General features: G+C 37.6%; 4 protein-coding genes and 1 non-coding gene across 8 annotated transcripts; 3 read left to right on the forward strand and 2 right to left on the reverse strand.

Moving 5' to 3' along the window:
- The first annotated feature begins 20,799 nt into the window (after positions 1-20,799).
- Positions 20,800-23,220, forward strand: LOC127102107 (WD-40 repeat-containing protein MSI3). Its single transcript, XM_051039522.1, has 6 exons — positions 20,800-21,179; positions 21,284-21,595; positions 21,691-21,834; positions 22,210-22,334; positions 22,509-22,604; positions 22,716-23,220. The coding sequence occupies exons 1-6, from the start codon at positions 20,856-20,858 to the stop codon at positions 22,948-22,950; spliced, it is 1,236 nt and encodes a 411-aa protein (XP_050895479.1). The 5' UTR covers positions 20,800-20,855; the 3' UTR covers positions 22,951-23,220.
- A 4,892-nt stretch (positions 23,221-28,112) lies between these two features.
- On the reverse strand, positions 28,113-31,026 carry LOC127108498 (basic leucine zipper 19). Its single transcript, XM_051045974.1, has 3 exons — positions 30,866-31,026; positions 29,802-30,618; positions 28,113-28,555 (listed from the first exon to the last, which is right to left on the reverse strand). Exons 2-3 carry the CDS (start codon positions 30,583-30,585, stop codon positions 28,527-28,529), a joined length of 813 nt encoding a protein of 270 aa, XP_050901931.1. The 5' UTR covers positions 30,586-30,618; positions 30,866-31,026; the 3' UTR covers positions 28,113-28,526.
- Positions 31,027-31,783: 757 nt separating this feature from the next.
- On the reverse strand, positions 31,784-36,048 carry LOC127108497 (protein kinase STUNTED). Of its 4 annotated transcripts, none has more exons than XM_051045971.1 (11): positions 35,891-36,048; positions 35,226-35,477; positions 35,059-35,132; positions 34,877-34,971; positions 34,687-34,802; positions 33,849-34,367; positions 33,442-33,693; positions 33,181-33,344; positions 32,501-32,728; positions 32,242-32,391; positions 31,784-32,102 (listed from the first exon to the last, which is right to left on the reverse strand). In XM_051045971.1, the coding sequence occupies exons 2-11, from the start codon at positions 35,365-35,367 to the stop codon at positions 31,872-31,874; spliced, it is 1,971 nt and encodes a 656-aa protein (XP_050901928.1). In that variant the 5' UTR covers positions 35,368-35,477; positions 35,891-36,048; the 3' UTR covers positions 31,784-31,871. The 4 variants fall into 4 exon arrangements, with proteins under 4 accessions (XP_050901928.1, XP_050901929.1, XP_050901927.1 ...); XM_051045972.1 differs by lacking the exon at positions 35,891-36,048 and adding an exon at positions 35,677-35,818; XM_051045970.1 differs by lacking the exon at positions 35,891-36,048 and having other exon boundaries at positions 35,226-35,613.
- Positions 36,049-41,151: 5,103 nt separating this feature from the next.
- On the forward strand, positions 41,152-41,819 carry LOC127103345 (uncharacterized). The gene is made up of 2 exons (XM_051040611.1): positions 41,152-41,390; positions 41,435-41,819. Exons 1-2 carry the CDS (start codon positions 41,152-41,154, stop codon positions 41,817-41,819), a joined length of 624 nt encoding a protein of 207 aa, XP_050896568.1.
- A 17,453-nt stretch (positions 41,820-59,272) lies between these two features.
- On the forward strand, positions 59,273-59,379 carry LOC127109302 (small nucleolar RNA R71). Its single transcript, XR_007796621.1, has one exon. It is a non-coding gene; the product is annotated as a small nucleolar RNA R71 (small nucleolar RNA).
- Positions 59,380-72,089: the final 12,710 nt, after the last annotated feature.

The following is a 72,089-nucleotide window of genomic DNA, read 5'->3' on the forward strand; positions in this document are numbered from 1 at the left end:
CAACCACACCAAATGCCAAAGGGAAGTATTGATCATTAGCATCCCTGCCTACAGCAATAAGTAACTGTCCACCATACTTGGTCTTTAAGTGACATCCATCAACCCCCACAAATGGTCTGCATCCATGAATAAAGCCTTTCTTACAGCCATCAAAACAGAAATAAAATGACCCAAACCTTGGTTGTATGGATGGACTAGGTCTTTCTACATTTATCTTCACAGTGTTGCCATGGTTTACCCTTCTTAGTTCTTCTGCATACCTCCATATGGAAGCATACTGATTGTCAGCATCACCTTCAATTATCTTCTTCGCAATTAGCTTAGCCCTCCATGCTTTTGCAACAGTAATACCCACAGAATATGTTTGCCTCATATCTTGGATGATGTCTCTTATCCTGACTGTATCAGAAGTTTGCATCCTCTTTACCACATGCTTGGCCACCCACTTTGAGCTAGCAGACTTGTTGTTCAAAACCCTAGCACATGTGTGCTTATGTACAAGTGTTTTTATAGCAAAAGTCTCCTTGTGGCCCACCTTAGAGCATAAGACTAAAAACCCACATTTATGCTTACACACCACCCTTACCCTATCTCCCTCATTTTTCACAAAAGAAATTTCCCTCCCATTAAGCACTGACCACTCACGGATAGCTGCCCTAAAGTCATCAAGTGTGTTGAATTCCATACCCCACTTGAATATAAAGTCTTTGTTTAGATGCTCTTTCCTAAACCTAGCATACTTGGGCCTTTCTTCATCACAAGAATCATCTGGGTCAGAACTATTCAACTCATCACTATAGTATACATCATCTGAATCCATACTCTTATTGGGCTCCTCCATACTGTTATTGGGCTCCCACCTAATAGGCTTAGTAACATCTATTCCTTCAAAACCATCAAAGTAAGCAGTAGCTCTTTCATCTTCACTGTCATCTAACCCCTCTACCTTCTCCTCATCTAACCCATCAATTCCATTATCAGGGGGGTGGTCATCATCATTCACACATTTAGGTTCCCTATCAGCAGGGTCCATGTTCCCAGTACTATGTTCAACATACAAATCTCCTTTCACATTCATTGCACTAAAGTATAGAGCAAAATCATCAACAGCATCATCTTTCCTAATCAGAAAAAAACCATCTCGAATTTCTAAAACTTTTGTCCATACCCTAACACAATCAGCCTTATACCCTAACCTACTCAACAACTTCTCAATGTTATCCATGTTCCAATTTGAAACATGTATCCCATTAACTGTCGTATCCGTACCCCCTCTGTATATAATTTCTTCTTCAAAAACCCTGTAAAATTCACCCCCATGGTGGAGTGTAACACTAAAGTGTTGTGAATCCTGTCAATATACTATACCCACATGTCAAAGATTGTTGATTTCAAAATTTTACCCTACGACATTGATGAACTTCAAATTTTTACTAACCTCGGACTTTGGACACTTCACTGAGCTCGTCTTCACTGAGCTGGATCGCTTCTTCGTATTCGCTGAGGTTGTCTTCATCTTCGTCTTCACTGCGGTCGTCTTTCTCGTTTGCTTCGTTCCCTGCATTCTTCTTCTTCGTCTTCGTCTTCCCCTGGAAATTTCGTCTTCGTCTTCCCTGCTATGTTCAGAACCCTAATTTTCTAAGGGGGTATTTGAAATTAAAAAGTGTAAAATGACACATAATCACTTTAACAAAATTAAAAATATGCCAGGTGTAGGACCTCTTATTAGATTCCATGCCACCTGGATATTAGGGGGTTCTATGAAGGAATCTACATAACATAAGGGGGGTTTACAAAAAATATTTTTACAGGGGGGTAATCCTAAACTCGCTAACATTACAGGGGGGAAAAGTGTATTTAACCCTAGATATTATGAACTTTTCGGGGTGTGAGAACCCATAAAGATGAAAAGAACATTTCCCTTAAGGTTTGAACACTTGTAAATTGAATAATGATAACAACTTTTTTTATTAGACCCATGTTAACTCAAAAAAAGGAGTAGGTTTACTCATCAGTAAAGTACATATCTAAACAATCCAAGGGGATGTTCAGTAATGGTGGACAACCACCTTTAAGAAACTCTAAAATGCACTTTGTTTTGTTCAGATTTTAAAGTTATTACACACCACATCATCATTATCAGTGAACCATTTTTATTTTGCTTAAAAATAATTTGGAGTTTAATATTAAGATATAGTTTAGATATCAATATCCAAAAACACTAAACGAAAAATTGAATATAAAACCATTTTGCATGTACTCTTCATTTCAAAGGTGTACCATTTGTTTGAAAAGCTTACAATACATTGGACGTGTTTACAAGTTTTACACTGACAATGTATATCAATTAAACTTTAAAACTATCAAATATAAAGGAGATAAAACTTACTTATGGCTACAGATGGAGTTACTGGAAAATTAGACAGAATGTTATCAACGGAGAAGTTACCTTTGTCGAAAGATAGGCATTCAGCCAAAACATCATAACTGAAATTGTAGCAGAATGTAACATCATTAACAATGTCTAAAACAAAAACTTCCATCACCAACCTTTTCTTATAACTTACAGTTTTATCCCTGACAATATTTCTTATTCATCACTAACCTTTTCAAAAGAAAAAGGAAACCATCATGATTATAATCAATTACTTCAGGCTAAATATACATCATAATTAAGATTCAAATTTTATTCTAACATGTCATAAATGAAATGCACAACTATGGCACAACCATTTGATAGTAGGGTCTACCATACAGTCCTAAATACTAGCCATCTTAAATAAATCAATTGTTATAATACCGAACAGAGGCTTGTGTCACTCACTCGACCCAAATTTCAATGATTGCAAACCTGACATTAGCAAAACCTGCCACCCCTACATCTCAATATCTTCAACTTGTTCACAGAGTTGAGATTGAGCATTGCCTCCTCTTCACTCTGTCCATCAGACAAGAGCGTAATAACAAGATAAATTGTTGAAAGATGTTGGAAAAAAGTTGTTTTGTTTTGTCAAGAAAGAATAATTTGATTCATTATTTCAGAAGGGTATGTTTGTAGGATAATATCATATGATACATGGTATGTACAAGCTTTGGTTCAAGGTAATTAGATTCTTATATTCTATGTAACAACCTTTGCATATGTAATGTAATGTAATAGATAAATTAAGTATTGGCAAGTTCAAAATTTTGAGTAGGACTTTAATGTGTGATATGTAATACTTAATTTTTAATTTCTTAAGAGATTATGTAATACTAAATAAGTATATTCTCAAGAGATTGATTTAAACATAGAAAAATTGAATTGAAGTCACTATCTAACCTTATTATAAGTTATTTTTCCCTTACTTTCCACCTTCTCACAAAATCAAGAGAACCAACAATGAATTAGAGATAAAACCAGAAAAAATATTGTCAACATGACCTCAAAATGAAAAATGCCTATTTTTACAAAACATAAGAAACAAAAATCTAAAAAAAACCCTTCATAGCTATATATATTAATCTCTGGTCTAACTAAAACATGAACACACTTTTCTAATGACGTAAGTGATAAAAGAGAAAAAAATCCATTGCTTCCACAAAACTAATTTGATAATCTAAGTGTAGTGTTATATTTATGGAAGTCCTAAACTAGAGCGCTCTCGCCCAAGAACCGTATCGCCCAGGCGATGACTAGGAGATCCTCCCAGAGGTATCCGTGATGTGTGAGTCAAGAAAGAGTGAGTCTCCACTAACTCCTGAAAGATAAGTGGTCAATAACCTTCTCTGATAAGAGGGAAGCGGTTTTTGCCACTGAGGAAGACCCAAACCATAGGTATAAAGAGCCTCTTAACTACATGTACCATGCAGGAGAAAAGACTACTCATTATTTAAACCCTAAAATAGCATAACGCTTACTAAAGTCACAATACCACGATTGACCATAATCATACGCTTGCTCTCAAGCCTCACCGGTCATCAACAACGTCTCTTACCTCACATGAGTAGGACTCATAAATGCCTCTAAAACACGATCGTGCAGGGTTACTTTCCGTCTTAGGCAAGTCCAAACCACCATATTATGTTATAAACCTATTAAGGCTTTTGAGTCTACGTGCCCTTGTAAGGGCAACACGCACACCTGTACTTTTTGACAAGTATAGTGGCGCCTACCATGGGACCCCAATAAAATTAACATGGGCCACATCATATTTATCACCATCACACTTCCTATTGTTACCATTCACTCATATATGTATCCAACTTTAATTATGATTAATAGGATAACAACATCCCTTACGCCAGAAGATAATAGCGGTAGCGATGATGTTGACGCCATAGAGGAGATACGTGTCTCCATGGAAGAATTACATTGTCATAACTAGACATTAAAAAACCACATCCACAACATTAAACAACGCCAACAGGATTCCACCCCCCAAAAGATATGAAATTGTTGGACCCCGACCTCTCTCAGACAAGATATTGGGGCGCTTATTCCAGAATGTTTCAAATCTCCCTCATTGGTTAAGTTTGATGGGAGTAATGATCCCTCTGATTAGGTTGTATATATCAGTACACAAAGGACATCATAGGAGCACCTTACTCTCTGAAATACAAGCTATTATATGGCGCTTTCAGAGACACCACCCTCAGATGGTACATGGGTTACTAGGTACTTTCATCAATAATTATCAAGAACTAGTAACGAAACTAGTACACTAGTTCGTCGTCAGTCGTCGCAGGAAGATGTCCACTACCAGTCTATTTAACATACGCCAAGGTTCATTGGATTCACTGAGGGACTACCTTGCCTGCATTAATGAAGCCACCATCAGGGTCGTCCCACCAAACCAAGAAATCGAGCGTTTTCGTTGGCATAAGTGGTCACTAAAATCCAACGGAAATTAAAATTTTCTCCTTTAATGATCCTTACGAATGGGCATGATCAGTGATAGAATAGTTACCTCTTGTGACGATTGAAACCTTTGATGCAGATCTACGGAGCGATCACGAACGTTGAACAATGACAACGCCTCTACTCAGTCCACACGAACAGATTCCTTCAGTCTCAGTACTAGCTGCTATGAATGAAGGATTTGAGTGTGTGTGTGAGAGAGAGAGAGAATGAAAATGCAACTGCATTAAATGCTTCTGCACAAGGGTTCTATTTATAGAACCACTTGTGTGGGCTTCAAGCTAAAAAGCTCACTTAAGTGTATGTGGCCCATATCTTATAATATGCCAAATTCACTTAAGCGCGTGGTACCTTACCATATTTCATATTCTACTTAAGTACATTGTACCTTACGATGTTCTACAATTCACTTAAGTACACCGTACCTTACGGTGTTCCTTAGTTACTCTATCTCGCATCAATCCGTCCTTTGCGTGTGACCCTGTAGGTTTTCGCGGCATTGGCAATTATATTAAATCACGCATTTAACATAATAAACAGTGAGCGATATCTAGTAACACATCACTACTACCCAAGACACGAAAATGTCATGTGATCTGACAAATCCTTCTGTGATAATACTTATGTGTATAATTACCCTTTTGCCCTTACATATATATATTAAACACAAGGCATCGACCGTGTCATCCTTGTCCAGTTCAATATTGGGCCCATAGACATTTATCCTGTTACGCAGGATGGGCAAATTCTATCTAGGTCACTCATGTCCCTTAGCATGCTTCGTGGAGTACCCATCAACTGTCTTTATGGTTATCCATTTACGGATAATGTTTGATCAACAATAAAGCAATTGACTCTACATCTAGGGTCCATAGTGGTTTCAGGTCGAAGGGTGGCATACACCACTATCACCATGAGAATAACTTATGACACTTTGCATAACATTCTATATAGTATTCTCATAGCGGGTCAATCCAGTATAAATATTACTCTTAATATTCATACCTATGTTTAAGACTTGATAACTCCTTATCCATGATCCATGAGATGTGATCATCAGTCTATATACATAATAGTCTTTATGCTTTAATGTTATCCCACTTCACAATAAAGTTCGACTACGGATACTTTAAGAATAGTGTCATTATGTTTAATGTGATCTCATGATCAAGTCACACTTGATACATTAAACGGAATAGCTATTCTAGGGACTTTATTAAACAAACGTAATAAATAAAAAGCCTTCTATTATTAATAAATAATTCGGTACAAGTACCAAAAGTATTGGCCTCTAGGGCTTACACCAACAGATGTCCAGTACTAGTCTATTTAACATACGCCAAGGTTCATTGGATTCACTGAGGGACTACCTTGCTTGCTTTAATGAAGCCACCATCAGGGTCGTCCCACTAAACCAGGAAATGTTTGTGTGGGCGTTTCAAAATGGGCTTAAAATATGACACTTCAATGAGTTCTTTGCCTAGAATCGAGCGTTTTTGTTGGCATAAGTGGTCACCAGAGCCGAGTGCTACATAAAGGGCGAGAAAAACAATGCCAAAAAGAAGGTACGCGACACCAATAAACATGTTCCCAACACCAAGGGCTCGCACCACTAAAGGAAAAGCAAATATACGTCACCCATAAAGAACAAGACAATGTTCAAAAAGTTAGGTAAAACAACATAGAACTTCACACCTTTGAACACTCACCGTGAGCAAATTTGGCGTGAGGTACTCCACTTACACAACATACTTATGTCATCTTCCCTTAAGGCAAAGGTGATGGGTTCTGAACCAGAAAGATGGTGCAAGTTCCTAAGGGTAAATGGACATTACACTGAGGACTCCTTTTGTTCGTCATACAAGTCTATATCGTGTTGGCAAGACGAAGCTTGGAGCCCTAGGCCCAACAAAGTCAAAGAGGCATCTCAGGGTGAAGATATCAAAGTTATGCACCACACACTCAACACCATAGCGGGAGGGTTCACCGGAGGTAAGGAAACCAACTCCGCCAAAAAAAGGTACGCTTGCCAGATTTTGAGTGTAGAAAACTTCCATGAGGTCAAGATTGAAGGTGAACTCCAAGCTCCTGAATCCATGATTTCCTTCTCGGTGAGATATGCAGATGTCATTCACCCTCACAATTATGATCTCATGATTATTTCCGTCAAATGTGAAGATTGGGAGATTAAAGAATTTCTCATTGACCAAGGGAGTTCCACATACATATTATACTATGAGGCGTTTGAAAGACTTTGCCTCGACCCGGAAGGCCTAAATCCCTTCAAACGATCACTGGTTGGATTCTCTGAGGAAAAGGTATAGGTGAATGGATATATCACTCTGAGGATCACCTTTGGAGGAGAATATCAATCGAAGGAGATAAAGGTTATGTATCTGGTTATCGATGCCCCCTTTTTGTATAATATGATTATAAGGTGAAAAACTTTTAATCGAATGGGTGTAGCCTTGTCTACTTTGTATTTGTGTATGAAGTACATGCTCCCTAATGGTAGGTTGAGGGTTATCTAATGAGATCAAGAAATCTCCAGGAGGTGTTATGCAGAAAGCCTCAGGTTAAAGAGGATATGAACTCAAGGCAGGAAGGTTATGAGGGTAAGTTGGGGAATAAAGCCACTAGAGGAATTTTGCAGAGGTGATGAGACCTCCTCCCTAACCTTTATGGAGACTGAAGGCTAAAGGTTCAAGAGATATACCCCCTGAAGACATCAGCATATCCATCATTTGTTTTTCTTTAATATTGTTTGATTGTTTTATTTCTATGGGCGAGTATTATATCTCAACCAATTGTAAAGAACAAGTTACTTTATGGGGGTGAACTCTTTTCCTTTTTTTATGCTCTTACATAAGGCAAGGGTTTTTAATGAGGTGCCTCGCCTTTTATTATGTTCGAATCTCTATGTTTGGATATCCATTTCTTTTGTAGGAAGCTTAAGAGTTTGACAGAAGATTGACCATAAAGGCGATAAGAATTCGCCCAATGAGGCGATCATATTCGCTGGATCCCTAAGTGGGATCCTTATCATCCAATGAGGCTATCATATTTTATGGATCCTTAAGTGGTATCCTTTCCGCCCAATGAGGCAATCAATCGTGGGATCCTTGTTTCCCGATGAGGCAATCATATTCGTTGGATCCTAAGTGGGATCTTTTCCTCCTTATGAGGTGATCAGTTGTTGAATCCTTAAGTGGGAACCTCGCCACCTGAGGAAGCAATCATATTTGTTGGATCCTTAAGTGGGATCCTTGTCGCCCAATGAGGAGATCATATTTGCTGGATCCTTAAGTGGGATCCTTTTCGCCCAATGACGCGATCATATTTACTGGATCCTGAAGTGGGATCTTTGTCGAACAATGAGGCAGTCATATTCACTAGATCCTTAAGTAGTATCTCTATCTCCCAATAAGACGACAATCCATTGGATCCTTGAGTGAGATCCTTTCTTCCCAATGAGGGATCATATTCGTTGGATCCTTAAGTGGGATCCTTGACACCCAATGAAGCGATCATATTTATTAGATATTTAATTAGGATCCTATCCGCCCAATGAGGTGATCAATCACTGGATCCTTAAGTGCGAGCCTTGCATCCTGAGGAGACAATCTTATTTTCTAGATTCTTAAGTGGGATCTTTTATGCCCAACGAGGTGATCATATTTTCTGGATCCTGAAGTGTTATCCTTCTCGCCAAATGAGAGGATCAATCATTGAATTCTTAAGTGGGATCCTTGTTGCCTAATGATAAGATCATATTCGTTGGATCATTAAGTGGGGTCTTTACTGTCCAATTAGATGATCATATTCATTGGATCCTTAAGTGGGATTCTTGCTACTGAATGAGACAATTAATCACTGAATCCTTAAGTGGGATCTTCTCCACCCGATGAGGCAATCATATTTGTTGGATCCTTAAGTGAGATCCTTGTTGCCCTATGAGGAGATTAACAGATGGGTCCCTAGTGGGATCTTTACAGCTAACAGAAGGAATCATGACAATAAATGCCCTTAGGCAAATATTTAAAACAAGCAAATGGTGATAAAAGCAGTTAATATAAAATGCGTTCTATGGGACGTTATTGTTCAAAATAAAAGCTTTCGAAGGGGTAGAAGAGAAACAACCAAAAAGGGTAGGAACAACAACTTTTCTTTATCCACCAATTGTTCATCTCGAATCCCCTAAAAAGAATCCATGAAGCTCAAGTCCAGATTAAGATAAAAAAGGGCAACATGCCTCGTCTCCTTCTAAAAATGATGGACGTAGGTCGTCACGACTTCATCCTTAAGTAGAGAGAAACTTACTTCTCCAAACCTCCCAGGGTGTCACGAGCCCTCTTGAGCAATTGCTTCAAACATTCCACTTCTTCGAGTTGAGCGAGGACCTGAGTGGCCACCCTTTATGTAAGTGCCTTCAAAGCATATTATATTTCCCTTGGTTGCTTCATCACTACCCCGCTTCCACAGGTGCCTTTGTTTACATTAACCATCCTAGGATGGAGCCCTTAGAAGGTTCGAGAATATTTCCCCCTTGATGCCTTTTCCACTAGAAAGCACCTCACAAGTTGGGTCTCTAGCAGAGTAGACAGTTGGGCAGGGAACATATCAGAAAACAACTGATAGTCACTAGAGAAGTTCTCGGACAAAGAGAAAAAATGGACATCAAACTCCACTACATTGAAAGCCTGGTTATTCCATAGGGAAGGCTCAGAAGGAGTTGAATCATCCATTTCCCTTTCTATGCTTAGCCTCGCCTCACAAATCCCTGAGGCTTAGGTTGATTCTCCTACCTCCTAAGAACCTTAAGAGGGTGAGCCTCGGCCGCTCGCGGGGTCTCACACTGAACGCTTCTTAGTACCAGACATGTCGTAGGCAAGTGAAAGCATCACCCGCTACTGGATCACCTGCATTTGTACAAGACACTCCCTCTTCTCGTCAACAATGACCCCTACCATATCCCCTGGAAGTAAAAAACATCGTTAAAATAACAGTGGCAAACAAAGTTAGGCCGAAAAGTGTTTTTTCATACCTAAATATGCATGCACTATGTCACAGTCTTCATGATCCTGGTTAATAAGGATGCTAGACTCCATAGAGTGGAAGAATACCAAAACCTGAATCACTTTTCGGTTGAGGGGAGAATGGGCACATGGGTCCTCCCTTTAAGTAAGTCGTGGATCCAAAGGCCATGATATAGAAAAAAAAGGTTTGCAACTCGCCCCCGTGACAACGGGAGATGCATTATTCTTCCCTCTTATCAATACAAATTTGTATTTCCAGTCCTCATAAGGATTGGCGAAGGGTTTTAGCAGGCATCCACTGGGAAGGGGCACAATGTTACCCATCCATTGGTGGGAAGAAGTTTCGTCCTAAAGAAATAAAGAAACACTCTGATGGAGGGGGGAAGGGGAGGGTACACCCAAACTACAACAAACCATTTGCAAAGCTCTAAGTATACCCCATATATTTGGGGTAACCTGAGAAGGGTAAATGTTAACAGTAGTCAAGAACTTTGTTTTGAAATAGGTAAAGGGAATCAAAACCTCTAGCTCATAGATTATAGAAAGATGGAAGTAAAAAAAAGGAGCATGCGGCTCGCCAGAAGTATTCATATTTTCCCTCTCATCCTTCAACCTGGTTTCCATGGTCACGTCCCTCTCTCGACCCGTGCTAGAAAATTTGATACCATGATGAAATTTATCAATCATTTCCACATTGGAATACAAGGACGTGGTGTCATGGACATGAACGAGTTTAGTTTTCTTCCCCATGATTAATGGAAGTAGGGACTTAGATGAAAATATGTCTAACCGAGAAACTCTTTTTGTGAAAAGAGAAATGGAAAAGGGAAATAAAATGGGTTTTTGTAAAGTAATGTAGGGAACCCCAAACATACATGGCGATAGGCTCACCCAATAAGAGAACTCTCACAAGAAGTGGGAAAGTCTCCACATCTAGAAGACACGTGTAAGAAGTAAAACAGTTTGGTTTTCCTAAGAAGCGCCATCATGAAGCGCATTAAATGTCACCCACACCTTTTTCCCACTTAGACGCACAAGCTTTCAGAAAGTATTGACGTTCTAATGTCTCGGAACCTCACCTAAAAGTAGGAATGTTCTTTCATAGTCCACTCGCCTTTAAACACATGTACCTTTAGTTGAGGGACTCACCCTTATATATAGGTGACTTCAGCCGAAGGACTCACCCTTAGCTAAGGGATTTGTCTCACGAGTATTTGTTAGAACAAGGTTTGGTTCTGCATTTATACCTTGAGTTTTGATGATAACAACATTGTATTTGTGTGAGAACAATTTTGGCACCCTAATGGTTTGTTATTGTGTAGCTTTAACAAACAATTATGATTCTGATCACATGATGTGTAACATCATCAGTTTCTGAACTTTGTGTTCCAAATCCGCTTATGCGTTGCAATTAAAAGTTCTGAAAGACGTCAATATTGCCGCTGCAATGTTCTTTCTGCTTCTGCGTTATCTCACCCATCAGAAGCTTATGAGGAGACACTATGTTGTTGTTACAATCTTCTCTCAGTTGTTTTGATTTTGGATATGACGCTGATCAACAAGCTTCTGAAGAATGACAGACTTCTGATGTTGTGTTATGTAGTTAAAGATTCTGAAAATATCAAGATAGATGATTTATGTTATCAAGGTTCTGACTGAGGTTTCTGAAGACTCTGAAGATTCTGAAGACACTGAAGAACTCAAGTCAGACTACTGACGTTGTCAAGGTTCTGACCCAAGGTCCTGAAGTTTCTGAATCCAACTCTCTATTTCTTCACTTCATGCTTCAATCATCTTTTATCATAAGCCAATGAATCTGAAGATAAGATCAAATGGGAACGTGATCAAATAGTTCATAATATAAATCGAACAACCTTTCCACTACCTGATTTCATGGGCAAGGACTGTATTATGAATCACACATGTCACTAAATATGTGTGCGAAAAGATGTACGTGGTATCATTCCTTTCTCATCCAACAGTAGACAGTCGCTCAATGAGCTTTTCCCATTTTTCCCTCCAACAGTCACATGTTTACACTATATAAGCATGCATTGGAGACTTGAAGAACTCTCGCTCTGTCGCTGCTGAACTACACAAGTTTTTTGACAAGCTAATTTTCTTTGTGAAAAGCTATCATATTTTATATTCAGTGTTCTTTAAGTATTTATTTATTCATTTGTGTGAATATGCTTTTGAAGAAGCATCTTGTAACACATAAATTTTTATTCAAACTATTTGTTTGATTCCTTAAGGAGGTTATCCTTGAGAAGACAAATAAAGTTGTTCTTTGTGAATCCTTGAAAGGACTATGGTTTAGTTGGATCCTTGATAAGACAAAGAAGGATATTCTTTGTGTTTATTGTAATTTATTGATTATAGTGGATTAAGTCCTTGTGTATAAGGCAAATCACCTTGGCGAATGGACTGGATTAGCTTTGAGTTTCAAGCGAACCAGGATAAAATCTCTTCATTGGTTAACTTGTTAGTGGTGTTTTTATTTTGGAAAAATCTTTTGCTTGTAAAACCCAATCACCCCCCCCCCTTTCTCGTGTTTTTCACACCTTCAGTATGTTCACTTTCGACTAAGGGGCTCCCTGATATGGTGATGGGCACATTTTGAATTTGAGTTTAAAAACATTTCGTCCTTAGAAAATCCCTCGTGCTTGAGGTATTATAAAGTGCTATATTAATGGAAGTCTTAAACTATGGCACCCTTGCCTAAGAATCGTATCACACAGGCGATGACTAAGAAACCCACCCAGAGGTATCCATGACGTGTGAGTCAAGAAATAGGGATTCTCCCCTAACTCCTGAAAGGTAGGTGGTAAATAACCTCCTTTGATAAGAGGGGTGCATATGACGCCACCGAGGAGGACCCAAACCCTAGGTCCAACGAGTCTCAATAAATACATCTCTAATGCAGGAGAAAAGACAGGTCATTATTTACATCGCAAAAGAGCATAACGCTTAATAAAGTCACAACACAGTGACTGATCATAACCATGTGATTGCTCTCAAGCTTCATAGGTCATCAATATAGCCTCTAATTAGGGGTTGAAAAACGGGTCGTCGCCCGTCAAGCCGACCTGCGCACCCGTAAAAAACTGACGGGTTGGATTGAGATTTTGTGTCCGGCTACCCGCTACGCTTGCCCCGCTTTAAGTCTACCAATAAAATGGGCGTGTTGGCATGTCGGTCCTCCAAAATAGTTATCAAGCATTCAAAATATTTATTTTGGTTGGTTGAAGGTTAATACTTGAACTATAATTTTGGAATACTTATTGATGATTCTATTTTATACATTTATTTGTGAATATATGCAATATTATTTTTAAGTAAAATTTGTTAAAAAGATGCTTTATAAAAAATGTTCTAAAAATAAGTAAAAAATATAATTGAAATGTAAAATTAAGCCTATTAATCTATTAAAAAAATAATAGACGGACAAGTCCGCCCCCCGCCAACCGGCGACCTTGGCGGGGCATGCTAGATTTTTAAGCTCCACTTCACTTGGCGGGCTTCCCGTTTTGCCATCCCCTGCCTCTAACTTCATGTGAGTAGGACTCCTAAATACCCCCAAAACACCATCGTACAAGGTTTCTCGTCATTGTGGACAAGCCATAACCATCATATCTTGTTATAAACCTACTAAGACCTTTTAGTCTCCTTACCCTTGAAGGGAGAACATGCGCACCTGTACATTTTGACAAGTATGCTACTATAATTTATTATAAGCAATTTGTTATAACTCTTTTAAAGAACACTCACAAATATTAAAAATTTAGCAACTATAATTACATATAAGCAGTTTTTAATCATTTTTTCAACAACTTAATAAAAAAAGAGTTATAGAATTGGTGGACATGCATTATCCATTTTAATCTCACTAGACCTTTGATGTTTGAGCCCTGTAGTCGTGATGCACCAAATAGAAAATAAAACCACCGATTGCACCAACAAGATATAGTTTTAGCGAAAATTCAGGTTCAAATTTAGTTCCAACGTGCTTAAAGCCCAATTGAAGAGAGAAAAAAAATGTAATAGCAAAAATAATAATTTAAAATGATAGTATTTGATATACTCTAATTGATGTTTGTAGCAAGTCAATTTATATGTTACTTTGTTCAAATTTAGTTCTAACGTGCTTAAAGCACAATTGAAAAGAGAGAGAAAATGTAATAGCAAAAAAATTCATTTAAAATGATAGTATTTGATATACTCTAATTGATGTTTGTTGCAAGTTAATTTATATGTTACTATCAAGTAATTAAATATATTATTGCATGTAGCCAAGAAGTAAGGTAAATCAAAAAGACATGCATTAACCATAAAAAAAAATGAATATCAAGATCTATTTTGCCTTTTTATTATTGCACTTATGCACTATAAACTACCTATTAACATTTAATTTATTTGCGCCCCTTCACACTGGTCTTCGATAATAATTTCCAAGAAATCAGGACTCCCCGCCCAATTTGTCTCAACTGAAACCCGTACCACAGTTATGTAGCCACAATGTAGTATTATCCTTGCACCTGGAAAAGAAGTGTCATAGAAGAACAAAAGATAAACAAAACTTGAAAAGAAAAAAAACACCTGAGTACATTATAAAGGTTCAAACGTCACACTTACACGAACATCTGCACTTCCGTCAATAGTTACACCTTTAAGCAAGTTTTTCTGAGCAAGTTCTTCATCTGATAATCCAAGAACCTAAATCCCATCATTTTTGTAGTCCAACTTAATGTGTGCATCAGATACATCTCTTGTCACCTTAATAGTTAAATCATTAGTTCTTTCTTCATAAGAAGTTAGAATATTATTGAAAGAGCTTTGATTGCTATCTTTAAAGTGATTTATCGTAAAAACTGCTTTGAAGACTGATACATCAATGAGTAAGCTATGAACCATAAAGACTTTCCCATCTTTGCCTCTCTTATGCATTTTGACAAGGCATTGTAGCAAGGATTACTAAAGGTGAGTTGTTAGGACCTTCGACTACACTATATACATAAATAACATGCAACAAGCTGTGCCACTGTAGAAATAAACATAATTCTTAAGTTTAGATCATATATAGTAAATACTAAGTCCAACAAAGAGTTAAGTTTTTCCTAAATGTTACAAAATCAATGTGTTATGTAACATTTTAATAGATGTTGAAATGCCAATATAAATAAAAACTACAATTGCATATCCTTGTGATATAAGTAAATCAGGAGGAGTAATCAACCATTCAAGTCTGTTTCAAAACATAAGTCATAGATGAATCTTTCACCATTGATCCACAAAACAATATCAGACATTTTTGTCAAAGAATGCTCTTTCTCAAAGGTAGAATGACTTTCAAACTCATCTTTTTCTCATCCAATTTATCTTCTTTCTCCAACATTTCTTTATTTTCATTCACTTTACTATTATCACAAGGAACCAAATCACTTGGTAATTTCACTTTAATCCATTTATCATCTATTTCACTAAACTTCCAAAGCCTATCAATTTTCTGTTGAACTTCTGATTGCTTTGTCAAAAAAATTGATACGGACAACATGAAGTAGAAACATCACATTTAAACAATATTCCATAATTTGAAACAATGAATAGAATTTTAGTTACAAGGAAACCTGGAAATTCACATTTAAACAACGTTCCACTAAAAACACACGAAACAATACTCCGTAATTTGAAGGAAATGGGCAAAAATTTGTATTGAACAATGATTCTACAAAACCTAAAAATAAGACAAAAGTAGATATTACACTACAAAAATGGAATCAAAATAATCATTTTTGTAGATAAAAGAGTTGAATAAGTAAGAAGAAACATAATATTCAAAATTCATTCAAATGCATCTATGATGAACCCTGAATGAATGCCTATAGTTAGCATGAGCTCCACCCTTGTCTCCTCCAAACTCACCACCAGGTCCTTTGGGACCTCTGCATTATCCATCACGTCTGCCACCAAACATCCTCTCTCACTCAAATCAAGATGGGCACCCTGTTCAAAGTCAAACCAATAAAAAAAATAGAAAAGTCAGATGAATATTTTTAGAAAAATCATTAATGACGTGAAGTGATGAAAGGTATGAGTGTCATAATGCTTCTTCAACTCAAAATAATAAAAAAACTACATAGATATGAAAATAGTTGGTTAGTATCAAATACATTTTTTTATAAAAGTCCAGAAGCTCAATCGACATTCGAGGATTTAGCCTTATGCACTATGAAAGCTCTCTAAGACACCCTTTCACACTTTTATTGAAAATGTATCAAGTGTGAGTAGTGTGGGTAATAGTCTCACATTAGTTGGAAATATGGAGACTTGAACATTTATAAGTGAGAGAACCCACTCACCTATCACCTTAAGGTTTTGGGGGAATATGTGGTGTATCTCTCACAAAGGTCTTTCTCAAAAAGAAGAAGTCTTACATTGTTCAATGCTTCCTAGTGAAAAACTCCCCCAACAAATGGTATCAGAGCATTTGATTCGAGAAATGGATTGGTTTACTTGTATCGAAAGTCAACGACGTTAATGTGGTGAATAAGAAACGTCCCGTTGAAGAGTGTCAACGACACTAGTATGGTGAATAAGAAACGTTTTGTACGGTACAAGAGTTTGTGGAAGTAAGAAGAGCTTTCACTTGAGGGGGAGCATCATGGATTCACACTTGAGGGGGAATATTGAGAATGTATCAAGTGTGAGTAGTGTGGGTAATAGTTCTACATTAGTTGGAAATATGGAGACTTCGGCATTTACAAGTGAGAGAATCCACCCATATATCATCTTAAGTTTTTTGGTGAATATGTGATGTGTCTCTCACAAAGGTGTTGCTCAATAAAGAAAAAGTCTTACAATGTTCAATGCTCCATAGTGAAAAACTCCCCCAACAATTTTTACTTCGAAGAAATTTAAGGATGAAATCCTTAGACAATCCTATTAACTTTTTTGAACAAAAGGAAAAAAAATATATCTAATGTGGTATAACATGTAATATACACACTTAAGCTTTAGACAACATCACAGATAAATTAGTGCATGAGTTTCAAGGAGAGTTTATGACGCGATAGTGTGTGGGGGACTGTTCGCCAATGTAGTAAAACTTTTCAATCTCGAAAACAAAATAGGCGAAGACGTCATAACATCATAGGATAAACAAATAAGTATTAGGTCAAAAGAGGAATGAAGAAATTAAATGGAACTTATTAAAATTGAACCTTGTTGGAATTTGAAAGGAAGAAATTGAAGAACCTTGTTGAAATTGAACTCAGAAAATGAAGAAATTGAAGGAATCTCGCTGAAATTAAACCTCATTAAAAGTAAAAAATGAAGAAATTAAAAAACCTTTTAAAATCAAACCCCATTGAAATTCAAATATGAAGAAATTGAAAAATCTCGACTGTTGAAATTGAAATGGAGACTCCATTTTATAATACTTAAACTTGTTTGAAGAGATAGATAATGGATTTTTGAATTTTAAGAAAAAATATTGAAACTTTAAGAGAAAATGAACTTAGCGTGCATACTTTGAAAATGAGAAGGCGGGTTTCACAAAAGTGAAAGTTAAGGCAACAACGGCTGGCTTAAATGGATCTAATGTTTTGGGTGTGAATGAGGAAGTTTTCTTTAGAGGATTTCTTAATGCACTCCATATGCTTCTTATGCACCACTAAAACATACATAAATGTCCCCAGATTTCGGAGATGCATCTCCGAACACACCCAAAGGTCAGTTAACGTTAAAAAATTTCAGAGATGCATCTCCGAAATATTTTGGAGGTTAAATCATGCCAAATTCTTCTCCTTCCTCATTTATCATTTCCTCAAAATCATTCTTCAAACTCTCTCAAAGTTTTCTTTGCACCAGCTCAAAACTCAAGCATTAAGGCTTAAAGGAACCTCGATTATCATCTCTAACATCTGAAACATCAATTTCTTATAATTTTTTTAAATTTTCGATAAATTTTTGAGTTTTAGTGTAAATGAGTAGACATCAATGATTATAGTTAGAAATGAGTAGAAATAACATTTAAGATAATTTAAACATATTGTATTAGATGTTTGTTGGCTGAAAATGATGATCAAAACAAGTTTTGTTGACATTGCATGGAGTATGTTGACACTATTGGCGCAACATCTGAGTTGCAGGAAATTTTAGAGATGCATCTTCAGAATTTTTCGTCGTTTTAGTTATCCAGTAACCGAAGATGCGTCTTCAGAATTTTCTCAGTCTTTATATTTTTTGTTTTTCTTATTTGTGTTGTTTGCCTGCACTAATGGCCTGTCTTGCTTTAACTTACAAGTATAATAGATGATAAAAAAGATAGACTGAGGCACGAGAGGGTTGCTTAGCACATATCCTGCGGTGGGAGAATAGTCTTTCCTAGCTGTCATCGTATAGTGGAGATTGTGCATGCAGACATTGACAGAGCTATCTTCCATGATGAGTCTGATGTGAGACAGGTCCTAGATGTCATCATGACGGAGACACACGAGGCATTAATGCCAGAGACAGTTCTGGAGAACGGTGGAGAGGGATTGATGACCGAGGAGGCAGAGCTGACAAAGAAGGTAGAAGAGAGGTAGTCAGACATACACAATAGTGTCTTAGTATATAATAGTAATATTATGGTCTGTATTTTATTTTGTCGGTCTTACTACTTTATTGGTATAGATTGTATGACATTTTGACATTTATTAGTATTTTATTTATGCATGTAGATTTTTGGTTTTCGATCGTAAGGTATAGTTTAAATTTTCATTTGAATACATATAAACAAAATATAACATGAAAGACTAAGTTTTGAGATGTTACAAATATGTATCTCCGTAATATTCACGGAGATGTATTTCCAATCCAATTTAAGTGTATAATGGCTTCTGAGTGGGATGTATTGAATGTATTAAATTGTTACGGAGATGCATCTCCGGAATGTTTCAATATTCATTCAGAATTTGGTGCGTCCGGAGATGCATCTCCGAAAACTAGGGGCATTTAAATAATTTTGTATGATGGCTGAGAAACATAAAGGATGCATTAAAAAATCCTATTTCTTAAATCTATGTTAATCTCCCTTACAAGAAAACCGTAAACAATTATCTCTAACAACCGCGACAACCATCACAATCATGGAAAAAAGATAGTTTTTTTGGAACCGTCACAACTCATGTGTCGTAGATATCTTTTTTCCGTATTGTGAATACATGGACTTTTAATATGGTTTGTGGTATACATAATCATGATTTATGCTACAGGTTAGTCGGTCATCCCATTGCATGTCACCTTAATTTCGAAAAGAATGATATTGTTTTTGACATAACATTAAACACGGTGCAATCCAAAAACATGGTTACAACTTTGAAATATAAAAGATCCCAACCGATTTTTTTTTATCAAATGCACCAGATGGCTAAAAATTGAACCTCCTTAGATAACTATGCAATAAAAGATCATGTAGTATTATTTACTTCATCAGATAACTTCTTTCAAAGTTCTTCGAAGAGTACTTTTAAAACACATTACCGGAGAACTTACAAGTAAGTCTTCTAGTGTTAAAATATGTATACCAGATGACTTTACTTTAAGAATTCAGGTGGATTTTTGATCGGAGAACTTGAATGACTTTTAGTTTGATGTATGTGGACTGGATAACTTGGATCAAAGTGTTATGATACACAATTTTTTTCATTGGCTCGGAAAAATTAAAAAGAGAATGAGGGAAAAGAAAAAAAAGGGAAAAATAAACTATTTATACATTTTGGTCAAAAGTGATATAATGTAGGGGTATGGGGATAAATGGTGGGGTATAGGGTAAAATTTTCATGGATGTATGATTTGCAAACTTAAGGATGTTAGTAGTAATACTCAAAAGAGAATTACTTATTCTACCATAAGTGGTGGAAAAATACCCTGATGAATTTCGACAATGCCCTTCAGAATCTGGAAATGCATTTTTGGATGCACCATTTTCACACTAAAACACGTCCTAAGTGAGAGTCACCCCATTCCCCTCCAAACATTTAGCCTGAAGATGCATTTTCGGATTCACTCTATACCCATTTACACTAAATCCATACGTAAATGAGTCACACACTCGTTTTATAAAAAAGAATAGTCCAAGAATATTCTTATGAAATAAATTTGGAAGTATACTTCTGGAATTATTTAAAGCCGCCCTCTATCACTTTATATATTGGTTTTATTTCTTCAACTTGTTTTTTCAATGCCTTGTTGAAATACCAAATAGAGAAACATAACAATGAAACTCTTTATTTTGTCATTTGCTTGCCAACTCACCATTTGATCTCCTTTCCAAGACATCACCCACCCGAGGTTATCTTTAAAACCAACTCCCATGAAGAAAACCAAACCATCATTTCAGTATTCCTTCGAATTTTTAAAGGACTTGCTTTTTCATTCTTCCACAATCTCTCTAGTTATTTTGGCTCATAGTTTTGGATATGTGTTATAATCTGAAATATGGTCTAGCATTGCCACATCAAAGATAATATTTGAAACCATACATGCATTTGTATGACCGTATTTCACCAAGATGTTCAATTGTTTTGTCTCGTCAAAAAGATTTTCAAAAGTCTACTTCTGAATTTATTTTGAAAGTGTTTTTTTTTACAAAAATGAGGGTGAGACTCATTTACTATAAATTTGATATATTTGAGGTGCATTCAAAGACACTCTTCCAAATTTTTGGGGTAATTTTGTTTTTTCACTAGGGTTAGGAAGCAATACTAAGGGTGCTTTAAGCAACCCCTGTCCGAAAAGATAATGATAACGGGCTTTGGAGAATTGTAGTCCATAAGGCCCAATCCAGCAGAATCGTGTCACTATAAAAACCGGTGTTTCATTTTGAGAGAGGCGTTGGCGCGAGCGAGGGCATCTAAGTTTTGAGCAAACAAAAAATGGCGGAAGAACACGAAACTGAGACTGAAACTGAGCTTGAAACTGAGCTTGAAGAAGAGTTCTCCGTTTGGAAGAGGAACACTCCTCTTTTATACGATTTGTTCATTTCCCATCCTCTCTCATGGCCTTCCCTCACTGTTCAGTGGATTCCCACTTCTCCTCAACCCCACTCTCACCCTTCCTTTAACACCCACAAACTCCTCATAGCCACTCACACTTCTAACGAAGAATCCAACTACCTCATGGTCGCAGAATCAACACTCCCCGTAAACCCATCTCAACCCATCTTTTCCGATGACCCTGAAAACCCCTTTCTTCCGAAGGTTTTCATTTTTTTTCATACTTGTTTTTCATTTGCTTGATTTTATTTTATGGGTACCAACTGTTCGATGAAATTCCTAAATGCTAATTCTTGTTTATTTTGCAGGTAGAGATTACTCAAAGGGTTCTGGTTAATGGTGAGGTGAATCGGGCGCGTTCTATGCCGCAAAACCCTAGCATTGTTGCTGCAAAGACTTGTAATTCCGAGGTTTATGTGTTTGATTTTGCCAAGAAACGAGGAGATAATAATGATCCTGATTTCAGGTTGAAGGGTCATGACGAAGAAGGTTATGGTTTGTCTTGGAGTCCTTTTAAGAAAGGGTACCTTTTGAGTGGCTCTAATGACCATAAGATTTGCTTGTGGGATGTATTTTCTGAATCTCAGAACAATGTGCTTGATGCTTTTCAGGTTTACGAGGTAATGCATGTTTGGTGTGTTACATTGGTTTTGTTGTGAGATTAATTGTTGTTTTGATGATGGAATCATTGAACTTTTGATTTTGTGTGTGTTAGGGCCATGAAAGTATTGTTGAAGATGTGTCTTGGCACACAAAGGATGAGAATTTATTTGGGTCAGGTGGAGATGACTGCAAGTTGATAATTTGGGATTTGAGGACAAACAAAGCACAACAATCACTCAAACCCCATGAAAGGGAGGTAATTATGTTACTTCATAATGTAGGCTAGGCTATTGGTCATCAAGCATGTAATATGGTAGAATATCATGCTGTCTATAAGATAGAATTTCATTTATTTATGAGGAAAGATGCTTATTGTTACCACATGAGATTCTTAGAATCAGCCCATTTTGGGTTTTATATATGATATGGTTTTGCCAAAGGCTGCAATTAATTTTGACCATGGTGGTCTTAAACATGGTGTTTTATTATGTTTTCAATTTTAGTAGTTTTCACTGTTTTCTCTTTTTTTTTTTTTGCTGAAACATGCTCCTGAATGTCTGTTGGTATTTTTGCTGGAATAGTAGTTGTCACTCACAGTGTTATGTTGTCTCCTCTTTTTTGTTTTGAACAGGTGAACTTTGTTTCTTTCAATCCGTATAACGAATGGATTTTGGCTACAGCATCTTCAGACACCACTGTTGGTCTCTTTGATATAAGGAAGCTTGAGGCGCCATTGCATTTTCTAAGTAGCCACACGTATGTCCTACATCTATCATGGATTCATATTGTGTGTTTTTTTTGTTTATATTGTTATCTTGTGTTGATGGATCAAATAATTATATTTGTTAACCTTTTAGATCCAATTTCTTCAGTTGTGGAAATTTCAGCACCTTCTTCTACTTACTGATTTCGTTTACTTTTCATGTGTAGAGATGAAGTGTTCCAGGTAGAGTGGGATCCTAACCACGATGGAATTTTGGCATCTTCTAGTTCTGACAGAAGGCTGATGGTTTGGGATCTTAACAGGTAGGAAGTCATTTCCCATAATTCTTTGTTCTTTTCTTTTTCACACAATTATGAACAGAATATAACTCTGCCTTTTAACATTTTCCACATTTTACTTTTATAATGACTCAGAATTGGCGATGAGATGATTGAGGGAGACGAAGAGGGTGGTCCTCCTGAACTACTCTTCTCTCATGGGGGTCATAAAGGAAAAATATCAGATTTTTCATGGAACCAACACCAGCCATGGGTAATCTCAAGTGTAGCTGAGGATAATTCTTTCCATGTCTGGCAAATGGCTGAAAGCATTTACAATGATGGCGATGTCGATGACGATAACAGTTGGATGGGTAGTGACCAGCACTAAGTAGAAGAAGGAGAAGAACAATGAGAGGCAACAATGCTTTTACAGCCGCTGCTTTGTTGTTTTGTTGTATGTTTTGTGACCATTTGACTATTACCAGTTTTTTTGTTGTTATATTTAATGTATTGTGTTTGTTGAAACAATGGTGGGCATCATAGTATCATCGTAACAAGCTTTCACAATCAGAATGTATTATGACAAGTATGTTGCCGCCTTATTGACAGAGTACTGTAGCTTTGAGGAAGAGCTAAAAGTTGAGTCTGCTTTATTTTAGTCCATTCCCTATTATTGTAAAAGTTTTTAAATTTGCATTCACTGTATCAGCCTGCATTTTCCAAACTCTACACAATTCCTGATACAATAAAGGGGAAACCAACTAGCATGCAAATTACAGCTTCCTGCAGCTGACAAAATTCATAATTTTCTAACTTTGCATACATTCAACACGGTACTTTGGCTTACTTTCCTCTCAAACATTCTAACGGACACAAAGGATTTAGTAATGGAATGATAGGATGAAGATGGATGATGCTATAACTGACATGATTAACGGTTATCAAAAGATGTTGCAATGGTTTTATAGCCGACTTGTTTGTTAAACTAACTAGTTAATTATACATCTAACTAGGAACTAACTAATGCTATGTATTAACTAACTAACTCATCCTCATTAATCCATAACTCTAAACCTATATCATTCCTAATTGATCCCTTAAAAAGATGAATTTGTTGATCTTTCATTTTAATGCCTTTGTAAAATCAGTTGCTAGTTGTGGTGCACTTCAATTGGATAATAGGTATCCTCAAGCATTTCCTTCATGACTATTGCATAATGAAATGGAATTAATCTTTATATGCTTGCTCATTTGAAATGAGATTGAGTTTTTGGCTGATCTATTGTCAATTATGAATTTTAATGACTTTGTATTCAACTTCACACGAGTATAAGACACAGAATGAATCTATTGTCAATCATGAACTTTAATGACTTTGTATTCAACTTCACACGAGTACAAGACACGAAATGAACATGCTGCTTCTTAATACATCAAGAGATAGTTCCACCATTTCTCCTTTTGAAAATTATAAGACATCTTAAATTGACTGAACTTTGAAGGAAGAGAAAGTAATACTAAATGAATGAGTAAGTCTTCCGAAAGCTCAACCTCTATTACCTTATGTTTTGAAACAATGTTTGACAATACCCATAATATATTCTCTTATATTTCCTTTGCCTTAATACTTCATGAAATTATGTTATGAAGAAGAGTACTTGTTTCCGCCTTATCCTTTTTTGCAAAGCGCTTTTCAATTTCAGCAAGGAAATATTTGACATTTGTTATCTCTTTCGAGATAGTACCCCTAAAGACCTTAGGAATGTTTCTTTTAATGATCATGAGACTCGTGTGACCGGAGCAATCCCTCTTCTCATAATCTTTCGTCTGTTTAAAGTTGCTAGATTCTGTAGGAGAAGGTGGTTGCTCCATCATTAATGTAAGGTCAAGATCCATGCCGCCAAGAATACTTTCCACGTTCTCCATCCAGTCCTTAAAATTTCCCCATTAAGGACCAGAATCGAATTCAGAATACCAGATATCGAAGTAATTAGAGCTGGAAATAGAACAAAATAAACACTATAAATATATTTACATAAAAAGAAAAAAAACTGAATCATCAATATGTTTAAATAATGACATAACTCATCTCAAGATACCTAATGCATCATCAATATCGAGTCTTTAGACACTAATATTAACCGCTAATGACACTCCTGTTATAATGGTCAAACATTGATAATAAAACATGTCAAATAATAAATCCGTATTTGGATTGATTTATTATTCACATGTGAAACCCTATATTCATCACATGTTTACCATCACAAGTGTGTTTTAAATCCTGCCAAACATCAATTATCATTTGGGTCGCATGGATAAACAGACACATACAAAATAGAAAAAACATTTAACATTTTTTATAATTAATTTTCAGAAAAGAGGTCACTTTGGTGACATTTCATTTTAATTGACTCTTTTAAAATGTTAAACTATTGTATAAAATACAAATCGTAGTCAAAATTTAAACAAAATTGTACCAAAGTTAATGGATGAAACAACTAAGGGGCACAACCATGCAAACTAGCACGACATGTCTATGTTCTAATATGTGTCTGCTTTTTTTATGTGAAACACAATAAAACAATACATTTCTGAATTTTACAAAAGTCAAAAGCCCAGAAAAAATGACATTGAATCACTGAGGTGACGGTTTGGTCGTCACATGTCGTGACAGTCATTAATCGATAATGACCGGCTGAGACTGTCTGTCACCCATCAATGACAGTCTCCATCTGGACGGGTTGTACCCGTCATCCAGCATCGACGGTTGTCAACAAGGCCATGCTCGTCATTAGGGCTTCGAAGCGCGACGATTAACCTGATACCAAAGGTGACAATCGTCATCGCTCCCAAACTACAAATTTCGTAGAAACAACTATAGATCCAAAAAATCCAGAATTTAATGAGTTTGATTTAGCATCCAACACAAAAAGATTGATGAAGCACATCATCAAATAAGTTCAAAAATATGATTTACAACATATAAAGATGAATCCTTACACAAATGGGAAAATCAAAAGCGATCATAATTTTAAGAACCCTAATTTTAAAAATTCTCCAAAAAAAATCAAATTGAAGCAAGCATGAATGACTCTGATACCACTTGTTAGTGTGATTTGTTCTTTACGGTATGATTTCCAACCATATAGAAATCAATAACACAATCTTAAACTAATCCCTATGAGCTTATATCCTATGAACCCACACCCAAATTCAAAATGAGATTAAAGCGGAAGCATACCTGAGTTTGTCATTGGAATCATTGAAGGTTTGTAGTGATATTACGATTTGTACCGTGCTTTAGAGCTTCTTGATTCTTTTTTGACATGGATGAAGAGAGAAAGCCAGATAACTACTTTAGGGATACTACTTAGTTTTGAATATTTTTAATTTAGCCACTCATCAAATTAGGATATTGACTTATGGTATCTACACATTAACCTTTCATGACATATATGCCCTTAGTCATATAATTAATATTAATTAGGCAAGACAAATTAAATAATGACCTTAAAACATAAAACACAGTAGATATTATATTTGTGACACAATTCTAACATAGTCAATTTAGTCATTTCTGTTAATTTTTTTAACTTTAAATATATTATGTGATATAATATTGTTGAGTATCCACCATAGACTTAAATTTTTTAATATCAACTATTTGATCATTTTAACAAATTTTACACCTTTAAATCTTGATGATCTATTAATTTTAATAGTACACCATCTAACACCTAATATTTTTTAAATATCTTTATCTTCTTAATCATCTTTATTCATCTTCAACAATTTTTTTAAAAATATTCAATTTTAAAAAAAAAATTAAAAAAAAATTCACTTTTAAATAATTTTGTTAAATAATAACAATCAAGCAAACATATCCAAAACCAAAATAAAAAACTTGATAGGTTAACCACGTTTATTTCAAAATCTCCGACATTCCATAATGCACACGGATTTTTACCATTCAACATTGAGCATTCTTTCTAAATTAACCTTGATTTAGTTACTTGTCAACGTTTATTTTACAAATATCTTTTTGGTATTTTTTTCTGTTCATACCAATTTCAATTTTAATATAGCTTCTTGTCCAATCTAACAATTATTTTTCATTAATTTATTGATGCATCAGGTTGATACTGTAGTGTGGCATATGTTTGAGATATACACCCAACTAACTTGCAATATTACATTTAAAATTGCAAGACACAAACTTCCAAACACTTCAGCCAATGTTCAACGTTACGCAAAATACAATGCGAAACACATTCTTCTCAGTATGTGTGAGCGCTTGACTATTCTTCTCACTATACAATGTGAAAGGCATTCCAATTTTGATGCCAAGTCCCAACTTTTCTTCATCTTGACGTCACAGTTTGCTGTATACAACACATTCACTAAGCAATTTTTTTTTAGACAAAAGCTCCATATATATATATATTATAAAATCAGAGGACACAGTTGCGGAAAAATTGTTCAGGCTTTATAAAAATTTTTTGTAGACAAAAGCTCCATATATATATATATATTATAAAATCAGAGGACACGTTGCGGAAAAATTGTTCAGACTTTATAAATCGGTTAATGGACAGCGGAAAGATACAAGGGGTTACTCTTTCTATCCCTAATCTTTAATGTGTGTCCCACAATTTTGAAAACTCGAAAATGTCTTTATTTTATCTAGAGATGTATCTCTGAACACATCTAAAATCACAATCAACAAAGATATTATTGCTCTCTAGATACTTCCCTAGACTTTCAAACATATTTAAAGAATTGATCATAGATATATTTCAAATTTTAAAGGAGCTAGAAAAATTTGGGCTGATCAATGTATGGTTTAGTGGATCTTTGATTCGATGACTTTGATACAAGAAAAGTCAGTGAGGTTGATGGTGATATTGTTGATGAACAATCAACATAAAATTAAAATTAAAAGAGAGAAGGTGACAATCAAGTAGTGGATGCTTGATGGATTTCCGGACTTTTTTTTTTTCAGAAAAAATAGAAATGTGTATATAAAATATGCAACCGAAGATAAATTTCCACCGTGATGGAGTGCACCGATAAGAGTAATCCCAAGATACAATGACACAATGCTTTATATCCCATCTCCACATCTCACTTTAATGATGGCAAGGTTCCATTGTCAGCCGAAACAATTACCAGTGTTCTCAAACATAAAACAAGTCACTTGTTTGTTTTAACTAGATGGAGACAAAAGCCCTTATGGACTATCTTCAATTAGAGAACAACAGATCTTGGAAATAAACTAGTCAATCTTTGTCCACCAACATGCTAAAGACAGAAAAGCAAACCTATAATACTTCTCAAAAAAGCATATGTGAAAAATAAATGAAATAAAATGCCGGCAACCACATAGGACAATTTTATTGTTTTCACTCACGAATTTATGCTATACAAAATGACATTGGTGCCTCACCCGTCCACAAGCACAAAGTACCGAGAGAGATGAAAACACACTCCATCTTCCCCTAGTTCTGTAATACAGAAATGTAGAATTTCCAATATAGAAAACTTGAATCGCCACTTAACATCATCATCTCATTAAACAAAGCAAAAAACTATTCAAATGTTTAGCACATTTGAAATTCAGTTAGCATAAGAACATTTACCATGCCAGTTTTACTAGTTCACGCACAACCAAAACATCGGGAAACTTATTGCATAGGAAAGCATTAATCTGCGTCTCAGCAAAAAAGATATGCTGACTACAGGTCAATTACTGTTTTTACATAATAAACATTTATCAACTACTTATATTCCATGGTAGAATAGCCATCAAAACCAAGATAGCGCACAGCAGGGTCAAAAAGAGATAATGATCTTCAACAGTTACTCGATAGATAACTGATGCTGCAGCTGAAAACAAGTTCTTGGCAGGATATATTACCATGGCAACAACAAAAGGTCGAAATCCACCAACTTATGTATTCTTCATCCAGCTTTTGCTGCACGAGATCCCCCTGTTAAATAAAAATATTTTAGATAAATGTTAAAAGATGAGAAGCAAGAATATGCAACTTCCATGCTCTAAAGTCATAACACAAGAGTCAATCATAATTGCTTTGGGAATGGGGACAAAAAACTACTATATTATAAATTTTTCGTAAACAAAATAGTCTCAAACTTTTTGATACAGTGGGAAAAATGATCACTACAATTGTTAAGTATTTCAACCCTTTTTAAATTTCATGCACAAATCTACCGGAGGATTTGGCAGCATTTGTTAACTTATTCATATATAGAGCATCTAGTTTCTTACAAAGTAACAAGAACTCTGTAATACTAGTACTAAGTACGAGTAATAACTACTAGTACTACTATCCTTTTAAAAAATCGGGCATTATCAGAGTGTACAATCATCTTGTATAAAACTTGGCAATCAGACTTAAGCACCAGATACAGGTTTGGATCCTCTACACTCACTACATCTCATAAATTCTCATTCTCTCGCTCCAAAACTTATTTTCTCGAGTAAACCGTCAAGTTAGTCCCTGACTTTGTAAGACGCTCTCAAATAGGTCCCTGAGTGTATAAATATTTCACAAAAGTCTCTGATTCTGCCAAATTGTATTCATCAGATTAACCATTGGGCATTAATGTTATGGACTAAATTGATAGTAAGTGGCTAAATACAAGGACCAAATTGATAGTAAGTAGTTACAACATAAGAACTTAATTGATAGTAAGTGGTTAAATACAAGGACCAACTTGACACTTCAATAGAGTCAAGGAATTTTTGAAATATATATACACTCTGGGACCAATTTGAGAGCATTCTATGGAAATAGATAGTGTAGAGGATCTATTTTCACCAGAGATAAGGACAATTATAGTATTTTTAGCAATTACACATGCAACAACAAAAGCTTATCTTCTTCATTCAGAAGAGACAACTACATGGATCAATTATAGTAATCAAGCATAATGCAAAAACAAACAAGTGCATTGAAAGCAATGCTTCATTTCTGAACCTGTATCTTCTTTCTCCTAAGATTCTCTGTGCTTTTTATATTGCATGCTGACAAAACAAAAATTAAATAACTAAACAAACAATTATCACAGGAACCCAAATAGTGACAAGATATGCTAGAGAAATCACAACATGGAGCAGCAATCAAAAGAAGTAAATTGTAAATATAAACTAAGTTTGAAAAAATTCAAATATTTAACCCTTTCTTTTAGAGAGTATGCATAATCAGGCATCACCTTTTCTTTTATTGGAAGATTGAGAATTAACATTAGACATTGTCGGTCCAACTCCACAACCATGAAGATCTTTGAGCCCCAAATTCTGGCCTCCGAGACACTGGAGACTTTCAAATTCACAACCATCAAATGCTTCCTCATTTGGTGACACCCCTTCTGCAGCAAACCTCCCATCTGCTCCAGGACCATGGCAATAGACACGATCGTCACACTGCACATTACAAGGATTCATGACATAAGAACCAGGCAAGTTCGGAATTGAGGGGTTGGGATTAGTTGGTTTTTGATACGGAAAGGATCCAATTTCCCCTTCAATCCTCCCCCTAATATCAACCAACAAACACTTCAATCTAGCCACTTCAGCCTCTAAAGCAGCCTGTCCCTGCAACTTCCTCATTAAGTGCTGATTCAAAGCCCTCAATTTCGTAACCTCGTCTTCCAACGAGGCAGCCCTAGCCTTTTTCTTCTCACGATACTTCCGAACAGCTTCTTTATTCCCCACCGGACGTTTCTTGGACTTCTTCTCAGAAGACTCAGCAGTATCATCAGTACCAACCTGATCTTCTTCAGATGCAGGCACAATTTTGGTATGAACATGATAACAAGTATGAGTGTGCGAAGAATCAGGACCAGGTGGATTACACGTGTGCGTATGAGTACAAGCGTGTGTATCTTTCAACAGTTCATCAAAGAAACTGTCCATTGAACCACTACTCGGAAATTCAGCCATGTTTGGATTCGGAAAAACATCCTGATTCGAGAAATCAAGTTCACCGTCTTCCATTTTCAAAGCAAACCCTAAAATTAACCGCTAAACCTGTTCGAAAAACACATAATCATGTAAATGAAAATTCCAAATCGATGAATTCGAATTCGAATTCGAATTAGAACGAGTGCAATGTTAAGCAGAATCGATGATATTGAAATGCGTTGTTACTAATGATAAAATTGAAAAGTAGAACTCAATTGATGGAAAATCGAAAACGAAATTGATTGAAAATGAAAGGGAAACCCTAAAAAGAAGAGAGAGTAACACTGAGAAAAGGAGGAAAAAATGAACGTACCAGGTCCAAGCGATAATTGAGAGATTCCACAACTTTTGTTTTTGTATGCTATGTCTCTTAACCGTTTTTTCCAATTTATACGTATATCATCATTTGATAATTTCTGTGGGTCCCAGCCTCGTGGCACCAGAGTCACGTTACACGCCGAAAGACTAAGCTTATGTTACCAATAAAAAAAACCTAATTTTTAAATTTTGCAAGTTTAATTAAATAAAAAATTAAATTATAAAAAGGAAATGATTTGGGAAGGGTTTAAAGTTGATAAAACAACTGTTCCAAAAATAAAATAGTTCGTCACTCTAGGAATTTTATATCAACACTAAACACTGAAAACAGAAGGAATCTTATTAAGGCCAATAATTCTGAAATTCGTAGAGCTTTACTGTTTAACTTTTTCTTTGTGTTTTTAAGATAATAAAAAAAAAGCAATGGCGCTGGTGTATTTTTTAGCTATACAATTGACAGATCTACAGTGGAGAGAATCTATTTTGTTCGAATTCTTCGATCTGGTGTGGGGATTGGAATAAAATACATTTTTTAGATGGGATGTTTATTTAAAAAGAGTTGAAGAATTGGTATTAGAAAGCTTGAGTTGGTGCTATTGAAAAAGTTGACTGGTTAGAGATTGCCTGATACATCTTTGTTATTTTAAGGGCTTAATACATCTATTTGTTATTTTATATAGTATAATGGAAGGCTGAAAATGAAGGTGGAGAATAAAGTGATGAGTTATTCAGTGATCTCAACAAATTGATTGCTGATACTATTTCTTTATTCAAAAAGGTGAATAACCTGTTTCGTGTCGTGGTATTCATTTTCTGCATATATTGCAGAATCTTCATTAACTTTTGTCATTTTGGTGTAGTAGCCCACTTGCAAATTATGATAAATGCATAAAACTACAAAACCCTTCATCAATGGGTGTAACACTTTTTATTTCCTTTTTATTAATGTAACTGTGCATGCACAAACTAATGATAAATAGCTGTTAAAATTGAAAGAAAAACTAATTAAAACTTGAAGATCTGCTCCATTGGTCTTTCAAATTCTCACTATAGCTGTGCTCTGTACTACTACATGATGATGTATTGTCTTCATCAACACCGAGTAATGCAAGTGTTAGGTGTAACTCTGCACTTGAATTTGGATACACCTCGTCGTCGATGTTTTCATCATTTTCTGAATGCTCATTGAAGCAATATTCAACTTCATCACCACCTTTTAGGATCTTCAATATCTGTACATAGGAATCATAAATTTTAGGAGCTGAAGGTTTTTAAGATGTAATCATCCGTAATGTGATTTCATTTTGAGAATTTAACAACTTAACCGTGTCATTTGTCAGTGTATATCAATTAAACTCTATTATTTGTTACCTGGTTAAATTTAGGACGAAGTCTAGCAGCTTGTGTGATGCATAAAGATGCTGCTAAAACCATTCTTTGCAACTGTGTCTCGTCACATTTCCCTTCTAATTTTGGGTCCAACAAACCTTTAACATCCCCTCTCTCCATTAATGGTTTTGCCTGAAAATGAAACCATGATTTTAAGGGGTTGCCAGTTTGATATATGATTCGGTTTATAAAACATCGATATTTTACGCAAAAAATTATTCTAATTGGAGTTAGGTCTTACCCAGACTACCAAGCTCTCCTGTCCTTTGCAAGGTTCAGAACTGATTGGTTCCCTACCTGATATTAGTTCAAGCAGTACCACGCCAAAAGCATAAACATCTATCTTATCACTGACTTTTCCATACATGAAGTATTCAGGAGCAAGGTAACCAAATGTTCCTACTACAATTTCTTGTGTCAAAAAGGGTGTTTTTGTTGGTCCCCATATTGCAAGTCCAAAATCAGACAACTGCCACAAAAGGACAATCAATTTTATACATAACGTTTTACTTTGATTGACAGCAAATTTAGTCAATTTTCGCGACAACTTTTGAAGTGGTTAACACAGTTAAACTGACTGGCTAGTCACGTTAAGCAGATAATTAATTGATATACCAGATGCTAAAACTCAATAACCACGAATTTGGATGCGATTAACTACAATTTTTGAGTTTAAATATACATGTAGTTGAACACCTAAATATAATGGTTTATCATGTCCAAAATTTTGGTTAATGAAGTTATGTTGGTGGTTAATGAGTTTAATCCTTGGTATATCGATTAACTATCTATTGAACGTAATTAACCACTAGATGACCTGCATAAATCACTTAAAAATTAGTTGATAAATTTGGTTGTGCAAAAATAATTTTAAAAAGAAACCATTTCAATGCTAAAGATGTCAAAAAACTTTTATATTACTTGTGGTTCAAAGTCTTGGGAAAGAAGAATGTTTGAAGATTTGACATCTCTATGTATAACAGGCTTCAAGGCTTCTGTGTGTAGGTAATCAAGGGCCTCAGCTACTCCAACAGCTACATTGAATCTCACTTCCCATGACAAAATGGATCCATCTTTGTTATTTCCTACATCCATTTACAAATTCATATAAGCATCCTTTCCATTTACAGCAATTTATATGATGGTGGAAACGTGATAACAGAAAATGAACTTAAACTTTACCATGTAGATTTTCCTCTAAGCTGCCTTTGGGGAAATAATCATAAACGGATATTAACGTGTTATTGTCTTCTATGCAAACTCCAAGTAGTTGAGCAATGTTTTTATGCTTCAATGGGGATATTATTTCCATCTCAAAGGAAAAATCTTTCCAGGCTTCTTTTGATGACCGCAGTACTTTAACCGCAATTGGCTCTCCATCAGATAGAATTCCTTTGTACACACGGTTGCTCCCACCTTTCCCAATCAAATTTTCTGCAAAGGAATACAAGATTATATATCTTATTATAATATTAACAAAACACAGTTTTCTTATCAGCTGGTTTTTTCGTGCCCGTGCTGAGCTCGAGTCAGATATGCTAGTTTGTATAAAGATTGAGGAAGATCATAATAAGAAGCAGCGTTCAAACCTGAAGAGAATTGGTTAGTGCAAGACTTCAGAGCCTCGAGGGTGAACCACTTGCAATCGAGTGAATTTACATTTAATATCTCCTCTAGGCCTTTCGGCAGTACAACAGATGGAGATAAATAATTTTTGAAGCTCTCGTCCTCAAGAATGTCGCTGGTGCTCCTTTCGAATGGATTTTCGCCGCTGGAAGATGACTGAGGACTATTTTCCGATGAACGGTCTGGCAGAGTCATTACCCATTGTACTACTGACATGTCCCTTCCATGACAGCTTTGTGAGATTTCTGAATTCGTTCTGCAGAGTAGAGGCCATCCAAGCTTCTGCTTAGAAGGTTCACCTGCAAACATAGATATCGACCGTGACTTGTGCTTTTCTGGATAGCCAAATGTTTCTTCTTTCGATTCCTTGGTATTTTGGTGTAGTGATTTCTCACTCTCCACCATGGCGCAGCCAAATTCAGATTGGACTATTCTGTCACTCGGGTTATCTATGCTTGGTCTTGGATCCAATATAAAACCACCTGTCACAAATGGAAACAAAACTTACTATACTTCTTTTGTCACCGACTCATTAGTGATATGATTTCTCTCTGAGACTGATACATGTCGCTTATTTGAATTTATCTACTAGCATAAACACTTGTTAGCATGTTTGGAGGATCTTATGAAAACAGTTTCTGACATGCCCATAAGTTTTTTTCAGCTTATTTTCATAAGCTCTACAGGATAACTTATAGTTAAACATTATTTTCTCTTTTGATATAAAGACTTATATGATAAGCATAATTAAGTTGTTTATCCAAACATGACCTTGGCCTAATCAAGGAAACAAATATGAACCTGGTGGTAGTTTATCGCTGCACCTCCCAAAGACAATCCTTGAATCTTGGATGGCTAGAACATTGGTGGTTGGTGGAAGTCGTTTAGCGCAATATTTAGCCGTGGCAGACTTACCCCTGAATAAAACATGTTTAAGTCCTTTAAACTAACCAAAGTAGGAAAAACAAACCAGAAAAACCCAAACACATACCCTACCACTAGAGCCAAAGCACCATGATTCTTTGCTTCTCTAACAAGAATGTTTCGAATTGATCTTCCTGTTAAGATTTTCGCAGAAAGACCAACCTGAAATCGAAACCGACAACATAAACTTCCCAACCTGTAATTAAACAAAACAACCAGATGTAAAAGAAAGTTTATGCAATTATTTACCTTCTTCACATCACACAGGCCTTCATAAACCTCTAAATAGCCATCTATGGTGCTCTTGTTTTTCAAAACATTATCTACATTGAAGAGTCAAGAAACAACTTGTTTCACTACTAATATTGAAGGGAAAATTTTCAAATAGATAAAAGGTCGGAACTCGATTCGATTACCTGAACTTTTGGTTTTAACTACATGAACAGCAACAACATAATCACCAGGTTCAGCAACTTTAACAAGAGCCCAATTGAGAAGCTGTCTGCTTTGACTATCCATTCTAATCCCAACCAAAACAAACCTCTTTTCAACTGTCATCTTGTTCTGTCTTGTCCTCAATCCCAAAACATCTCTTGCTTCAACTCCTTCTTAAATTCACAGAAGAATATTCCTCCAAGTTTTCGTATGAACAAAAACAAACTCATTCTCTGCAAAACATGGTTAAAATTTGAATCAAACACAATTGTTGAACGTAAACAATACATATTTATGGCAAGAGAAAGAGAGAGAGAGAGGGGTGGAAAGGACAATTGAAAATGAAAATCACATGACCTAATGAATGAATATGAAAATCACATTCAATATTATTAATTAAAAAATTGCAGAATAAGACAAATAAAGATGTACCTAATTTTTAAAAAACTGAATTTACACCTGCTACAAATAAATAAAATTTGTTGAATAGAAGAGAAAGAAGAGAAGAAATAAAAGGGAAAAAAATGCTGCGAAAATCGAGTTGTAATTGATTAGTTAGATTATGATTTATTTATGATGATATCTGTTAAGGGAAACCGCAAGTGAAGATTTGTTTAGTTATTGAGAGTAGAGTGTAAAACCGGACATTTTCGCGGGAAACCCTCGATACCCGGTCGTGTTATGTTGTCATGAACCGATGAAAGACGATTATTACGGGGAGGGAAGGTTCAATAGCCATTGCATTTCGACTCGTTGGTTCCAATGAATCATTTTGCTTGTAGGTTAGTTGATGGTGTATACTGTTGGATCATCTATAGGATCCAGGTGTACAAGTTGTTAAATTTTGATTCATAGTTATAAATATGAATACGTGTAAATTATATTTTACACCATTTATTTTTGTTTTTGGACTTGATTTAAATTGGAAAAGAGTTTTAAGGTATTAAACGATACATTTTTATTAAAATTAAATATTAAAATTTTATAATTTTATAATAATTTTGTAAAATAAATGTGTTAATTGAATTGATATTTTTTTTATTTGAGAATTATATTTAGTGGTTGACTCGCGAACTCAACACAACACAACTCATTGATAGATGAGTTGATTTGGTTCGAGTATAATCTTAAAAGTACATGTTGAAGAGTCAACCCAAACCAAACACTACTCATTGGATTGAGTATTGAATTTAATAAAATTAGACCTAACCCGACCCACGAACACTCCTAATATTAATCATCTACAAAATTATATATAATTCGCACAAATATTATTTTAAAAAAATTATTCATTTTACTGCCTTCTTTTCTTCTATTCTATTTAAAGATAAGGACTCTAATCCGCTTTATAAAATTTCTTTAAAGTAAAATAATATTTTCTCTGTTTTAAAATGATTTTCGTTTAAGGTTTTTGCATACAAATTAAGGAACGTAATGATATTATCATAAGACATTACACTTTTAAATGTATTGGAAGTAGTGTACCGAATAATAGTTAAATGACATTCATTTTTTTTAATTTTTTTTTTGTAAAACTACATTCATTTTGAAGCGGAGGTAGTATCATTCTTTATGCTAATTAAACGGTAACATTCCAACAAATACGCCTCTAAAATCACATTAATTAAAACATTAAAATTTGGTATTGAGTATAATCACCATCTAATTGAGAAATACATAACATAGTACATAAGAACTAATACAAGAATGTCTAATATAACTAATAGAGAAAACACAACGAAAACTTAAACATAAGACAACTAGGTCTTTAAGTCTTTGGCTATTCTTGCCAAATCCTTAACCCTTTCTTGGATTACCTGGAAAAAAACAATATAATTGGGTGAGATAATTATATCTTAGTGGAGTTCTCTATCTTATGGATCCATTCGACTATTGTTTACTAGTGTTTTTGATAAACAGTCACGGGCCTAGAAAGTCTATGAGATAAACTCGAAAAATATCCAAAGCAATTTATGCAAATGGTTTGTGTGAACACACGTGCGTGTGAATTGAATGCAGTCGTCGCGTGAACGATAATGGCGTAGAAAAAAACTTTAAATGAAGTTAAGTTGTGATAAATGACAAGGTAAAATGCAATAAATGATATTAAATAAAGCAAAAGTAAAAGTAAATATTTTGTTTAAGGAAACAAAAACCTGATGAAAATATTGGACACAGACACATACATGTTTCTCACTCAAGTGTTTCGCTCTTTAACTCGAGTACTCTAGTGGTATGGAGAGTATGTATGAAATTTTGCGACCCCTTGATCACATGTATGAGTCTGCTATTTATTCTATTTGCAAAGTAACCATCGACGACAATTATGACTACTAGGGAACTACTGCATTCACTCCACGTTCAACCTTCAGGCTTCCACTAGCGTGCTTACATGTCATCCACGACTTTATCTGTTTAAAATCCATGTTGAGTTGTAATTGCTTCCAACTTCCTCACAAATCCCTGATGGTAATCGCTCCAACGTGCTATCGACACTGCCTATCGAGGACCATGGACTTGTAAATTTACTAAGTCTTTCAACCTTATGTGGTTCAGTTGACTGTCTTTTTGCTGAAATAAAGGTTCCCGTCGACTACCCTTTTTAAGATTCTGGAAATGTTTCCAAGTGATCATGTATTGTGGATTTATCCATGAGATTCCTCCAAACCACGTTTTCTTGTGTCCACAGCTTGGTCGATCCCTCATTATTAGTCTGCCGATGCTTCATCATTAATGCACTTTAAAACACTTAATTAATGCTTTCTCTTAGCATATGTATTTTCATTGACATTCTTTGTTGACTTTCTACTAGCTGAAAAATCCAAGTGTAACAGATGTCTTCCAAAAAATGTCCCTGTCGACCCATATTTGAAGGGAAAAAGGTGGCATTTTTTGTAACCATTTTGTCATTGTTCATATTTTGTACCACGTCATCTAAGTCATGTTTATTGTCAGTCATCATGACTAACGTTTTACCAAAACGGCACGCCTTAAAATGTGCAAACGACAGCAAATCATTACCCTGATTTCCAAGGTCATTGAGTAACCACTAAAGCGGAATTTAACATTTTACTTTTTTATTTTAATATTAATTTTTCCTTGCTTAGAGGCTAATCGTTGGCTTCAAACACTCCACCTGTCCACGTTCTTGGGAAACGTTTCACTACCCCTCTATTTAAACCATTCTTCTTCTTCACTTCTTCCTTCTTTACTCATCTTCCCTACGGATACACCAAAAAAGAAGGTGAACATTATTTCCAATATTTTTTCTTCACCATTTCCAATTGCTTTTCCCCCATTTTCTTCAAGCTATCAATGGCACCAAATCGCTCTGCCCCATAACACACTCCTTTTGTTATTCAAATTAACGGACCAATCTTGGTTGGAAACCAGACTTACGTCCCTGAGCCACCTCTGACAGAAACCACCAAAAGGTTATGGTATTCTGAGGCCTTGATCCCTTACTCAATTGTATACACCATATTTGTAATACCCTGAATTCAATTATTTGATTTAATTGAAGTGTTTAGGATCTTATTTGAATTGATTGACATTGTATTTTTTTATGGTGTGGTTGTAGGGTGAGTGTCCTTTAAGTAAGGGTATATGGAGAGTAGAAGCTTTGCTTTTGTGTTTAGAAATATTAAATTTTTTAATGATGATTGAAATAACATTTTTTATTTGAATTCATTAATTAATTACTGAGAAAATAATATGTGTAGAGGAATTAAGGGCATGGTTGGAAATAAGTAAAATATGGAGGGTAGGAAAGGGAGACAAGGATAAGTTGGAGGGTAAAAGGGGAAAAGTCTTTTTAGAAGAAAATGGGTATTGGAATGAAATAGGGAATTTGGGAACCTATAGAGTCAGTACGTGTTTTCGAGAGTTGGATCAAAAGAGGCAAAGAGGGAGAGCAAAGGCTTAAGGTTGAAGAAGAACTTTAAGGATCAAAGATTTTTTTTGCTGGAAATCAGGTAAGGGGAATATGTGCTTCTCTAATGGGTGTTAAAACATGTGGGGGTGGATGGAGGAACCCTTAACTTCCTTAGGATTGGGTGTTGTTATTCTCAATTATGATGTATGTGTTATAATTATTGATTGCAAGATAAAATTGTGTGGAATTCTTGTACCCGATGTATTCATATGTTTTATTTTATTATTGTTAATCATGTGATGTCATTGGTTGATAGTTGAAGGTTTTTGACCTTGAATGTGTTATTGATAATTTAGAGATGATGAGTATGATGATGTGTTGTAATATGATATTGATTCATGAAAATTATAGAGTAGTGTTGAATTAGGAAGATATAACCATGAGAAATTGGATCTTATTTGATGAATCTTCGTAGCACGAGTTTTTGGCACATGAGGGGGTGTTTGGATGCTTTAAAAACTAATTTTTGGGAAACTTTTGCAGCATGAGTCGGCCTATGAAGGTCATATGTCGACACATGAAGTTGGCATATAGGACAAGCCGTACGTGCTTTAAAAATGCAGCACATGGGCTGACCTGTAACTCATATGTGTCGACATAGGCAAAATTTTCTTCTATGTGTCGACCTATGGATTGTATGTGTCGGCACATAGACTACTTTTTCACTTAAAAACTTATTTTTCAAGCATGAAACCTTTTCTAACTTATTTCAAAATGCTTATAGGCTTTCTAATGCTAAGTTACCCTAATAATAGCTAATTGTCAACTGTAGAGATGTTTATGATGACTTGTTTGATTAGTTAGTGAATCGTTACAGTGAATACCAAGATCTGTTGTTGTTTTTGGGTGAAGTGATATGATTGATTGTTATTGAATCATGTATATACCAAGAGGGAATATGATCCTATGGTGGGGATCGGGGAGCAAAATGACTCTGAGTGTTCATATCATCTACCACATGCATGCCGGGTCAGTGTTGAGTGCATTGCATAAGAGTTGCATCTGCGTTTATTATTTGTTGATGTGTTGTTCGATGCGAATACTTAGTATGTTGGTATTCATCGAGTAATGTGTATGATGATGATGCTATGCAATAATTTATTTCCGTTTGTTTTCATCGTTAATTATTGAAGTGTATTCTCACCCTTTCTGTTTGAATGTTGCCTTTACATGGGCATCGTACAGATACTCGGGAGTAGCTTGTTGCAGTAAGTGGAAGGTAGCTCTTGGAGTGGCTTCCTATTAGTTCTCGTTATTATAGTAGGGTATTGCTCTGGTCAATGTAACATCAGGCTGGGAACATTTTCTCTAATTTCTTTTGTCTTGTTGAAATTGCTATCATGTTTGATGAGGTTTTAAATGGCGATGAGTTGAACATTACAACTCTTGTTAAGGTGTTATCATGTTTGAAGTTATGAGATTTAATTTCCTGAATTGCGATTATTAATTGTTTGATTTGTTTTGGTGATGATTATGCTACAATGATACCCTAAGTGAAGGTGAGCAGGCGATAATAGGTGTTGTGTGAGATTTTGTAACATGTGTTATGGAGCAGGATTTGTTAGTGTTGTGTGTGACACCCTATGCGGTTGTGAATTTTTATTAAATTATGCGTTAAAATTTTATGCAGGGTTTAGGGTGTTACATAGTGGTATCAAAGCGGGTCGGTCTGTCCGGCTAGGTTTTGTAATGTAGTCGAGTCCCTTGTATGCGACATGTGTATGTACATTATCGATGCATTATTCTTCTAATGCTTGTTTGATGATGTGCAGAATGGCTGGAATAAATGACCGCATTATTGCTGATGCTTTAGAGTTAGTGGCTTAAGCACTACACAGACAACATAATCAGGCAGGTGATTAGTTTCGTGGGTTAGGAAAATTCCGAGGAATAATCCGCCAACGCTTAATGGCAGGTATGATCTGGAGGGTGCTTAGGTGTGGCTTTAAGATATTGATAAGATCTTTCGAGTAATGGCCTATACTGAAGAACATAAAGAATTGTTTGGTACTCACATGTTCTCTGAGGAAGCTGAAGACTGCTGGGATAACACTCGCCAGAGACTAGAAGTTGTTGGTGCTGAGATCACTTGGGTTGTGTTCAGGTTGAAATTCTTAGAGAAATACTTTCCTAAAGATGTCTGTAGCAAGAAGGAGATTGAATTCCTTGAGCTTAAGCAAGAAAACATGACGGTTTCTGAATATGTTGCCAAGTTTGAGGAGTTGGTGAAGTTTTGTCCTCATTACAATGGTGCAGCTGTGGAGGGATCAAATGCATTAATTTTGAGAACAGACTACGACCTGAGATTAAGCAGGGAATTGGCTACCAAGAGATTCACAGGTTTCCTACTCTAGTGAACAAGTGTAGGATTTATGATGAGGACTGTAGGGCTCGTTCCACTTACTACAAGAATGTTCGTGAGAGGAAGGGAAAGAACCAGTTTAGGGGAAAACCTTATAGTTCCCTAGAGGAAAAAGGGAAGCAGAGGACTACAGATGAGAAGAAGCCAAGTGGGGGAGTGACTCCCATTTCTGTCAAGTGTTTCAAGTGTGGCGAGTCGGGCCACCATGCTAATGAGTGTAAGAATAATATTCTGGGATGCATTAAATGTGGTAAGACAAGTCACCATGTTATGGATTGAAACAGAAATGGGCTGATTTTTTTATAACTGCAGCGAGATAGGTCATTTCAGTACCAATTGTCAGAAGCCAAAGAAAGCACAGTCGGGAGGGAAACTCTTTGCCTTGTCTGGGACATAGACTACTAGTGGTGACTGTGTTGATTCGAGGTACATGTTTTATAAATGGTATTCCTTTGATTGCTATTATTGACACGGGTGTGACGCATTCGTTTGTTTAGCTTGATTGTGCGGATAAGGTGGGTTTGTAGTTGTCCTCTATGTTGGTGTAAACCCTAGAGGCCAATACTTTTGGTACTTGTATCGAATTATTTATTAATAATAAAAGGCTTTTTCTTTATTATGTTTGTTTAATAAAGTCCCTAGAATAGCTAGTCCGTTTAATGTATCAAGTGTGACTTAATCATGAGATCACATTAAACATAAGGACACTATTCTTAAAGTATCCGTAGTCGAGATTTATTGTGAAGTGGGATAACATTAAAGCATAAAGACTATTATGTATATAGACTGATGATCACATCTCATGGATCATGGATAAGGAGTTATCAAGTCTTAAACATAGGTATGAATATTAAGAGTAATATTTATACTGGATTGACCCGCTATGAGAATACTATATAGAATGTTATGCAAAGTGTCATAAGTTATTCTCATGGTGATAATGGTGTATACCATCCTTCGACCTGAAACCACTATGGACCCTAGATGTAGAGTCGAGTGCCTTGTTGCTGATCAAACATTGTCCGTAACTGGATGACCATAAAGACAGTTGATGGGTACTCCACGAAGCATGCTAAGGGACATGAGTGACCTAGATGGAATTTACCCATCCTGCGTAACAGGATAAATGTCTATGGGCCCAATATTGAACTGGACAAGGATGACATGGTTTATGTCTTGTGTTAAATATAGACATAAGGGCAAAAGGATAATTATACACATAAGTATTATCACAGAAGGATTTGTCAGATCACATGACATTTTTCGTGTCTTGGTAGCAGTGATGTGTTGCTAGATACCGCTCACTGTTTATTATGTTAAATGCGTGATTTAATATAATTGCCAATGCCTCCAAAACCTACAGGGTCACACACAAAAGGACGAATTGATGATAGATAGAGTAACTAAGGAACATCGTAAGGTACGGTGCACTTAAGTGAATTGTAGAACATCGTAAGATACGATGTACTTAAGTAGAATACGAAATATGGTAAGGTACCACGCACTTAAGTGATTTTGGCATATTATAAGATATGGGCCACATACACTTAAGTGGACTTTTTAGCTTGCAGCTCACACAAGTGGTTCTATAAATAGAACCCTTGCGCATAAGCATTTGCGCAGTTGCAATTTCGTTTCTCACTCTCTCACTCAAAGCCTTCATTCGTAGCAGCTAGCACTGAGATTGAAGGAATCCGTTCGTGTGGACTGAGTAGTGGCGTTGTCATCGTTCAACATTCGTGATTGCTCCGTAGATCTGCATCAAAGGTTTCAGTCGTCACAAGAGGTAACGATTCTATCACTGATCATGCCCATTCGTAAGGATCACTAAAGGAGAACATTTTAAATTCCGCTACGTTTTTTATCGTTATTCTCCTTCAGTGGTATCAGAGCCACTTACGAAACCATGCATCTGATAGCTGTTTATTTTCTGTATTAATATGATTAAAAGACAAAATGAATCAAAGAATAAATGAGTAATTAAATTTGGCATCATGTGTGTACGATTTGGATGATTGATGTTGACTATGCTTCGGAATCCGACATTAGTATGGTGAAGCAGCGATACATCGATCGTCCATAGGTTACGCAATTGAGATCGATCAAGTTATATATATGATATAAGTAATCCTAATGCAAAATACGGTATATATGATATACCGTTTCTGTTTCATTCATTCAAACACTTAATGGTTGTTTTCCTTTGAGCGATCAATGGTCGTTTGCTTCTTGATCCGACATTAGTATGGTGAAGCAATGACCTGTTGATCAATCATACTGAATCAACAATCAAGGTGTGTTTGACGGTCTGAAATTGGTGCATTAGGGTTAGTGACGGCACAAGGGTTGTGCTGCCAAAGAGTTATGAATTGAGGGATTGTTGTTTCACGTCTGTTGATTGTTTCAAAGCACTGATTTTGGCCGCGTGACGTTCGTCATGGGTCTGTGACGGTCGTAACAAGCTGGACGTGACGGTCGTGACATGCTTTGTGACGGTCGTCACATTCACAAAGTCTGTATTCTCTGCGTAGTATGATGGGTCGCCGAAATTTAATTTGGTTTTAATTAAAAGAATTAAAATTAATAATAATAATGTGTTTATTATTATTGTCTTGTGGTGATCGGTTATGGCCTTAGTTTTCCTTTATTTTGTTTTGGGATTTTAAAATACGACCTGCGTGTCGTGCCTCTCTTTTAATCTCTTAATGTAACTTCTTTTCTCATCTCACTCCCTCGTATGTAAAACGAGTTTCTTTTATGTAATGTAATGTTACGAAGAAAGAGAAGAATTAAATATCAAAGGAGGACAACCTTGAAGGTCTTGCTTGGAGAAGCTTAGATCATTATTAGGTTAGCTTAGGTTCTCTCATTGGCTTGGGAGAACAATTGCGCTAGGGGGCCATAACTGTTTCATTATATATGTTGATGCATGTGAATGAATGTTGATACATGTGAGAGATGATTTATATGATAAATAAGCCGGTGAGATCAGAATAATTGCAAATTCCCTCAAATTAAATATTAAGTTTATGCTTTCCAAGTTTTAGCACTCATCAAGACTAGTATCGAATAATGTAGGTTTCGCCTACGCGAGGTGCATGTTCTATATTAGTAAGGTGCGATGGGATAATTGTAATATCCAATTGCTAAAACAATGGGTCAAACTTAACTAAACAAATTATAATAAGATTATATGTGTTTAGAAGCAAGAGTTGGAAATGATTCATGTGATGGATTGGAATAAGGAGTTATTCACCCAACTAAAATATTCGAGAGTTGTATTAGATACAATTGGAAGGAGTTCCTACCTAAATAACCTAGTTTTGCGTAATCCGCCTACGCGGACTTAAAACAAAGTGAAATGTGGATCTCGACTCACTAGAAAATCTTCCAACAGGATTTTCTGAATCAAATGGTGAGGGTCATTTGTTTTGAGTAAAATAGTGGGAGCATATTTAATTAAAGGCCTAATTAAATATGTTATTGATACTTATATTTTCATTAATTTCATGTAGATTACCATGACAACAAACACCTCTAACAACATTTTGCGATCAATCCTTGACAAGGAAAAATTGTCTGGGACAAATTTTCTAGATTGGCACCGAAATCTAAGGATTGTCCTCAAACATGATAGAAAGCTGTATGTCTTGGAGAAACCTGTTCCTGAAGAGGAACCTCCTAGTTCTGCACCTAAGGCAGAAAAAGATGCTTATAAGAAGCATGTCGATGATGCCAATGAAACTACTTGTCTCATGCTAGCTACCATGAACTCAGAGTTGCAAAAGCAACATGAGAACATGACAACGTTTGATATGATCGAACACCTGAATATGCTCTATCAAGAGAAAGCAAGGAATGCAAGGTTTGAAGTTTCAAAAGCCCTTTTTCAAGGAAAGTTAGCTGAGGGAGCCCCTGTAGGTCCCCATGTGCTCAAGATGATTAGGTATGTGGAAAACCTTGAGAGGTTGGGTTTTCCCCTCGGAAAGGAACTTGCGACTGATTTGATCTTGCAATCGTTTCCAGATAGATTCAGTCAATTTGTCCTAAATTTCAATATGAATGATATGGACAAATCTCTTCCTGAACTGCTAGCCATGTTAAGAACTGCTGAGCAGAATCTGAAGTCAAAAGGGAAGTTCATTCTGATGATCGGAAATGGAAAGAGACAGAACAAAAGACCCACCAAGCAGGGTGATAAAGGGAAAGGCAAGGAAGTTGTCAAACCCAGACCCACTGTTTCTGCTTTGAAGCCTAGTGGAGGCATAGCAAAGGAAGGTACCTGCTTCCATTGCGGTAAGACCGGACACTGGAAGAAAATCTGCCCAAAGTACCTGGAAGATAAGAAGAATGGAGTAGAGACTTCAACTTCAAGTATTTTTGTTATTGAAATTAATTTATCTACTTCTGCATCATGGGTATTAGATACTGGATGTGGTTCTCACATTTGTACAAATGTGCAGGGGCTAAAAAGGAGTAGAGATTTGGAAAAAGGTGAAGTTGACCTACGAGTTGGCAATGGAGCAAAGGTTGCTGCTTTAGCCATAGGAACTTATATATTGACTATACCTAGTGGTTTAATAATTCAGTTAGAGAATTGTTATTATGTGCCTGCAATTAGCAGGAATATTATTTCCGTTTCTTGTTTGGCCAAGTTTGGTTTTTTATTTATAATAAAGAATAATTGTTGCTCAATTTATTTGAATGATATATTCTATGCTACTGCACAAATGAACAATGGACTATATGTCCTTGATCTTGAAATGCCTATTTATAACATTAATACTAAAAGAATGAAACCTAATGAGTTAAATCCAACTTACCTTTGGCATTGTCGATTAGGCCACATAAATGAGAAATGCATTTCCAAACTCCATAAAGATAGACTCTTGGACTCTTTTGATTATGAATCATATGAGACATGCAAATCTTGTTTAATTGGAAAGATGACAAAGTCTCCATTCACAAGAAAAGGTGAAAGAGCTAATGATCTTTTGGCCCTCATACATACTGATGCATGTGAACCACTGAACATACCATCCAGAGGAGGTTTTCAGTACTTCATCACATTTACTGATGATTTTAGTAGATATGGCTATGTGTATTTAATGAAACACAAGCTAGAGTCCTTTGAAAAGTTCAAGGAATTCAAGAATGAAGTACAAAACCAACTAGGTAAGAATATTAAAACTCTTCGATCAGATCGAGGTGGTGAGTATTTAAGCCTAGAGTTTGATGACCATCTGAAAGAGTGTGGGATCCTATCCCAACTTACTCCTCCTGGAACACCCCAATGGAATGGTGTATCTGAGAGAAGAAATCGAACCCTGTTAGACATGGTCTGATCCATGATGAGTCACGTCGATCTTCCAAACTCCTTTTGGGGACATGCATTATTGACATCAGCTTACACACTTAACCGTGTTCCATCCAAAAAGGTTGAGAAGACACCATATGAGATATGGAGTGGTAAGAAACCACATATGTCTTACATGAAGATTTGGGGTTGCAAAGTTTATGTGAAACGACAAATTTCAACTAAGCTTGAGCCCAAATCTGACAAATGCTTATTTGTGGGGTATCCTAAAGAAACAAGAGGGTATTACTTCTACAATCCTTTTGAGGGTAAATTGTTTGTTGCTCGAACTAGAGTTTTCCTAGAAAATGATTTTATTTCCAAAGGAATCAGTGGGAGGAAAGTAGAGCTTGAAGAAATTCAAGAATCACAAAGCATTGATACACCTATGGAGGAATTAGAGTAGGAAACACAAGTAGTTGTGGAAGAGCAACTTGCTCAAGTAAAACAAGACCAACGTAGGTCAAGCATGATACGTCACCTACCTGAGAGATATGGATATCTCATAACTGATCAAGGTAATGTATTACTTATGGATCAAGATGAGCCTGTGACCTACCAAGAGGCCATAACTGGTCCTGAGTCTGAGAAGTGGCTAGAAGCCATGAAATATGAAATGGATTCCATGTACACAAACCAAGTTTGAACCTTGGTAGAGCATCCCGTAGGAGTTAACCCTATAGGATGCAAGTGGGTCTTCAAAAAGAAGACTAACATGGATGGTAAGGTACATACCTATAAGGCAAGACTGGTTGCAAAAGGATATAAACAAATTCATGGGGTTGACTATGATGAAATCTTTTCACCAGTTGTAATGCTTAAATCTGTTCGGATTTTACTTGCTATCGCTGCGTATCATGATTATGAAATATGGCAGATGGATGTCAAAACTGCTTTCCTTAATGGGAATCTTCTTGAGGATGCGTAAATGACACAACCTGAAGGATTTGACATGCCTGAAGAAGCCCGAAAGATATGTAAGTTACAAAGATCAATCTATGGATTGAAGCAAGCTTCAAGAAGCTAGAATCTTCGTTTTGATGAAACAATAAAACAATATGGATTCATCAAGAACGAAGATGAGCCTTGTGTCTACAAGAAGGTTAGTGGGAGCATGATCGTTTTCCTGGTATTATATGTAGATGGCATATTACTCATTGGAAACGATGTCCCCACCCTACAACAAGTAAAGTCTTGGTTGGGGAAATGCTTTTCTATGAAGGACCTAGGTCAAGCAGCCTATATATTAGGAATCAGAATCTATATAGATGGATCACAAAAACTGCTTGGCCTAAGTCAGAGTACATACATGGACAAAGTGTCGAGATACTTTAATATGCATGATTCCAAGAAAGGATTCATACCTATGTAACATGACCTATGTCTATTGATGCTAATCGTGGCTATATATAAAATATAGTCCGTCGGGTACTTGACTGCAAGTGCACAGTCTAGTCGCTTTAGTTTTAAAAGATATCTATCCCACAGGGACCTATGGTCAAACTAGTGCTACTAACGTCACTATGTTTAGCTAAGGGAATTGATTGGTAGAAGTCCGGGGGCAATATAGTAAATCTAAGGGAAAATTTCGGTTTTAATAAAGAATTAATGGAAGGAATCAGTATGCAGCGCATTAATCGTCCGGGATTCGATAAGTTACCGGTGAATAGTTTAAATGTCAAATATCTCTCAGTAAAAAATGTTTATTTAAAAGACTTTATCTCACACTCTCGTGGTTGTTGATTCGGCCTATAACTTTAAGTCAGAATGTACGCTCTCGCTGTCCCATTTGAAGTCAAAATTACTTTTTGAAAATAAATAAGTTCTAATTGTTTTTAAAGTGCTCTCGATGTTTTTAAACTCAATGCCTAATTTTTACTATCCAACTCGAGCCTCACGCTCTCGCGATTGTTGGTTCTCACCTTAGTTAATTTCCCACTCTCGTGGCAAAATCGTGTTAAATAGTTTTTCACGCTTTTGTGATAAAGTTAATTAAATTTAGATTAAAAACTTCAGCCTAAAATGTTATTTGAGAAAAAAGGTTTTCACCGGTTATTATTAAATCCCATCAAATTAAGTTGCTACATACCGATACCGGTAGTTTAGCCGGCATATTAAATAAAGCAGACACAAGGCATACACAGATCAACATTGTGGCAAACATGCTTATAACAATAAATGGGCAATAATAATAATAATTCAATAAAAACCTGGAGATCGAAGTACAGAGTATAGCGATTCTTGGAGCACTTGAGCAATCCTCCACAAGTCGGTAGACTTTGCTTCTTCAATACAGATTACTATTAAAATAAAATAAAGTGTAGCAGTTCCCCAGTGTAGGAAACTACTACTATGGATAACTGGAAAACTAACTGGAAAAAGGGAAACTATAAAAAGAATGACGAATACAATAAGGCAACGGAAACAAGGTTGCTGGAAAGAAAGGAAAAATGCTGAATGTTGGAAAACTGAAAATTAAATTGCAGAGCGTAAATATCAAAGTAGGCGTCCCCAATTTTTCCCAATTGAGTCCTTTATATAGTGTCCATTAGGTCTTGGTAGTTGAGAAAATCAAGGAACACTTGGTCTTGAGAGAGGAATCCGTGGGAAAAGTTTGTTGGAGGAGATTTAGGCACGTTTGGGTGCCTGTTACTGACTGCTTCAAAGCGCACTTTGTGGCAACGCTCGTCATGGGCCTATGACGGTCGTCACAGTCTGGGTCGTGACGAGCATCATGAATGTATGGCGATCGTCACATCAGCAAAATCTGCATACTCTATTTTTCTGGTTTTTCTGTGCTTTTTCACTTGTTTCTTCTTCTTTTTCTTCCTTTTCTTCCTTTTGCTCTTTAGTGCATGGAGATTCAAATACCTGTAAAAACAACACGAATACTTGCGCAATAATCGGGATATTAATTGAAATGATGTGATCTTAGGGTGTAAATTAAGGCAATTATCTGATGTGTTTTCGCGTTATCAAACTCCCCTAAACTTGAATCTTTGCTTGTCCTCAAGCAAACACGATTTGGAAAGTAAAGTTAAACGCAAATACATTACCCGTTCGTACGTGGTTGTCAGGTGGATTAGTAGGATGTCTGATATTGAGTAAAACACCAAAGATACTGTGACGACGCGAGCTTTCAGCTTTATCATAGATCTCTCCTTTACACAAGCCAGTTTGAATCATGCTATTGTAGCTCGACCTAGTGTCTCTGTTTCTATTTCACCCGGTTTCGTTCTAGCGCAATCACATTAAGCCCTTTGCCTCCGCACGCACTTAGTGAAGTAGCCGGTTAGTGACTTTGATCCTTTTCTTAGCACGTGGGTCTGGTACACTAGTGTGGTACCCCTTTATATATCCCCTTTTTGAAAGTTGTAGGGGATCAAACCGTAGTTCGCCCTACCGAGTCCAGTACCAGGTACCTCTGGACCAACCAACTGGGGTTTTTATTCCTTCTTTTTGCACAACTTTGCAACCTTTTGTATGGTTCTTTTATCAATTTCTTGATAACAACAGTATGAAGGAGTTTCTTGATTTGTAGGCATCAAACACTTATATTCATCGACTCTCCACGTTGTCTGCGCTTGAGACGGTGCTGACTACTAGTATAAACTACTAGGGGTTAATCTAGAATGGAGACTTAAGGTGTCAGTATAATGGTTATTCAAACTGATCTCGTAGCAATAAGGGGTCTAGGGTGTCGGGACGATATCAATCTTGTCAGATCTTTCTCAATTTTCCTAACAGAATCTCCACAAGACAACCTATATACTCGTAGGGTATGCATTTAATCTTTAGGAAAAATTTTGTTATGCCAAAATATGTAAAAATGATTGAAGAGGACAAGCAAAAATTTTCGTATTGGCTGAAAATATTAGCAATAGAAACAAGTAGAGGAGTGATAAGGATTTCCTCCCACATTAAAACAATGCATTATCCTTAATGCGACAGTATACAGAAGTAAAAAGGAAAAGAAACAAAAATCATTGCTCATCATTACGCGGCTGGCTTCTTCGTGCTCTGGCTCTTGCTCTTGCGCGCTCACCTCGTCCTCGTTGGGTAGGATCCAATCATACGTGTTGAGTGTATTCCTGGATGGCATCTACGCGATAAGTCAAGGCACTCATCTGATCTGAAAGTTCCGCCATCCCCTGATCATGCCAGTGAGCATAATCGTGCTGATCCCGCTGCATTTGCTGGATCGCTTACATCATTTCCGTTTGGCGGTCTTCCATTAGTTAGTTGTGTCGCAACATCTCAGCGTAGATGTTTTCCATGGAGGCGGGTCTTCGTTCGTTTCTTCGTTGTCCTCGGGAGGAGGTCTCTGCAGCGTGCTCTTGAGGTGGTTGCATTATGCCTCTGTCAAGCTCTTCTTCGACTTCATCTGTACCATTACCAGGATTTCCATCATTTGGCTCGGGGGCCTCCAGATCAAAAGTCCAATTTGTCATTTCTCTTGGATCTGTGCGGTTCCTGTTGGGCATGATGATGATCCGTACTGTCTTGTTTCTGACAACAGGATGATACTTCCCATCATCTCTTGCTTTGATTAGGTGTGAGGCACGGCAGTAGTCGATGTCGAGGAATTCTGCTTCCAGAGCTGGTAAGTTGGCTAGCCTCTCTCCCAGGTTCAAGCCTAATGCTATGGAGGTGATAATTCCCCCACAATAAAACGCCTGGCTGCCTCTCATGCAAGTAGCCTAGATGTTGGCTAGTAGAAAAGGAGTAACATTGAACGCAATTTGGGCAAAGACATAGTGGAGAAGGAAAAGTTCCTTGGAGTTTACCTTGTGGTTGCTGACTCTTCCAAAAACTGTGTGCCCCAGAACTCGGTGAAAGTATCTGATGGCTGGGTTGTGGATATATGTTGCGTTATGTGTGTCCCAGCTCGTTGCGTTCATGTTGGTGAGGTTGTGCCAGACTTGGAATGCTATCTCTGACCATCCTTCTGGGATGCAGCAATGGATTCCTTCTCCATGTCGGAAACCAAGCATTCTTGCAATCTGGGTTTGATTAAGGGAATACTCGGTGCCGAACATTCTAAATGTGGCTACACCGGTGAGATATTGTTGAGTTCCAGGGGGAGTGATGTATGAGTAGGAACTTAGAAATTCCAGGGTCAGCGCTTCGTAGGTTGGCTGTGGTGTGGTACAGAGCTGCGTCAAGTTGGAGGCAGCTAGCATCCATTCTACACCCTCAAAAAGTCATAACTCCCTTAGGCACTCATGATCCACATACCTCGTGGCTTGAACGGAGCGTTGGCAGAACTTGACGTAGTGCTTCTTTGGTGCTCACCGGCTTCTCCATCACGGAATGTGACGGTTGATAGGTCGGGAATGCTTCTTTCTTGACTGGCCATTTGATGAGTTGGATAAAACTTTTGGTGTTGGTGGGTGAGGTGGAAGGTTTGTGAGTTACACACTCGAAGAAAATAGTGAAGAATTTGATAGATGGTGATCAGATTGTAAGAGAGTGATAATTGGTGAGGAAAAAGGGAGAAAGAGCGCCTGCTTTTATAGGCGAGCTCTCTAGAATTCGTGACGGTCGTCATAGGGGTGTGACGGTCGTCACACGCAACGGATGCGTAACGGTCGTCTGTAACGGTCATATGCTCGTAACGGTCACTTTCATGTGTGTGACGATCGTTCCAGATTCGTGACGGTCGTCACGTCTGTGAGGCGAGCGTCACCCTATAGTGACGGTCGTCACACGCTGAATTTCAAAACTTTCTAACACAGGTTGCAGCAGAATTTGATGACAGCATAAATAATGGCTAAGCAATTTTAATTTAACAGCATAAATGTAGAAGTAAATAAATAGATGAAATAAGCGTAATTAAGTAAATAGCAATTGAAATAAGCTTAATTAAATAAATAGCAATTGAATTAATAAATCGAAATTAAATGTTACATAGGAGAAAAATGTAGCGATAACATAGCAAATGAAAGCAGTTAAACAAAAGTAATGCAATGAATAAAAGTGCTCCCTCCCCACACAAAACAAAGCAGTGTCCTCATTGCTTAGTGCGAGTAGGAGAAATCAGAGGTCAGTAATTTCAACTACGTTTTTGTCCCAATGCAGTGACAACTTCATTCAGATAATGAAACTGCTCAACGGCTATATCCATCAGGCCTAGGATATCAAAGCGTATGAGCTTTATCTCTTCTTTCACAATGGTGATGTTAGCTTGGAAAGTATTCAGACGGGTGATGAGCATGGCATGATTATCAGCACAAGATGGATGAACCGGTTCAACAATGGTATAATAGTTAGGAGGTGTTTCAGGGTCAGATTCTTCCTTATGGATAGGGTCATTAACACACTCATATTTGGGCGGTGTAACGAGAGGTGAAGGTGGGTCGATAGGGTGTTCCTCTAAGTCATAGAGCCAGTTGTCTCGGTTGTGAACACTCGTTTTCTCATGGTTAGGCAAGGTGAATAGTCGAACCACTTCGTTATTGATTAGATAATCAAAGGTATCCGTCCCAAGGTTTCCTATGATTCGGCGGTTAAAGCAAAAGTCGATATTCATGGGTCGGATGTTTCCAAAAGGTATAAGCTCATAAAGTGGGCGTACAAGTCCTATGGCGTTTGCTATCATGGTAACTAGGTCACCTATGATGATCGGGGCACGGTTATTCTTAGCAAGGTGGACAAATCTTTCCATCAAGAATGTTACTATATTGACGTGTCGACCTTGATCGACACACAGCAGGATGAAGAGTTCATCGCGGGACACTAAGGTGTTATTCTCTTCCTTACCAAATAAGGTGTGGGCTAGTATTTTATGAAAATATCGGATAGCAGGGTTATGGATCATTTGTGAGTGCATCTCATTCGGGTTTGGGTTGGATTCTCCGGATATGCAACCCCAGAAGTCATCGAGATCAATGTCATCGATAAGGTCCTCCTGGCGGGTAGTAAAGACGAAAGGGCCGCTAGGGAATCCTAAGAGGTCAGCAAGGTCTCGACGGGTGTAGGTGAAGTACATGCTAAATAGCCTAAAGGATATTAACCCTTTGTTTAGTCCGTAACCATGCTCAGGGATGTATACAAGGGAACTCAGGAATTATAAGGTTAGTTCACGGTACGTGACAAACCGTCTCTTAATGGCTGCGTTCTCCCACCCAAGTTGGTTAAACATATATAGGATGCTATCTCGGATGCCTAATTTATCCATGGTCGGTCCATCATAATATATGGTCAATGCCATATCCTTTCGGGCTAGATAATCATACCGCCTGCGTTGAACTCTGCCTCTGAAAACTGTCTCTGGTTGTTGCATGATGAAAGTAATTAACTAAGTAGTTAGTAATTTTCCTGTTTGTCAGTATCCAATATGTCTTAGTTAGTTACTAGAAACAACAAGAGTGACTGCAAAGAATCAAGAAGGGGGGAGAAAACAAAATAAAGGAGAAAATTAAAGAAGGAAAGAAATAGATTGTAAGAAAAAAATAACGAAATGAAAAGGAAAAAAAGGATGGGTTGTCTCCCACTAAGCACTTTGTTTAATGTCGCAAGTTCGACAGTAGTGTCGCGTTGTACTAGGTTTGGGGTTGAGCGGGAAACTCTATGAGTCTGAGACTGTTCGAATAGTCTCTGTTTTCTATATTATGATAGTGCTTTAAGCGCTGCCCGTTTACTACAAAAGGGTCACTATTTCTACCTTTTATTTCTATCGCACCACTAGTGAGAACCTTGGTGATCTCGAAAGGACCAGACCACCGAGATTTTAGTTTTCCTGGAAAGAGTTTAAGTCTTGAATTAAATAGCAGCACTACATCTCCGACTTTAAACTCCTTCCTAGAGATGTGTTTGTCATGCCATCTTTTGGTTCATTCTTTGTAGATCCTGGCATTCTCGTAAGCGTCCAATCTCAGCTCCTCTAATTCGTAGATGTCCAGAATCCGTTTCTCTCCTGCGGAAGTGTAGTTGATGTTAAGGGTTTTAATCGCCCAATATGCATTGTGTTCCAGTTCTACAGGGAGGTGGCAAGATTTACCATAGACTAGTTTGAAGGGTGTGGTTCCTATCGGGGTTTTGTAAGCCGTCTGGTAGGCCCACAAAGCTTCGTTTAGCTTGGATGACCAGTCCTTTCTGGATATTCCTACGGTCTTCTCAAGAATTTGTTTTATTTCTCGATTCGAGACTTCGACTTGCCTGCTAGTTTGTGGATGATACGGTGTTGCCACGCGGTGTCAGACTCCGCACTTCAGAAGGAGTTTTCCAAATATATTCGATATGAAGTGGGAGCCGCCGTCACTAACTACTAGTTTTGGCACACCAAATCTGGGAAAGATAATGTTTTTGAATAGCTTGATTACTACTCGTGTGTTATTTGTTGGAGAGGCTACAATCTCAATCCATTTTGAGACATAGTCGACAGCAACGAGTATGTATTTATTACCAAAAGAAGCTGGAAATGGTCCCATGAAGTCAATCCCCTATATGTCAAAGACTTCGACTTCTAAGATTCCTGTTTGTGGTATTTCATCGCGTCTTGAGATGTTGCCAGTGCGTTGGCACCGGTCGCATTTTATAACCGCGTTATGGACGTCTTTCCATAGAGCAGGCCAAAATAGGCCGGATTGCAGGATCTTAGTGCAGGTCTTTGAGGTACTTGCATGCCCTCCATAGGGGGCGGAATGACAATTTGAGATTATATCTTCGATTTCATCCTCAGGAACACATCGACGGAAAATACCGGCGGTCCCTCTTTTGAAAAGAAGGGGTTCATCCCAGTAATACTGTTTTAGGTCATGAAAGAACTTCTTCTTTTGTTGATAAGATAGGTCCGACGGAAGTACTCCGACGGCTAGGTAGTTGACAAAGTCAGCGTACCATGGCAGAGTTGCATTCGCGTGTACTTCTTCCACGGATTCTTCTATTTTTGTATCGCTTAATGTCAGTTCAGACATATCACTTTCCATTTGGGCTATGAGTCGTTCGTAAGGGAAATCGTCATTAATTGGGATTTGTTCAGGCTTGTTCCCTTCGATACGAGATAAGTGGTCTGCTACTACGTTCTCAGTACCTTTCTTATCTTTTATTTCTAAATCAAATTCTTGTAAGAGCAGGATCCATCTTAAAAGTCTTGGTTTGGCATCCTTCTTACTTAACAAATATCTAATAGCGGCGTGGTCGGTATAGATGATAATCTTCGCCCCTACCAGGTAGGAACGGAATTTGTCCAATGCGAACACGACAGCTAAAAGTTCTTTTTCAGTAGTGGCGTAGTTCATTTGGGCAGGATCAAGTGTTCTACTCGCATAGTAAATAGCATGAAGCTTCTTATCCTTCCTTTGTCCTAGTATTGCGCCCACTGCATAATCACTCGCATCGCACATGATTTCAAATGGTAATCTCCAGTCAGGTGGTTGCATTATGGGTGTGGTGATTAAAGATGTTTTTAGTTGGTTGAACGTTGTTAAGCATTTTTCATCAAATATGAAGTCAGCGTCTTTCATTAATAATCCTGTAAGTGGCTTGGTTATTTTTGAGAAATCTTTAATAAAATGTCGGTAGAAACCGGTGTGTCCTAGAAAGCTTCTTATCTCTCGAACAGTTTTCGGAGGTTGAAGGTTCTCTATAATTTCGATTTTAGCTTTGTCTACTTCAATTCCTCTGTCAGATACCACGTGACTTAATACAATTCCTTGTTGAACCATAAAATGGCATTTCTCCCAGTTTATAACGAGGTTTACTTTCACGCATCTTTCGAGTACCATTTCGAGGTTAGATAGGCATCCTTCGAAACTCTGACCGCAAACAGAAAAAATCGTCCATGAAGACTTCCATGATGTCATCTATAAAATCTGCGAATATTGCCATCATGCATCTTTGAAATGTCGCGGGAGCGTTACATAGGCCAAATGGCATTCGTCGGTAGGCGAATGTACCATAAGGGCATGTGAAGGTATTCTTTTCTTAGTCGTCAGGATGGATTGGGATTTGAAAGAATCCTGAATAACCGTCTAGATAGCAGAAGTGAGAATGCTTAGCCAGTCGTTCAAGCATTTGATCTATGAAAGGTAGAGGGAAATGATCTTTACGAGTGGCTTTATTCAGTTTTCTATAGTCAATACACATTCTACTTCCGGTTACAACTCTTTGTGCTATGGATTCGCCCTTCTCGTTCTTAACAACTGTAACACCTCCTTTCTTGGGTACTACATGAACGGGGCTAACCCATTGACTATCTGAGATTAGGTATATGATTCCAGCGTCTAAAAGTTTCTTTACTTCATCCTTGACTACGGTACTTAGGATTGGGTTGATCCTTCTCTGGTGCTCTCTAGAGGTTTTGCAGTCTTCCTCCAGCATAATACGATGCATACAGATCGAAGGACTTATTCATTTTAGATCGGCGATGTTATATCCTAACGCTGTTGGATATTTTCTTAGGACATCTAGTAATTTCTCGGTTTCCATCTGTCCTAAGTCAGCATTGACTATTACTGGTCTTTTCAGTTCAGTGTCTAGGAATTCGTATCTTAGGTTCTTTGATAGTATTTTTAATTCCAAGTCAGGTTTCTTTGGGCATGGCATGTGGTCGGGTGTAAGTGCTAAGCATTCGCTTAGACTTTTGTTTTGGTATGGTTCATGCCAATTATTATCTTCAAGGATTGGAGGGATTTGGATTTTCATTATTTCAGAGTACGTGGTTTCTTCCATCTCCATCTCTCTCACGCATTCGTCTATGACATCAAGCAGATAGCAGGTGTCGTCTATAGCTGGCGCTTGTAAGAATTGGGTTAAGATGAATTCAACCTTTTCCTCTCCAACTTCGAATGTCAGCTTACCTCTCTTTACGTCTATTATGGCTCCGGCGGTAGCCAAGAATGACCTTCCTAGAATGATAGGTGTACTGGCATATTCTTTAATGTCCATGATTATGAAATCGGTAGGAATGTAAAATTGACCTACACGAACTAGGAAATTCTCTAGTATACCGACAGGATATTTGATTGAGCGGTCAACTAATTGAACATACATCTTTGTCGGTCTTAATTCTCCCATACTGAGCCTTCTACAAATGGTTAGGGGCATTACGCTAATGCTGGCTCCTAGATCGCATAGAGCTTTTTCTATGACGAATTTTCCAATGACACAGGGTATGGAGAAACTACACGGGTCTTTTAGTTTGGGAGGCATATTATTCTGGATTATGGCGCTACACTCGGCAGTAAGTGTAACGGTTTCGTCATCCTCAATCTTTTTCTTATTGGATAGGATTTCCTTAAGAAATTTGGCATAGGAGGGCATTTGTGTGATGGCTTCTGTAAAGGGTATCGTAATGTTTAATTGCTTCAGAAGCTAAACAAATTTCCTAAATTGATTCGCAGTTTTAGAACTTTTGAGTCTTTGAGGATACGGAATGGGTAGTTTATAAGGAGGTGGAGGCACATAAGGTTTCTCTTTCTCTTTGGCCTCCTGGGTGTTATCTTCTGTTTCCTTTGGTTCATTCACCTGCTCAGTTGAGGTTTTATCTGGTTTTTGGTACATGGCAGGGTTTTGGAGTCTCAGATCTACGGGTCCATCTACTTCTTTTCCACTCCTTAGTATAACGGCATTTGCATATCCCTTCGGATTAGGTTGCGGATGTCCAGGAAATGTTCTAGCTGGAGCGGTTGTAGACGATTGATGTTGAGCCACTTGTGAAATCTGTGTTTCAAGCATTTTATTGTGGGTGGCTAAGGCGTCTACTTTATTCGCTAGTTGTTTAAGTTGCTCACTAGTATGTATGTTTTGGTTCAAGAAGTCCTTGTTTGTTTGAGCTTGAGTAGCTATGAAGCTTTCCATCATCAAATCGAGATTTGACTTCCTAGGCATGTTAGGAGCATTATTAGCTGGTTTTTGATATCTAGGCGGAACAGCTGGTGCTTGGCCAGGTGCATAAAGGGCATTGTTATTCTTATACGAGAAATTGGGATGGTTTTTCCAACCAGGGTTGTAAGTGTTTGAATAGGGATTTCCTTGTGTGTAGTTCACTTGATCTATTGGGACTCCTGCTAATATTTGACATTCTTGTGCAGTGTGTCCAGGGTTTCCACATAACTCACAATTTGAAGTTACAGCAGCCACGGCGGCTGCGGGTGGTATGGTCAAGTTATCTAATTTTTGGACAAGGGCATCTACCTTTGCATGAACATGGTCAAGGCTGCTGATTTCGTACATTCCACCCTTAGTCTGGGACTTTTCAACTGGAGTTCGTTCACCTCCCCATTGGCAATGGTTTTGGGCCATGTTTTCAATGAGTTGATAGGCTTCGGTGTATGGCTTATCCATAAGGGCACCGCCCGCGGCAGCGTCTATTGTAAGTCTTGTGTTATACAGAAGCCCATTATAAAATGTGTGAATGATCACCCAGTCTTCTAGACCGTGATGTGGACATATTCTCATCATGTCCTTGTATCTCTCCCGCACTTCGTAGAGAGATTCCACATCTTTTTGCCTGAATCCGTTGATTTGAGCTCTCAGCATAGCAGTTTTGCTTGGCGGAAAGTGTCGAGATAAGAAGACGTTCTTCAGCTCCTCCCATGTTGTAACGAAGTTGGAGGGCAAGGATTGCAACCAAGCCCAAGCTCTGTCTCTTAGTGAAAAGGGAAAAAGGCGCAGTCTTATCGCATCTTGAGATACACGATTCGCTTTTACAGTATCGGCGTACTGCACAAACTTGGTCTGGTGTTCATTAGGATCTTCTGTTGGATTTCCAGCAAATTGATGTTGTTGGACGACTGATAAGAGTGAGGGTTTCAGCTCGAAATTGTTTCGATTAATAGCGGGAGCAACAACGCTGTTGTGAGGTTCTTGTTGAGATGGGGTAGCGCATAATTTAAGAGGACGATTCTGTGGTCCTTCTTCAGCCATGTTTGGTTTTTCTTCTGATTTGGGAGGAAATGAGATATCGGGAATACCGTACTTTTGTTGATATTCGTGTATTCGGCATCTCACGTATAGGAAACACTCTAATTCGGGGATTGGTGGTGCTAAGTTATCGCCTTGTGAGCGAGTACTTGGCTTACAATCAGGGAAAGAAAAAGGAGAGAAGATTAGTTTCTGTTTTTACCTTAGTCTATACCGTGCAACGAAAGAATCACACTATTCGACTAAAACAGGTCCCCGGCAACGGCGCCAAAAACTTGATGCTAGTCGTGGCTATATATAAAATATAGTCTGTCGGGTACTTGACTGCAAGTGCACAGTCTAGTCGCTTTAGTTTTAAAAGATATCTATCCCACAGGGACCTATGGTCAAACTAGTGCTACTAACGTCATGGGCCTGTGACGGTTGTCACAGTCTGGGTCGTGACGAGCGTCATGAATGTGTGGCGGTCGTCACATCAGCAAAATCTGCATAATCTGTTTTTCTGGGTTTTCTGTGCTTTTTCACTTGTTTCTTCTTCTTTTTCTTCCTTTTCTTCATTTTGCTCTTTAGTGCATGGAGATTCAAATACCTGCAAAAACGACACGAATACTTGCGCAATAATCAGGATATTAATCGAAATGATGTGATCTTAGGGTGTAAATTAAGGCAATTATCTTATGCATTTTCGCGTTATCAACAAAAACTTGATGCTTGTCGCGGCTATATATAAAATATGGTTTGTCGGATACTTGACTGCAAGTGCACAGTCTAGTCGCTTTAGTTTTAAAAGATATCGATCCCACAGGGACCTATGGTCAAACTAGTGCTATTAACGTCACTATGTTTAGCTAAGGGAATTGATTGGTAGAAGTTCGGGGGAAATATAGTAAATCTAAGGGAAATTTTCGGTTTTAATAAAGAATTAATGGAAGGAATAAGTATGCAACGCATTAATCGTCAGGGATTCGATAAGTTACCAGTGAATAGTTTAAATGCCAAATATCTCTCAGTAGAAAATGTTTATTTAAAAGACTTTATCTTACACTCTCGTGGTTGTTGATTCAGCCTAAAACTTTAAGTCAGAATGTACGCTCTCGCTGTCTCAATTGAAGTCAAAATTACTTTTTGAAAATAAATAAGTTCTAATTGTTTTTAAAGTGCTCTCGCTGTTTTTAAACTCAATGCCTAATTTTTACTATCCAGCACGAGCCTCACGCTCTCGCAATTGTTGGTTCTCACCTTAGTTAATTTCCCACTCTCGTGGCAAAATCGTGTTAAATAGCTTTTCACGCTTTTGTGATAAAGTTAATTAAATTTAGATTAAAAACTTCAGCCTAAAAGGTTATTTGAGAAAAAAGGTTTTCACCGGTTATTATTAAATCCCATCAAATTAAGTTGCTACATACCGATACCGGTAGTTTAGCCGGACATATTAAATAAAGCAGACACAAGGCATACACAGATCAACATTGTGGCAAACATGCTTATAACAATAAATGGGCAATAATAATAATAATTCAATAAAAACCTGGAGATCAAAGTACAGAGTATATCGATTCTTGGAGCACTTGAGCAGTCCTCCACAAGTCGGTAGGCTTTGCTTCTTCAATACAGATTACTACTAAAATAAAATAAAGTGTAGCAGTTTCCCAGTGTGGGAAACTACTACTATGGCTAACTGAAAAACTAACTGGAAGGGAAACTATAAAAAGAATGGCGAATACAATAAGGCAACGGAAACAAGGTTGCTGGAAAGAAAGGAAAAATGCTGAATGCTGGAAAACTGAAAATTAAATTACAGAGCGTAAATATCAAAGTAGACGTCCCCAATTTTTCCCAATTGAGTCCTTTATATAGTGTCCATTAGGTCTTGGTAGTTGAGAAAATCAAGGAACACTTGGTCTTGAGAGAGGAATCCGTGGGAAAAGTTTATTGGAGGAGATTTAGGCACGTTTGGGTGCCTGTTGCTGACTGCTTCAAAGCGCACTTTGTGTCCGCACGACGCTCGTCATGGGCCTGTGACGGTCGTCACAGTCTGGGTCGTGACGAGCGTCATGAATGTGTGGCGATCGTCACATCAGCAAAATCTGCAAAATCTGTTTTTCTGGTTTTTCTGTGCTTTTTCACTTGTTTCTTCTTCTTTTTCTTCCTTTTCTTCATTTTGCTCTTTAGTGCATGGAGATTCAAATACCTGCAAAAATGACACGAATACTTGCGTAATAATCGGGATATTAATCGAAATGATGTGATCTTAGGGTGTAAATTAAGGCAATTATCTGATGTGTTTTCGCGTTATCAACAAAAACTTGATGCTTGTCGTGGCTATATATAAAATATGGTCTGTCGGGTACTTGACTGCAAGTGCACAGTCTAGTCGCTTTAGTTTTAAAAGATATCGATCCCACAAGGACCTATGGTCAAACTAGTGCTACTAACGTCACTATATTTAGCTAAGGGAATTGATTGGTAGAAGTCCGGGGGAAATATAGTAAATCTAAGGGAAATTTTCGGTTTTAATAAAGAATTAATGGAAGGAATAAGTATGCAGCGCATTAATCGTCAGGGATTCGATAAGTTACCGGTGAATAGTTTAAATGCCAAATATCTCTCAGTAGAAAATGTTTATTTAAAAGACTTTATCTCACACTCTCGTGGTTGTTGATTCGGCCTAAAACTTTAAGTCAGAATGTACGCTCTCGCTGTCCCATTTGAAGTCAAAATTACTTTTTGAAAATAAATAAGTTCTAATTGTTTTTAAAGTGCTCTCGCTGTTTTTAAACTCAATGCCTATTTTTACTATCCAGCACGAGCCTCACGCTCTCGCGATTGTTTGTTCTCACCTTAGTTAATTTCCCACTCTCGTGGCAAAATCGTGTTAAATAGCTTTTCACGCTTTTGTGATAAAGTTAATTAAATTTAGATTAAAAACTTCAGCCTAAAAGTTATTTGAGAAAAAAGGTTTTCACCGGTTATTATTAAATCCCGTCAAATTAAGTTGCTACATACCGATACCGGTAGTTTAGCCGGACATATTAAATAAAGCAGACACAAGGCATACACAGATAAACATTGTGGCAAACATGCTTATAACAATAAATGGGCAATAATAATAATAATTCAATAAAAACCTGGAGTCAAAGTACAAAGTATAGCGATTCTTGGAGCACTTGAGCAGTCCTCCACAAGTCGGTAGGCTTTGCTTCTTCAATACAGATTACTACTAAAATAAAATAAAGTGTAGCAGTTTCCCAGTGTGGGAAACTACTACTATGGATAACTGAAAAACTAACTGGAAAAAGGGAAACTATAAAAAGAATGGCGAATACAATAAGGTAACGGAAACAAGGTTGCTGGAAAGAAAGGAAAAATGCTAAATGCTGGAAAACTGAAAATTAAATTACAGAGCGTAAATATCAAAGTATGCGTCCCCAATTTTTCCCAATTGAGTCCTTTATATAGTGTCCATTTGGTCTTGGTAGTTGAGAAAATCAAGGAACACTTAGTCTTGAGAGAGGAATCTGTGGGAAAAGTTTGTTGGAGGAGATTTAGGCACGTTTGGGTGCTTGTTGCTGACTGCTTCAAAACGCACTTTGTGGCCGCATGACGCTTGTCATGGGCCTGTGACGGTCGTCACAGTCCGGGTCGTGACGAGCGTCATGAATGTGTGGCGATCGTCACATCAGCAAAATCTGCATAATCTGTTTTTCTGTGATTTTTCACTTGTTTCTTCTTCTTTTTCTTCCTTTTCTTCATTTTGCTCTTTAGTGCATGGAGATTCAAATACCTGCAAAAACGAAACGAATACTTGCACAATAATCGGGATATTAATCGAAATGATGTGATCTTAGGGTGTAAATTAAGGCAATTATCTGATGTGTTTTTGAGTTATCAACAAAAACTTGATGCTTGTCGTGGCTATATATAAAATATGGTCTGTCGGGTACTTGACTGCAAGTGCACAGTCTAGTCGCTTTAGTTTTAAAAGATATCGATCCCACAGGGACCTATGGTCAAACTAGTGCTACTAACGTCACTATGTTTAGCTAAGGGAATTGATTGGTAGAAGTTCGGGGGCAATATAGTAAATCTAAAGGAAATTTTGGTTTTAAGAAAGAATTAATGGAAGGAATTAGTATGCAGCGCATTAATTGTCAGAGCTTCGATAAGTTACCGGTGAATATCCTTAAGTATTTGAGAAGGACTAAGGACTCATTCTTGATATATGGAGGTCAGGAAGAGCTGGCTGTAATTGGATACACCGATGCTAGCTTCCAGACAGATAAGGATGACATTAGATCGTAATCTGGTTATGTGTTTTGCTTAAACGGTGGCCCTGTGAGCTGGAAAAGTTCAAAGCAAGATACAGTTGCTGATTCTACAATTGAGGCCTTGTATATTGTTGCCTCAAGTGCAACAAAGGAAGCTGTTTGGATCAAAAAGTTCATTAGTGAACTTGGCATAGTTCCTAGCATTCTGGATCCCATTGGTCTCTATTGTGATAACAATGGTGCTATCACACAAGCTATGGAGCCTACATCTCACCAACGATCCAAACACATACTTAGGCGTTATCACCTCATTCGAGAGATAATAGATAGAGGAGATGTGAAAATATGCAGAGTAACTACACTTGACAATATTGCTGACCCACTGACAAAGCCTCTTGCGCAGCAGAAGCATGATGGCCATACAAGATCTATGAGCATTAGGGGTATGCCTGATTGGCTCTAGTGCTAATGGGAGATTGTTGGTGTAAGCCCTAGAGGCCAATACTTTTGGTACTTTTATCGAATTATTTATTAATAATAAAAGGCTTTTTCTTTATTATGTTTGTTTAATAAAGTCCCTAGAATAGCTAGTCCGTTTAATGTATCAAGTGTGACTTAATCATGAGATCACATTAAACATAAGGACACTATTCTTAAAGTATCCATAGTCGAGCTTTATTGTGAAGTGGGATAACATTAAAGCATCAAGACTATTATGCATGTAGACTGATGATCACATCTCATGGATCATGGATAAGGAGTTATCAAGTCTTAAACATATGTATGAATATTAAGAGTAATATTTATACTGGATTGACTCGCTATGAAAAAACTATATAGAATGTTATGCAAAGTGTCATAAGTTATTCTCATGGTGATAATGGTGTATACCACCCTTCGACCTGAAACCACTATGGACCCTAGATGTAGAGTCGAGTGCCTTGTTGCTGATCAAACGTTGTTCGTAACTGAATGACCATAAAGACAGTTGATGGGTACTCCACGAAGCATGCTAAGAGACATGAGTGACCTAGATGGAATTTTCCCATCCTGCGTAATAGGATAAATGTCTATGGGCCCAATATTGAACTGGACAAGGATGACACGGTCTATGCCTTGTGTTCAATATAGACATAAGGGCAAAAGTATAATTATACACATAAGTATTATCACATAAGGATTTGTCAGATCACATGACATTTTCGTGTCTTGGGTAGCAGTGATATGTTGCTAGATGTCGCTCACTGTTTATTATGTTAAATGCGTGATTTAATATAATTGCCAATGCCTCAAAAACCTACAAGGTCACACACAAAAGGACGGATTGATGAGAGATAGAGTAACTAAGGAACATCGTAAGGTACGGTGCACTTAAGTGAATTGTAGATCATCGTAAGGTACGGTGTACTTAAGTAGAATACGAAATATGGTAAGGTACCACACACTTAAGTGATTTTGACATATTATAAGATATGGGCCACATACACTTAAGTGGGCTTTTTAGCTTGCATGCCACACAAGTGGTTCTATAAATAGAACCCTTGTGCAGAAGCATTTGTGCAGTTGCAATTTTGTTTTTCTCTCTCTCTCTCTCTCTCTCTCTCTCACTCAAAGCCTTAATTCGTAGTAGCTAGCACTGAGATTGAAGGAATCTGTTCGTGTGGCCTGAGTAGAGGCGTTGTCATCGTTCAAATTCGTGATCGCCCCATAGATCTGCATCAAAGGTTTCAATCGTCACAAGAGGTAACGATTCTATCACTGATCATGCCCATTCGTAAGGATCACTAAAGGAGAAAATTTTAAATTCCGCTGTGTTTTGGATCGCTATTCTCCTTCACTCTATGGCTGAGAGCATGCTTGTTTAAATTATCCACTTACTATCTATGGTAAGAGTTTTGGTATGGATTTAATGTGTTTAACTTTGAGGAATCTTGATTTTATCCTTGGAATGAACTGGTTGAAGTTCAATCATGTTCATATCAACTATTTTGCTAAGACGATGTCATTTACATAGTTTGATACTAGTGATGAGTTGTTCGTGTTAGCTAAGCAATTGAATGAGTTTGTGAAGGACGATGATGCAGTGTTTATGATATTAGCTTCTATGAAGGCAAAGACTAAAGTTGCGTTGGAAGAGCTACTTGTAGTGAGTGATTTCTCAGAAGTGTTTCTAGATGATATTAGTGATTTGCCGCCGAAACGTGAGGTAGAGTTTGCTATAGACCTAATACTTGGTACTAGTCCAGCGTTGATGGCTCCTTATAGGATGTGTCATACGGTGAACTGACTTGGGGTGTTTTGCTTTTTATCGCAATGTCGCGGATAGCAAGAGTCGCCACCGACTTTTCTTTTATCCAATAAGGAAAGGTGGAAAAGAACAGGAAAGACCTCAATAGATTTTGGGTTCGGGAGGTACATTATACAAAGGGAAGGTGTTAGCACCCTTTGTATCCATGGTTATCCATGGGCTCTTAATTACTGGATCACTTATATTTTTGTCTGAAAAGTGTCGGTGAATTGCTTAAAAAATGTTTGAAAGAGAGTTTAACTTTGTAATGATTCTCGTATGAATGTATACAAAGTATTTATCTCATTTGATTTTGAAAATGGTTTAGAAAAATATAACTCGGTAATGATTCTAGTATGAATGTATACCAAGTGGTGATTTTCTAGGATTTGTAAAGTGTAAAGTGTGAGGGGTGGAAAATGTTTTAGGTTATGATCCAGTAATTGAGAGTTATACCTTCCTGAGGTCGTTATGGGCATTTCCTATCCTTATGAGGGTAAAACTGTCCTTACTATTGAGAAGTAAGTAATCTTACCCTTTGGATGTTTAAGGGTCACCGTAGGGTCATCGATAGGTCATTGAAGGCAACAGTTGTAAGGATACCTTAGCATTCGAAGGGACGATCATCATTTAACCGTAGGCTACACCGAAGGGTCATCGAGGGACAAAATCGTATTTTCGAAGGCAACATCCGAGGGACCATGATTTATTTTATGATGATTTAATCGAAGGGTCTTTGCTAAGTGTATCCCTACATTCGCGGGACATGACCGTTATACCGTAATACCGTAGGGCAAAAGAGAGGTCCAAGATCACTTATTTAAAGGCAATATTTTAAAGTCAATTAGGTAATTAGGACGTGCCTCCATATTAAAATCAATACATTAAAATTAATACATTAAAATTAATACATTAAAATTAACACATTAAAATTAATTAAGTAATTTAGGGTGAGTCTCCACAAGGGTATCCCACAAATAAAGTGGAAGACCTAACGACAATCTTTTCCTGGGACATGTGAACCTTGGCAAAATTCAGCAAACGGGTTAGAATACCAAATCGGGGTGTAATCGAAGATTACACCGCAAAAGAAAATACAGCAGCATGAATGTCAGGCAAAACAGTGCATAATTAACATAGAATAGATCAGATACGCATAGGACATAACAAACAAAATATTAGCAACTGTCCCGTTCGCCTCTGCCTCGCCTAGCGAGGGCCTAGCGAATACTCGCTACATGCTCGCTTAGCGATGTGCTAGCGAGCGGCTGCGGGTTTTGAATTTCAGAACAGTATGACTTCAACCTGCGGCATGGCTTATGGCATCCAACACATAATTATACGGTTCAGCATTCACAATATTCAGGCACACTTAAATTCACATGCAAAACCTCAAATATGTTTATGAATTCAATTATAATATCACATGCAAGTTAAGAACATAAAGCGGTATCACATGCAAATTAAGAAAATAAAGCGATAATAGTAATGCAAACCTGTTTGCAATCGAATTGCAACCTTGAATTGGCGAGCCGGATTGAGTTGGACGGTGGTAGCTTCGGAGCGGAGGAGCGGCCTTCAGGGTTTCTGAAGTAGCCTCCAGGGTTTTTGTGCCAGGGTTTTCGTCTGTCTCCCTCTGTTTTCCGTCCTCCTTTTCATTACTGAAGTGCTGGTATTTATAATGCTCTTTTTCATGACCTAATGGGCTCAGAATGAAGCCCGAAATTTTTTGTTGTCTGTCAGCCTCGCTAGGCGAGCTGGTAGCGAACGTTTGCTTCGCTAGGCGAGCGTGTAGCGAACGTTCGCTAGGCGAGCGTGTAGCGAACGTAACGTTCGCTAGGCGAGCGGGTAGCGAACAGGCCAGTTTGGGCCATTTTCTGGATTGGGCCATTCGTGAGCTGGGCCTTTGTCCCTTTAAGATCAGTGCCATAAAATGAGTCGGAATGCCCCTGAAAAATGTCTTGAACTATTGATGGGCAAATTTTGGGGTATGACAGCTGCCCCTGTTCAATATTCTTGAACCGAGAGAGTCAGAATGGTATGTGCCGTTCGTGGTCTGGAGGTGAAAGATTATTGAACACTAGAATGCCCCAACAATTTGCGCTTGTCCATCAGTCTTGACGGAGATGGGCTTAAAGATGCCATCCAGGAAGTTTGATGAGGAGATTTCCAGATTGTGTCGTACATTAGACGATATCTGGAGACATGGGTGTCACACCGGGTCGTACATCAGACCGTATAGTGAGTCATCCATTATGCTGTCGACTTTGCCGGGGAGTCGGAGTATGCTATATACTGCTGGGGATAAGGGATCAGAATGGATCATACACTGGACCGTATCTGAATACCGGAGTGAGCTGTTCGTTAGGCAGATGACTTTGCCGAGGATGAAAAATCAGAACGGATCGTATGCTAGATCGTCTCTGAGTTGAAGATCCAAATGGGTCTTATGATAGACTGTATTGGAGTTGCAGGATGAGCCGTCCATTAGGCTGAATCTGATGATAAAAGGGGGTAGTCGTACACTAGACTACACTTCAGAAATGTACCGTACACTAGGTAGCATCTGAGGAGACGAAGGTCTAATTGGGTCGTACATTAGACCGTATCTGAGCAGAATGAGCCGTCCATTAGGCTGAATCTGATGATAAAAAAGGGGGTAGTCGTACACTAGACTACACTTCAGAAATGTACCGTACACTAGGTAGCATCTGAGAAGATGAAGGTTTAACTTGGTCGTACATTAAACCATATCTGAGCAGAATGAGCCGTCCATTAGGCTGAATCTGCTGAAAAGGGAGTAGTCGTACACTAGTCTACCATTCAGAAGTGTACCTGTCCGAAGGTAGCATCTGAGAAGATGAAGGTTTAACTTGGTCGTACATTAAACCATATCTGAGCAGAATGAGCCGTCCATTAGGCTGAATCTGCTGAAAAGGGAGTAGTCGTACACTAGACTACCATTCAGAAATGTACCTGTCCGAAGGTAGCATCTGAGTAGATGAAGGTTTAACTTGGTCGTACATTAAACCATATCTGAGCAGAATGAGCCGTCCATTAGGCTGAATCTGCTGAAAAGGGAGTAGTCGTATACTAGACTACCATTCAGAAATGTACCTGTCCGAAGGTAGCATCTGAGTAAGGGAGTAGCCGTATACTAGACTACCATTCAGAAATGTACCTGTCCAAAGGTAGCATCTGAGTAAGGGAGTAGCCGTATACTAGACTACCATTCAGAAATGTACCTGTCCGAAGGTAGCATCTGAGTAAGGGAGTAGCCGTATACTAGACTACCATTCAGAAATGTACCTGTCCGAAGGTAGCATCTGAGTAAGGGAGTAGCCATATACTAGACTACCATTCAGAAATGTACCTGTCCAAAGGTAGCATCTGAGTAAGGGAGTAGCCGTATACTAGACTACCATTCAGAAATGTACCTGTCCGAAGGTAGCATCTGAGTAAGGGAGTAGCCGTATACTAGACTACCATTCAGAAATGTACCTGTCCGAAGGTAGCATCTGAGGAAGGGAGTAGCCGTATACTAGACTACCATTCAGAAATGTACCTGTCCGAAGGTAGCATCTGAGTAAGGGAGTAGTCGTATACTAGACTACCATTCAGAAATGTACCTGTCCGAAGGTAGCATCTGAGAAGGGAGTAGCCGTATACTAGACTACCATTCAGAAATGTACCTGTCCGAAGGTAGCATCTGAGAAAGGGAGTAGCCGTATACCAGACTACCATTCAGAAATGTACCTGTCCGAAGGTAGCATCTGAGAAAGGGAGTAGCCGTATACTAGACTACCATTCAGAAATGTACCTGTCCGAAGGTAGCATCTGAGGAGATAAAGGTCTAACTTGGTCGTACATTAAACCTTATCTGAGTTGTCCGAGGACTTGACGGTCTAACTTGGTCGTACACTAGACTGTCACTGAGCAGAATCTGGTCTAACTTGGTCGTACATTAGACTGTATCTGGGCAGAATCCGAGGACTTGACGGTCTAACTTGGTCGTACATTAGACTGTATTTACAGAATCTGACTTGAAGGTCTAACTTGGTCGTACATTAGACTGTATTTGAGTGGTATTTGAAGATTTGAAGGTCTAACTTGGTCGTACATTAGACTGTATCTGAGTTATTGAAGGTCAGAATGGATCGTACGCTAGATCGTATCTGAGTCGAAGGAGTCATGTGTTGAGATGAATCAGGGTGGACCGTATGCTAGGTAGTACCTGAGAAGTGAAGGTCCAACTGGGTCGTACATTAGACCGTGTTGGGAGTAGTTAAAGATCAGAATGGATCGTCCGTTAGATCGTATCTGAGTTGTTGAAGGTCAGAATGGATCATACGTTAGATCGTATCTGAGTTGAAGGGGTCATATGTTGAGCTGAATCAGGATGAACCGTACGCTAGGCTATATCTGATAGTATTTGTATATGTTGTATTGGCGATAAATGTCTGGGATGGGCTTATAGATGCCATCGTTGGGAGGATGTCAGAATGAATGTTGACATGGAGTATATCTGAAAGGTGTAGTTGAATCCTGAATGTAATTGATACAGATGTCCGTCTGAATGGACCTTTGTGTTGATTGTATCAAGAGGATAGTTAACCTGAAAAATAAAGTTAGCTTCATGCCATGTCATGATGCATGAGATGCAAATGTTGTATGCATGCGTGTGCTGTGAAATGATGTGATGAGTGAATTATGCGTCTGGAATAAATGCGAGCATTGTGTGCATGTATATGTTATGAAATGATGTAATGTATATGATGCGGAATGAAAATTGTATGTAGGTATGTGATGTGAAATGATGTAATGAATGCACTATGCGTCTGAAACGTTCTTCCAGGGGACTCTACTGGGGGAATAAATCTCAGTCTTCTGGTCGGAGATATTTGTATTGACGACCCTTTCTTAGCTGGGGGATACTTGATTTCTGTCTGACGATGGAAACACTCAACAGAGCCTGGCTGGGGATAGAAGAGATGACCAATTCGTCTAGTGATGCCCATTTCTTCTGGGGAATAACTGGCTTAGCCGGGGAATCGAATTAGCAACATATTCATTGGGAAGCGTTATTAGACCTTCTCCTCGATCCTGAAGTCGTGTAGTAATTGCTATTACTATTCTAGGCATGCATTTTTGGTAAACATTGATCATATTCAAGTGCATAAATCAATTCAAAGTAAATCAATGGACGTTTACGCAAACAAAACAGAAAAGGTAAAACAAAAGCATCTTTTTGGAAATGAAATTGTATTGATTTTGAAAGAGGGCCTATAAATAGGCAATTTGAGTACAAGGAGACAGAAATCCTAGTAAGAGGAAATTGCTGAGAAAACAAAGAAAAAGCTATGCAGGAAAAGTCCTGTTGATTTTAAATCCACTACCGTCATTATGTCTTCAAGCATCTCATCTCCTGCTGTCGGATAGAAGTGATTGGCTTGTTCGGTCCCTTGAAACTTGGGTGAAGCTGACAGAGAACGGGGCATAGTCATACGCTTTAATCCCTAATTTTTGCCTGGACCGCCTTTTCAGGTTTTCAGTCCACCGGGATACCCTTTTTTGCTCAAGCCGCCTTTTCAGGTTTTCGACTTGCCGGGTGTACGTCTTTATATGTTTATCCCTAATTTTTGCCCGAACCCTTTTGGTTCGCCGGGATGCCCTTACTTTTGCTTAGGTACGTCGACCTAGCGGGTCTCTTTTATGCGTAGTATTTTTTAACTATGTCCGCGTTCACAGGATGCGGGAAATCTTCGCCGTCC

This window comes from Lathyrus oleraceus, chromosome 7, assembly GCF_024323335.1.
Source record: "Lathyrus oleraceus cultivar Zhongwan6 chromosome 7, CAAS_Psat_ZW6_1.0, whole genome shotgun sequence".
In the NCBI taxonomy this organism is placed as follows: Eukaryota; Viridiplantae; Streptophyta; class Magnoliopsida; order Fabales; family Fabaceae; genus Lathyrus; species Lathyrus oleraceus.

Coding starts and splice junctions, on each gene's coding strand:
- LOC127103345 (XM_051040611.1), top strand. CDS start 41,152: ATGGCCTATACTGAAGAACATAAAGAATTGTTTGGTACTCACATGTTC. Junction 41,391..41,434: donor GTTTCTGAATATGTTGCCAA/GTTTGAGGAGTT, acceptor ACAATGGTGCAG/CTGTGGAGGGATCAAATGCA.
- LOC127102107 (XM_051039522.1), top strand. CDS start 20,856: ATGGCGGAAGAACACGAAACTGAGACTGAAACTGAGCTTGAAACTGAG. Junction 21,596..21,690: donor ATGCTTTTCAGGTTTACGAG/GTAATGCATGTT, acceptor TGTGTGTGTTAG/GGCCATGAAAGTATTGTTGA. Junction 22,605..22,715: donor ATGGTTTGGGATCTTAACAG/GTAGGAAGTCAT, acceptor ATAATGACTCAG/AATTGGCGATGAGATGATTG.
- LOC127108497 (XM_051045971.1), bottom strand. CDS start 35,367: ATGACAGTTGAAAAGAGGTTTGTTTTGGTTGGGATTAGAATGGATAGT. Junction 34,972..35,058: donor GCCTGTGTGATGTGAAGAAG/GTAAATAATTGC, acceptor TTTCGATTTCAG/GTTGGTCTTTCTGCGAAAAT. Junction 32,392..32,500: donor AGGAGAGCTTGGTAGTCTGG/GTAAGACCTAAC, acceptor TTTCATTTTCAG/GCAAAACCATTAATGGAGAG.
- LOC127108498 (XM_051045974.1), bottom strand. CDS start 30,585: ATGGAAGACGGTGAACTTGATTTCTCGAATCAGGATGTTTTTCCGAAT. Junction 28,556..29,801: donor ATCTTCCAATAAAAGAAAAG/GTGATGCCTGAT, acceptor TTTATTTAACAG/GGGGATCTCGTGCAGCAAAA.